This window comes from Triticum aestivum, chromosome 7D (genome assembly GCF_018294505.1).
Source record: "Triticum aestivum cultivar Chinese Spring chromosome 7D, IWGSC CS RefSeq v2.1, whole genome shotgun sequence".
In the NCBI taxonomy this organism is placed as follows: Eukaryota; Viridiplantae; Streptophyta; class Magnoliopsida; order Poales; family Poaceae; genus Triticum; species Triticum aestivum.
In genome coordinates this window covers 515202925-515275013 of record NC_057814.1, presented here as the reverse complement: position 1 = coordinate 515275013, position 72089 = coordinate 515202925, and the positions used below count along the sequence as shown (strand labels likewise).

Below are 72089 nucleotides of genomic sequence, written 5' to 3'. Positions count from 1 at the left end.
CTTCCCGCCTTTCATTTGTAAATAGGACCAAGGCCACTATAAATAGGACCTAGCCACCACCGTAGTGGGGGACGGGTCATTCAGATCATCCTCACACCCACCAGCTCATCCAGCACAAGAACACCTCTCCTCTTGAGGTTGTTCTCCCATTGTACTAGTTCATCATCAGCCCCTTGAGGCCAATCCACCACAAAGCAGGAGTAGGGTTTTACACCGCAAGGTGGCCCGAACCTGGGTAAACAGCCGTGTCCCTTTTCCTTTCGGTTCATCGAGCTAGGCCGTGAGATTAGTGAGCAGGCAGACTGGGGAGGGCGAGTTCTTCGCACGCACCCCAGAGTTTGAACCTCTCAAGGGTCTGCGGAACCAGTGATCTGAAATTGGCGCGCCAGGTAGGGGTGCGTTGAAGATCCGCTGCTCCGCCTACTGTGCTCCGATACCGGCTCTCATGGACGGCACTCCTCCATCGACCGGATCGACGCGCGCCTTCGGAGGAGCCGAGGGCCTCTGAGCAATTACCCCCGCCCTGCGCCGGGTGCACTGGCCACCCAAGTTCCAGCGGAGCTGCCGCCCTGATATGACGGCGCAGCGGACCCGACAGGCTTTCTCCAAGCATACGAGGAGGCTGTTTGGGTGGCCGGTGGTGACGAAAATGCCATGGTGAACTGGCTCCCCATGGCCCTGACAAGCGCGCCATGCGCCTGGCTTCTCAACTTGCCGGGGTCCTCTATGGCGTCCAGGGAGGAGCTCTACGGCCTCTTCATCGCGTGCTTCGCGGCACCAGCACCCCATGCCATCACAGCCCTCCTTGGTGGCTGCAGGCGCCGCCCTCGGACCGCCACATCAAGCAGTTCTTCTGCCAGGTGCGTGCCGCCCATGTGTAGCAGGGAGCTCCTCCGGGATGCGCGGCGCCCAAGGCTAACCTCACCTTCGACTCGAGGGACCATCCCGCGACCACCGCGGGCGCCGGCCCGCTCCCGATGCTCTGCACCCCCACCATCTGCAACGTGGCAGTCACCAAGACCCTCATCGACGGTGGAGCTGGCCTCAACGTGCTCTCAGTAGAAGATTTTGGCTTGCTTCACGTGCCCCAAGGCCGGCTCCGCCCGGTCGTCGACGGTTCCACCCGCCCCCTGGGGCAGATCCGCCTCCCCATCACCTTCGGCACCCTCGACAACTACCGCACCGAGCTTATCGACTTCGACATCGCCCGCATCGGCCTCCCGTACAATGTCATCCTCGGATACCCGGCCCTGGCCAAGTTCATGGCAGCAACTCATCCTGCCTACAATCTCATGAAGATGCCGGGGAGCAACGGCGTCCTTACTGTGGCCGGAGATACCAAAGAAGCCTAAGGTCCCGGGGGCTGCGCCAGCAAAGAAGAAGCAGTTGTTCTCTCAAGATTAGGCCGAGATGAAGCAGGTGCCGGTTGACGAGGATGGGGCATCAGGTGCCACCTTCACCATAGGTTCCAACCTCGCTCCAGATCAAGAAAAGGCGTTGGTCGACTTCTTGCGCACAAACAAGGGAGGTTCGCATGGGACCCCAAGGATCTGGTTAAAGTCCCAAGGAGGGTAATCGAGCATCACCTAAGGGTGCGCCCTAACATACACCCGGTGAAGTAGAGGGCGCGGCGGCAGTCCACGGAGAAGCGGTCGTTCATCATCCAAGAGACCTGCAAGCTGCAAGATGCTGGTGTCATTCGGGAGGTGCGGTACCCGGAATGGCTGGCGTACCCAGTCGTCGTCCCCAAGAAAGGCGGGAAGGAATGCATGTGCGTCAACTTCACCAACCTCAATAAGGCTTTCCCTCAAGACCCCTTCCCGCTGCCGTGCATTGATCAGATCGTCGACTCCCCCGCCGAGTGCGACCTGCTGTGATTTCTGGACGCCTTCTTAGGTTACCAGATCAAGATGGCGGTGCAGGACGTCGAGAAGACAGCCTTCTTGACCCCATGCGGGGTGTACTGCTACACCTGCATGTCGTTCAGGCTTCGTAACGCCGGAGCAACCTTCCAGCGGCTCATGCACATAGCTTTCGGCCGGCAGCTCGGGAGGAACGCCGAGGCCTACGTCGATGACATAGTGGTGAAGTCTCGGGAGGCAAGGACCCTCATCCAGGACCTGGAAGAAACATTTGCCAGTCTGCACAAGGTGGATCTACGGCTCAACCCGGAGAAAGGTGTGTTTGGCGTCCACTCCGGCAAGCTGCTGGGCTTCCTGGTGTCGCACAGAGAAGGTCAAGGCAATAGAAAGGATGATCCCGCCACAAACTCTCAAGGAAATGCAAAAACTGGCGGGCTGTGTGACCTCACTTCGGCGCTTCATCTCCAAGCTGGGGGAACGCGCCCTCCCGTTCTTCAAGTTGATGAAGAAGAAGGGGTCGTTCGAGTGGACTCCGGAGGCTGACGCGGCATTTCAAGACCTCAAGAGATACCTCACCAGTCCACCGGTGATGGTGGCGCCGCATCCTCTTGAGCCCCTGGTGCTTTACCTGGCCGCTACGCCCCACTCTGCCAGCGCGGCGCTGGTGGCTGTCTGGGAGGAGCACCAAGCCAGGGGCCAGCCACGCGACGCCGTGCACCCGACCAAGGCGGCACAGCCTCAGGACGGCGCTAGCTCGTGAGGCCTTGGAGGAATCAACAGATGACCAGGCTCCTCAGGATGGTCTTCCTAAGGCTCTGGCTGCTCCAACTGATGGCCAAGCTCCTGAGGTCCTCCAGCCTCAGGAGGTACAAGACCCCACCAGCACTCCTGCCCTCGTTGAGCACCCGGTATACTTCATTAGCATGGTACTGCGTGACGCGTGGGCACGCTACCCCATGCCGCAAAAGCTATTGCTTATGCTCCTTGTCGCCTCTCGCAAGCTGTGCCACTACTTCCAAGGCCACCCCATCAAAGTCGTCTTGGCTTACCCACTGGAGAGGGTGCTCCGGAGCCCCAACGCTGCGGGGAGAGCCGCTGAATGGAACATCGAATTGCAGGCATTCTAGTTAGATTTCAGCACCACCAGGGTCATCAAGGGTGCTGCCCTCGCCGACTTCGTGGCGGAATGGACCGATGTTCCCAACCTAGAAGCAGGCGAGGACCGACCCCTCTCACCAGGAAGCAAGGCACCAGACGGCTGGGTCATGTACTTCGATGGCGCCTTCGCGCGTCAGGGCGCGGGGGCTGGAGCCGTGCTCATCTCGCCCACCCAAGACAAGCTCTACTACACCGTGCAGCTCTGCTTCCAGCAGGGCGAGAAGGTCTCCAATAACATCGCGGAATACAAAGGCTTGATCGCCAGTCTCAAGGCTGCGGCGGCCTTAGGAGTGAAGAGCCTCACCATCAAGGGCGACTCTCAGCTCCTCGTCAACTTCTCCAACAAAGTATACGAGCCGAAGGACGAACACATGGAGGCATACCTTGCGGAGGTACGCAAAATTGAGAAACAATTCTGGGGCCTGGAACTGCAACATGTGCCTCGCGGCACGAACAAGAAAGCCGATGACATCGCCAAGAGGGCGTCCAAGCATCTGCCTCAGGAGCCCGGCATCTTCGAGGAACAGCTCTTCAAGCCTTCAGCAGCCCCTCCTGCCATGGTGCCAACACCGCCTCAGGAGGAGCTCCCCCCAGCGCCCTTCTCAGGAGCCCCCGCTTGTGGCCCGACCTCGGGAGCGCGTCTGCTCCTCGCGCTCGAGCTTCAGGAGGGGTGCTGGACCGAAGAGTTCAAGGCGTACCTGCTTCAGGAGACCCTGCCGGAGAAGGAGGAAGATGCAGAGCGCGTGGCTCGGCAGGCCACTGCCTACTTCATCCATGATGGTGAGCTTTATCGGAAATGGCCAAACGATGTTTCTCTGCGATGCATCTCCAGGGAGCAAGGATGCGAGCTGTTAGCCGACACACACGGCGGGGACTGCGGGCATCACTCGTCATCGCGCACCCTCCTGGGCAAGGCGTTCCGCAGCGGATTCTATTGGCCTATGGCACTCAACGACGCCACCGAGCTGGTGAGGTCCTATGAAGCCTGCCAGTACCATGCCAAACAAATCCACTAGCCATCTCAGGGTCTCCAGACCATTCCGCGGTCTGGGGGCTGGACATCTTGGGCACATTCCCTAGAGCGCTCGAGGGCTACCGCTACCTATACGTCGCCATCGACAAGTTCACCAAGTGGGCGAGGTGGAGGCTGTCCGCACCATCCCAGCTGGCTCGGCAGTCAAGTTCATCAAGGGCCACATGAGCCGGTTCGGGGTCCCTAATCGTATCATCACCGACAACGGCTCGCAGTTCACTACCAACCTCTTGAAAACATATTGTGCTAACCTTGGAACGCAGATATGCTATGCCTCAGTGGCACACCCCAGGAGCAACGGCCAAGCCAAGCACGCCAATGCAGAGGTCCTGAGAGGCCTCAAGACAAGAACCTTCAAGAAGAAGCTCGAAGCCTGCGGCAGGGGCTGGCTCGATAAGCTCCAGTACGTGTTGTGGTCCATCCACACCACTACGACCAAGCCGACAGGCGAGACTCCATTCTTCCTTATCTACAGAGCCAAAGCGGTTCTCCCTAACGAGGTCAGGCATCGCTCCATGCGAGTCTTGACATTTGACAAGGCACGCTAGGATGCCACGCGGGGATGGACCTCGTGCTAGGGGAGGAACGCCACCGTCACGCCTCGCTTCAAGCGGCAAGGTACCAGCAGGCGCTGCGGCGGTACCACTGCTGCAGCATCCGCTCCAGGACGCTCGAGGTGGGTGATCTCCTCCTGAAGCGGGTGCTCTCTAGGGAGGGGCTGCATAAGCTCTCACCCATGTGGGAGGGCCCGTTCATGATCGACCGTGTCTCCAGGCCTGGCGCTGCGCGCCTGTAACATCCAGCACCTCCAAAAGTTCTACCCATGAAGCAAGGCCCCGTGCCTATGAAGGTCCCGCTCATGACACTCTCACGTAATAATAAGTGGGGCTGTACACGCCCCGGAGTCTCCAGAGTTCCGCCCTCAGGCCTCGGGGGATCCCTCCCACATCCTAGTGGCAGCACTTAGCTCCGCGTTGGTGAGAAGACTAGTCTAAGTGCCGGACGCGGCTGTTCTTTTGCTTGCTTTCTGTAGCTGGTTTGCAACTTTTCTATGGAATTTGGAGTTCTAGCGTTTCTCGATTGCCAAGTTGGTTTTTCTCTTTGTTGCTTCGTTCTCCTTTTTGTCTTGGCTTAGGGAGAGCGGCAGTTGCCCGTCGCTCCTCCTCGCGCACCTCGCGTGAGGGCTGGGCCGGTGTGTGCGTGCGTTGGGCTCGCCCGCACCGCGAACACACCTCGCCAAAGCCCTGTCACCCTAGAGCTTCGGCCTCCTCGGTCTTCGCGAGGCACCCTCAAATGAGCTCGTGATATGCGCCCCCGCCCTTAAGTCCGTACCCCCCGGGTAGCACGACGTGGTGCACTAAGACACGACTAGCCCATGCCTGAGGGCTCGCGTAAGGAAGAACAAGACACTCGACAAGTTTTCTAACAACTCTACAGCTTTTCGATGTTCCCGAGGCCAACGGCTCCTGAGTCGGGAGATGTTGAAGGGCGCACCCTCGCAAGGTTGAATCTACCATGAGCATATCAAGCTAAGTTATCCTACCGCACCTACTCGGAACAAGAACATCGCAGCATAACATCAGAAGAATAAACATAACATAATGGCATAAGTACCATGGTTCATTATACGCCCCAGCAGGGCCCTCTACTTTTTTCAAAATGCAGGAGAAAGGAAAGGTTAAACAAAAGCGGCCAGCACGACCGCAGCAGCCCCCGAGGCCTGGCTCCGGTGGCCCCAAGGCTCAGTCCAAGCCTGCCTCCCGCTTCACTAAAGCGCGGCGCCGAGACGACCCGCCGCCTTCCCCGATGCGATCATGGTGGCGTGGCGGCTGGTCGTAGCCGCTGCTCGTGCTCTCGCCGGAGGAGGAGACGCTGCTGCTGGAGGAGGCTCGGTCGTCGCCAAGGGCAAGCTCACCCTCTGCATCGTCGCGGCTGTCGTCAAGGCCAAGCTCATCGTCGCCACTACCGTCTTCGGCAGCACCCTGCGCGATGGCCGTCCTCCCCAAACACCTTCACATAGAGGGTCGCGAGGCCATCATACTTGAGGTGTGGAGGGTGCACCTTCCGCCCAGACCTCGTGCGCGGGTGAACACCTGCCAGCCGCGCGTCAGGGCCATGTTGCCTACGGCGGAGACCACGACCCCAGCCAACGAGGCCTTACTGCAACAGCCATTAGAATGGAGCCAGAGGCCGTCAAGCCCCGTGGCCGGCAGCTCGCCGGCAAAGAAGTGTGGAAGCTGGAGCCAGGTGCCGGTGGGCCTCTCTGACCACACGACGAACTCCGGAAGAACATCCGCCGAGTGGAAGCGCGGCCGAGGAGGCCGGGCAACCACGGCACGCCTCCCCTCCTCGCAGGGGCTGCCTCGCCCTTGGCGACCCCCGCCTCGAGGAGAAGCATCGTCGCGGCCGCCCAAAGCGACGCCAGCCTCCGAAGAAGTGCGCACGCGCCCCCGAGGAGCGACCGCAGGGGTCGCAGCGTGCTTGCGGGGGTGGCCTCGCCCTCTCTTGGGCGGCGGCGAGCTGGGTCCCTCCTTGGGGGCCTTCCCCTTCTCGGCGGCGGAGAACTTCCTCGCCGGCGCCATGAGAACTACAACAAAATGGCAAGGCAAAGAGGAAGAAGAGGGAGCGGGCGGCGAGAAGATAGAGATGAGCAAGGGGGCTCCACCCCTCTCTTCATTTATAGCCGGGAGAAGGCCAACTGCCAGCCTCCACGATCGCACGCAATGATGGTTTTCTCTGCATGCAGCGGGGTTTTATCAAGTCAAACGGTTGCCGAGGCAGCATGGGGAAGCGGAGACGCCCACGTCCCGTCCATCACCACGCGTCGACCAAGGCCACAGGCGGTTAGGTCCCGTGGTGCTCCGCCTTGCCCTTTGGCTTTGCCTTGAAGGTAAGTTCGAGCGCGCGCTGGGCCCGGGGGCTACTGTCGGTGTTCTGGGAACGGGGGTACCCAGACTTGCCTACCTGCGGCCCACGGTGTAGCTCCATCGATGGCCTGGTATGGCCCAGCTTCGACATCAACAACCCAAGACCCTCACGAGGGGCCAAGCCTCGCGAGGTGCACGACACCAAGACCTCCACGAGGGGCGGCCTCCTCAGGCTGGCTCCACAGGAGCAGAGATCTCTATGCAAGGCTCACCTCGTCAGGTTCGGGTGATGTTTGCCATGACGACCAAGGCCAGGTAGGCGCCAGCGGGCGAATTGTACCAAATTCCTCTTTGGTGGTAAGGAAGCAAGCGCAGGCGCGGAGTCCCAAGGAATCAGCCAAAGGTTTCCATTCCGGTGCAACAAGACCAAGACCGCCAGGACGGCAGGACGGAGATCATCGCCGAGCCCACCGCGGCGTCACCACCAGAGGCTTTTTGCAGGTGAAGACTACTTTTGTCAGGATAGCATGTACTAGCTATCCCCCTTCAAATTTGGCCATTGTGGGATCCCTTCCCACCTTTCATTTGGGAAGAGGACAAAGGCCACTATAAATAGGACCTAGCCACCACTGTAGTGGGGGATGGATCATTCAGATCATCCTCACAACCACCAGTTCATCGAGCACAAGAAGACCTCTCCTCCTCAGGTTGTTCTCCCACTGGACTAGTTCATCCTTAGCCCCTCAAGGCCAATCCACCAGAAAGGAGTAGGGTTTTACACCACAAGGTGGCCCGAACCTGGGTAAACTGTTGTGTCCCTTTTCCATTCGGTTCGTCGAGCTAGGCCGTGAGATTAGCGAGCAGGTAGACTGGGGAGAGCGAGTTCTTCGCACGCACCCCAGTGTTCGAACTTCTCAAGGGTCTGCGAAACCAGTGATCCGACAGACCTGTCACGTTAAGGCGAACGCTTTCACTATTCAAACCGTGGGCGTTCACGTGCCGCCACAAGTCCCGCTTCTCATCGGCAGGTGCCGTCTGAGCAAGCTTGTGAGTCAACGGGAGGCGTGCGAGTAGACCGCTGCGCCGGGTGACCGGGAGGCGTGCGAGCAGACTGCCCACCTTCGTCCCAATTGCCCCCACTTTTAATGGCGCCGGCACTGCAGTTTAAAATCAACCCCGCACTATCCGGTATCGCTACAATCTTCTCTCTTCCTCTCTGGTTCTCCTATCATCTACCTCCAACCAGCCTGACCTAACCGTACGCCATGCTGCATCACGATGGTCTACCCTTAGTCGTCTAGTTTCCTTAGGAAGACACCCAGCCAGAGTCTCAAGAACATAAGGAGCTTTGGGACGAGCTTGAACCGGCCTTGCAGGAAGACGATGCGCCTGTCCCCGCTCCCGTTCCGGCTCCCGTCGCCCCGACTACGCCAGCGCCCATCCCCGTGCAATTGATGGGATGGGAACCGCACATTGTCGCCGAGCTTGATGCCACGGGGTTCCACGAGGTCCCCACCGACTTTCACGTGCCCGTGCACCTGCTAGCGCAGCACCTGTGCATGCACTGACGCGCACGCCCGTGCCGGTGCCCGTGCACCTGCCAACGCATGCGCCTGCGCATGCACTGACGCGCGCGCCCGTGCCGGTGCCCGTGCACAAGAATGTCTCCACCGCGCCGTGGCCAGCGCCTGTCCCCACGCGGGTGCCAGTGCCCCCCTCAACGGCATAGATGGCCGCCGTCGACCACTTCCTTGCACCAACACCAGTCGCCTCCTCCCGCTAGTTGACTCGCTCCTGGAGACCGAAGTTCGGAACATTGTGGCCTTCGTTGAAGCTAGGGCCAATGTCCAGGAGTACGCCAACAACGGCGCAAGACGCCACCGTCGCCGTCGGTCAGTGGCCCGATGACACACAGATCACGGCAGAGGAGCCGCTTCCCACCGCAAGACGCCCCTGCCGCCGCTGCGTAATCCAAATTTTCCATGAACGTTCGGATTGCCATGCTTAGAATCTGAACATTTATCATTTCCGTTTATTTTAGATTGATCGTCGTATGAATGTAAAGTCGGAGTCAGACCGAATGAAATCTGTGGTTTGATCGGTTGCATGTTCTGCTAGAGCCGTATCAAATTAAATATAAAACATCATCAAGCCACATGTATTCCTTCTCATCCAACGACCTAGACTGCTTCAATGTCGAGCGCTCAACACGTTTATCATGCAGTTAATTTCATGCCAAAATAGTGCTAATCACATAATAACACGCAAATAATATCCTACTTAATATCCGCATGCACTTAATATACTTCCAAATTAACGTGCATTGCACGTACACATTGACTAATACTACTAGTACGTGAAACTGGTGCCGTAACTTGTGAACGCGTCCAGATATGGTCAACGGCAACATTGCCCGCGAGTTCTTCGTGTTTGCTCGTGCGTCTAAACGTAGAAGGGGAGGACAGAGAGAGCAGACATGGAACCCACCAGTAAGTGAAGGCGAATAGTACGTGCTAACGAGCCGGTCCCACTAATGTACTAAAAATAATATTACATGTTATCCATTAAATAGGTTGTGCTAATATAGAAACATTATATGAACAATGGGGGGTACAACAAACATTTTTGTACTACGTATGTTGCCTATTGACGTGCGGCTTGAAGGCCCTGGTTGCATGTTCGATGCTCATCCTTTTTAATTTTTAATTTATATATGGGTCCAAATTTGTTTCATGACAGGTGGGCCCCTCGGTGTGTAGTTTGTAGCACTTTAATTTGTGGGTCGAAATGTGTTCCATTACAGGTGGACTATCGGTGCGTAGTTTTGTAGCTTACTTGTAATAATTAAAGAGAACAACAGAGTTTTTTGCAAAAATACCATGGTGCGACGTTGAACGCGAGAAAGGACGTGCGAGAGAGCGATGACCGAGCCAGAGGGAAATCAATTGGGGGAGGTGCGGGGGTTGCAACTGTGTTTGGAGTAGTTGTGGGCCGAATGCTGCGAAAATATAATCTAAACCCACGGGAATAAATTCTTACACAAATTAATCCAAGGTTGGAGTCCCCCTCGCAATGTAAATAGCTCCGGCTTTGCGAGGGATGGAGAGGTAGCTTCAATGTGTGGAAGATACGGCGTGAGAAAGCAAGGTCAATCGAGACACAGATAGATAGAGAGATAAAGTGAGTGTGGTCCGACATTCATTGACAAGATATATATGCTCTAGAGAGATATTGTCCGATTGAGCTTTTGGGAAGGGTGAGGGCTGTAAGATAGAGCTTGAGAGATGATCCAGTCACAGACATGTAGATATATTTTGTGCTTGGGAGGAAGCAAGGTCAATCGTTTACATATATAAAGGGAGAGAGATTGAGCGAGTGTGGGTTGTCGTGCGATTGGAAGAGTGAGACGGGTTGGAGAGAGTGACCTAATGGACAACGTGTGTGAGAGAGTATACAATATGAATATGTCGAATTGGGCTCAAACAAGCATGGAGATATATCGTTTGTGTCCGAGAAAGAGCGAGGTCCATCGAGACATACAAGGAGAGAGAGAGAGAGAAAGAGAGAGATTAAGCGAGCGTGGCCCACCATGAGGTCGAAAGAGTGGGGGCAGCTTGGATGGACTGACCTAGATAGACAATCTGCGTGAGAGAGTATAGAGTGTGTCGATCGAGGCCCGAACAGGGAGATATATCATTTTTGTGTGAAAGAAAGCGAGGTTAATCGAGACTCAGATAAAGAGAGCGAGATTGAGCGAGTGTGGCCCGCCATGCTGAAGAAAGAGTGAGACAGTCTCGAGGGAGTGACCTAGATAGACAACGTGTGTGCGTGCGCATGAGAGGTTGGGGGCTAGATAGGCAATGCATGTATCTAGCGAGAGAGGGTGGGAGGGAGCGAGAGAGAGAGAGAGAGAGAGAGAGAGAGAGAGCTCGGCATGGGGTGCAATGGCAGGTGTGTGAGGTAGATACATTTGGTAACAGAGTAGAAAAAGGGGGTTGTGTAGTTGAGAGAGTTAGAGATCAAATCATGGAGAGAAAGAATGAACGTTTGTCGGAAATAGATAGCTTCCTAAGGTGGTTTGGAGAGGAAGATTGACCGATACAGGAAGGATGTAGCATGTGTGCCGGGGGGATTAAAAACAACATTTGAATGTAGATAGTACGAGACTTAATATTGATGTTTCAATTTAGTGTACATTGTAAGATTTGAACTCAGGACCATGCATATGGGTAATTATTTTGAATTCGTGCCATACTAGGTTCGGAAAAGTTGGCATTGACTCGATTGTTATGCTATTTTGTAGGTCATATGTTTGAATCCATCCAAAGTTTTCTCACTACCATGGTGTTCATAATATACATATGAATTTGTATTAAAAACTAGCATGGATACCGTGAAATGCGAAATCCATGTTAGAATTGGAGATCTCTATGTGACACACACTCTAATTAAAATAACTCCTCATTAATTAATTTATAGTATCTCGTTTCGAATGACTAATTATTTGCAAGGAAAACAAGGGCATGGTAATACATACAGATTTGATTGCAAATAAAAGAAGATTCGTTTGCATTCTCAAATGTAGGCGCACCAGACATACCAGGGTCATGTCATGATGGTCGCGTGTGTCGTATGGATGCTAGCACCCAGCCACCCACCCCTCCCTCCCTCCCCCCCCAAAAAAAACAAAAGGACAACGGCAAAATAAGTTCGCGCTTCCACATTTCGGATTGAAATATCTGGCGGCCCCAATTCCGGCCCTACAAAATCTACCTTCTCCACCGTCCCCTTCCGAGCCCAGATTGCTCAAATCCCTAATTCACCGCCAACCCAAGCAAAGTTCGAATCGCCCCTCGTCTTGTCTCTTTCCCCACCTCTGTGCCGGACGAAGACAACGAAGACGACGGTCGCGCTTCACCACCGCATCGGAGCTACCTCATCTACGCCCTCGTCCACCGCACCGGGTGGTCCAACGGCAACGTCGGCCGCTGCAACTGACGTGCCTCACAGACACCGTATTCCACTGCATCAGGTCTGCTTCACCGACGCCGTCTCCCACCTCACCGGGGCTACTTCACCGAGCATATTGTGGCACCTCCGCCCCCCGAGGCCGTTGGGGCTTCACCAACTGTCTCGCCCACCGCATCGTAGTGCTATGCTGCCACTCAAGATATGCATCCATGCGTGGCCAGCCAATGCCAGCGCATCACCCACAACGGCTCTGAAGTGACCCGCACTCTAGCTAGGCGAGCATGCCCAAACACCGGCCCGAACTAGGTATCCACATATCACTCCCTTGTGCACTATTCCTACGATGTTTGGATATCCTTTCACTGCTCTCTTAGCTTACACGCCTATGCAACTCTGACTTTAACTCTTATTTCTTCTGGAGATATCATCTGAAACAAGCAAAACCATTTTAAGCGAAGCATGACGGCGCTACGGGATCTGGTACACATCCTGCACACCCGTATAACCTTGTAAGTATCTGTCCTCCGATACAACAGCAAGGTCGATTCCTCTTATTTGATCAACCATTCGCCGTGTCAAAAATGCAGAGGGGGATGCAAGGAGCACAAGGCCTGCACATCCAAGCAAGTGGTAACATGGACTTGTACATGGAACATCCCAAGCGCAAGCAGAGCTGCAGTGAGCCTGTACAACGAGCTAGCGTAAGTCCCTGCATTTCATTTAATTCGTACTGGCCTGCGTGTATGATTTGTGTGCAGTGGCGGATCCACGAATTCAAGTTACCAGGGGCGAAAATTTAACTTAAAAAATACGAAGGCACTTGCACTCCGGAAATCAACATAACTTGAGAAATGTGAAGCTACATGCACTTTGAAAACCAGCTAATGATCCAAAGTAGTTCAAATTATAAAACACTAAATGATGTAAGCACCAAGAAACACAAAATGCAACATGGTGTACAAGGACTACTAACATGGTATGTACCTGCTTGAATTATTCGTTCTCTGGCTGAAAATATCGAAGTGTAATTGCACCTATAACCAGCGCGCAAACTGCATATCAATATATCTATCCTGCACAAGTATGCCAATAGTTTCAAACAACAGATTAGAAAAGTATTTATGCTACGTTGTCATGATACGGGGACTTTCTGGTAGATGGCCTCGACGTTTCCTCAAGCCATGAAAATGTACTATAATTTGCTTGTCATCAATGCCTGCAAATCTCTATGTCTCTCTCAACATAGCAGATCATCATTAGACACTAAATCCTTCAATGGGAGCTTGCAAAATGCTTGCATTAGATCCCTCATTAGACACTATATGTTCATCACCAGGAGCATGTAAAATGTTTGCATCAAATCCTTCATTAGCAGTCTGTTCATTAGACACTTCAGGCTCAAGAACAACATGAGCTTGTATGTTTGCACCGGAAACTTGATTAGATACATCAGGTTCAGTCAGTTCAGTATTGATTGGGGGAGTTATAAAATAAGCAGAAATTGGTTTCATTTTCTCATAGATTCCCTACATACAAGCAGTTTTACAACACCGTCAGGTTTAACTATTGGCCAGAAATTGAACAATTGAATTAGATATAATCAGGGATATGATGTACCTGCTCGTTGCGCATGCTGCTCTTGCAAGCTACGACTGTCCGTTTGCGCAAGCTCGATGCCAAGCCCGTGCTGCCGCCGCTGCCTCCCACGCAAGCTACACCCAGGGTTTGATCTTCATCTTCTTGTCCTTCCATTTGCCAGACGCCCGGCGACAGCCCTCCAACGAGGGCGCGAGGAAGTGTTGTGTCGGTCTGTCCTGCGGCGGCTAGGTTAGGAGCGAACCAGACTGGAGGCTGGAGCGAACAAATTGGGATTTTTCCTGCTATCGATCGATATGGGAGGTGCTCGTTTGGGCCGCGAGCCTGCTATAGGGCCTGCCTTGCACTTACGTTATTGGCCCATCCAAATTTAAACGTTTTTCTTCATTTTTTACATTGCCTGCTCGTGCGTTGGGACGAACAAAACTAGCCTGGGCCAACCTAGATGACTCAAACTAGGTGCACACTTTCCAGCCACCCGAGGCGCCGCCCATACAAGCCCCTAAGGTGGTGTCGCCCCTTTTTGCATGTATGATTGGGGTAGTGAAAAATATTACAGTGGCGCTTTTGATTTACACATAGAATGGTTGAATTGCTTGTTTGTATGAACTGAGCTCGCCAATAATCTGAAGGATGCCAGTCTTTTAATCCTATTGTAGATTGCTTAGATCTCGATATGCCAAATGTAATCGCATGAAATATACAGTAAAAGACAGTGTGATCTGTGTGGCTACAACTAGTCTAACAATTCGTCCTCATATAACTATCAAGGACGCACCGTCTTATCAGATTTACCATTCGACTTACGAATGCAGCGTGGGAAGAAAGAAGTATTGGGACTGCGTAACCAAGCAATTGATGCCATGGACTCCTTCGTAGAACCTTGCAATCGAAAAAAGAAGTTGCAGTGTACCTGTACAAAGAGCTAGCGTAAGTTTAGTTACCTGCTTCTCGGAATTTTAGATAGCCCCTTATTGCAAAATTGTTCAATTACGTTGCTTGCCTTAATTTAGTTTGCTACTGATTACATAATGCAATAGCCTGTTAATCCTATTATAGATCGCGCCTATCTATGTGTTTGATACTTACTGTTAAGAATTACCTTTTTTCCTAAAATTAAATAGCTACTTAAGCACGTAGATAGCTGGTCATATGTACTTCTAGGGTGCAGTAGAATTCACATGTAATTTACGTTCTGATACCCTATTTGTTTAAATGGTTTGCTATTATCTCTCTTAGCACTAGTAATGTTTGCATGTTCATAGATAGACAACTGTTAGGTTTATATGAGGGACACCGACTTTTTAACTTATATATGTGTTGGAATCATTTTGCTTACATCAAAGAAATTTACAGATGTCTGTGTTGCTGGTAAACAGTACCGACTTGTTACTTTAATACGTTGCCAAGAACTTGTTAGTTTTACTAGTTCATGTGCAATTAAATACGTTGCCAAAACTGGTTAGTTTTACTAGTTTGATGTTAGTTTCTTATGGCTCTTGCAACACTTTATTTATGATTGCTAACATTCAAGTTTGCAGGATCCAACTGAAACTCCGTTGGCACAACAGGTATGTTTTCAGAAACTTCCTTGTTTACCTGGTTTGCTGCTGTAACTTGTTGCTATAATCATCTTACCAACTTCAAGTTTTTAGGATCCAATTGGAAGTCCAATTGCACAGCAGGTACATTTTAAAAAATATATTTTTGTAACAGGTTTTCGGCTGTAACTTGTTGCTCTAATCAAGTTACTGACTACTCAACTTTTCAGGATCCAAGAGAAACTCCAATGCCACAACAGGTTCCTTTTGCAAAACTTGTTTGTTTAACTGCTTTGCTGCTGCAACCGGTTGCTCTAATCACGTTACTGGCTACTCAACTTTTCAGGATCCAAGAGAAACTCCAATGCCACAACAGGTACCTTTTGCAAAACTTGTTTGTTTAACTGCTTTGCAGCTGCAACCGGTTACAATGATGTTAATAACTACTTTTCAGCATCCAATTGAAACTCTTTAATTCCTTGTTTGTTTAACTGGTTTGCTGTTATAACTCCCAGTTGAGATGTTTTGCTAACTTCAACTTTTCGGAATCCAATCGGAACTTTAATGGCAAAACAGGTTAGCCCAAGATCAAAGAGCGAGGTCCCCATGGACGTTGTATCATCCCACAGCAGTGGCACCGGCCCAATCGTGCATCATGAATTGCCAACTGCTGATGCTCTAGAGGCTAAACTATTGGTAGAAAGAGATTCTGCTTCTGCACTTAGAGATGAAGTTGACATGTTGAGGAAGCAAACAGCACAATAACAAGCAGTACTCAAGACAACCATTAAATATTTGGTGGATTTCAAAACGAAGCAAGATGAGACTGACCGCATTGTTAAGGTCCTGAAGGAAAAAAGGAAATTAAATTCCCACTTGGTAAATCATAGGTGAAATGTTCTTTCCATCGTTGAATAACCTTTGTGTTGTTTGTTCATGTAATCGATCAAACCATTTGTTTTAGAGATCATGCAATAATTATTTTTGTTTTTTGGTTTGTAATTTTTTTTAGCACAAGTCTGTATTAATTGATAAGACTCTGAGACATTTCATTTTGATTGTTGTGCCAGACCTACAAATACACCACGGGCTGAATGTGCATTCAGCAATAATAGTAGTATAGATGGACCTTAAGTGGCACGCATCGGAAAGGGCCAAGATGATGTACTAGCTTCGCTAAAAAAGGATGCTCTTCTAGCAAAAAAAGTTCAGCGCCCTGGCTTATGTATGCTAGTTGATATTATTGATCCATATACTCTATACGTGTTTATATGTCTGTTACTTTTGTACATTATTGGTTGATTGACTCGGTATTTGAATCTTGATACATCGCTTGTGTACGTATCTAAATGGGAGTACATATTATGCTGCGTGTGACACATGAGTTGGACATAGAGTGGTTTCAAATATTCAAATTCACCTTAAACTGGATTCTAGCTTCTGAATTCGAGTATCGGCATTTGTAAATCATATTCATATATGACAGTCGAATACATCTTTGTCGTGCTTTTCAAGATATATAAACACATCGAATGATTTATAAAGATTCGTATATGAATACAAAATGGATTCGAATTTAGTTGCCAAGGTAAACGTGGATGCTTATTGTCCCAAAATTCGAAAGAAGCGGCAATATGTCCACTCCCACGTCGGCTGCCCGAAGCCAGTGTTTGGGAGATGGAAATTACTGCCTACCCCTTACACAGACAATCAATCGGCCCGATTTCCACTTCTCTCTATAGGGGTAGGTTAGTAACTTCCATTAGACGTGACACGACCGTCTTTGAGCCCATTCCGACACGGTGGGCGCCAAACATGGGTGGTAAACCACATTTGATTCAAGCTCATGCGAAAGACCTCTGTCTCTCCCTCCATTTCCCCATTCATACACGGTGGGCAGCAAAAAAAACTTGACTCGGCCGAAATAGATGTAGGCAAATATTTTCAATAGGGGCAGGTTTGTAACTTCACTCAGATGTGACACAATCGCCTACCTGTCAGCCCCGTTCATACACTGTGGGTGCCAACCGTGGGCGCCAAAACACCCTCTCCTCGCCCGAAATCGCTCTGGGCAAATATTGGCGAGATGCGAGATTATCGTCCTATCCCCAACCGACGAGACGTCCAAATTTTAAACGGGGGCTAAGTTTGTAACTTTCCCATATTTCAGATAGGCGCGTTCGAAAAACATGGTTCCCCGTACCTCTCCCTCCATTTTCCCAATCATCACTAGAACACCATCACCACACCAGCCTCCTCCGTCCGCCACCCCATCCATCGCCGCCGTCCTCCACCCCATCCATCGCCACTGTCCTCCACCATGCCAGAGTGCCTACCAAGACCGCGTCGTCCACTGCTAGAGATGGACATTTCTTATCCACGGCGACGGACCAGGAGCCTTGCACGCGTCCTCTCACTTCATCGGCGCCGTCATCCTCTTTGTTGGGGCCGCTCACACGACCTTCTCGTCCACCGCAACGGGACTTATCCCTCGATGCACCCGTCTACCGTCGCAGATCTGCTTCAACGCCACCGACAGCCATCGCACCCCCGGTGCCTACAAGGCTGTCGGCATTCTGGGAACGGGGGTTGCCAGACTTGCCTTCCTGCGGCCCACAGCGCGGCTAAGCCGGCAGGCCGTACGGCCCATCTTCATCAACAAGGCATCCAAGACCCTCGCGAGGCGGACGCTGCAAGACCTCCTCTGGAGTGGCCTAGCCAGGCAGGCTCGCGAGGAGCGGCGATATCAAGGCGGGCAAACCTCACGAGGCTCTCGTGACGTGAGCCATGATGAACGGCGCCAGGCGGGCGCCAGACGGGCGCTAGCGCATGCAGCGTCCTTATTTCCTCTTTGGTGCTAAGGAGGCCATCGCAGGCGAAGAGTACCGAGGCATCAGGCAAAGCTTGCTATATTGGGGCAACGAGACCAAGACTAGGAGGACGGCGAGACGGAGGTCATCGTGGAGCCCAAGACGGCGTCACCACTAGAGCTTTTCGCAGGCGAAGACCGCTTTTGTCCGGATTGCTTGTACTAGCTGTCCCCCTTCAAATTTGCCCGCCGTTGTTGGCTCCCTTCCCACTCGATATTTGGGAAGAGGACCAGGGCCTCTATAAATAGGTCTAGCCATCACAGTAGTAGCCATCGGATCCAGAGACGCGCACAAGCTCGCACGCACAAGAACACCTCAACCTCAGGAGGTTGTTCTTCCCTTGTACTGTTCATCATCAGCCCAAGAGGCAATCCACCACCATCACACATGAGTAGGGTATTACACCACAACGGTGGCCGGAACCAGTATCAACCTCGTGTCTTTCCGTGTTGCGAGTTCGTCCGCGAGATCTTAGCGAGCTAGGGCGTAGATCGGTAGGAGGGAAAGACTTCGCGCGCACCCTAGTGTTCGAACCTTAAGGGTTTGCCGGAACCCCACATCCGACATTTGGCGCGCCAGGTAGGGGTGCGCCGGAGCTTCTTCTCCACCAACCAGCTCGCCGACGCTCCACAGCCACGATGTCCGGCGACTCAAGGGCCGGCTCCGATCGCTGGGTAGCCTGGCCGGCCCAGGCAGCGCCGCCTGCCAATGAAGGTCTGGACCCCGCACTCTAGGCGGCGCGAGCGCCGCCAAACTCCACAGGGCGGGGGCAGCGCGGCCAGGCGTCGTCCACCCTCACCCCGCGACAAGTACGAACCGCGGCAAGAGCGGCAAGCCATGCCGCGGCAACGGCACCGCACTCACGGCAGGAGCAAGCAAACATGCGGGCGGCACTCACGGTGGCAAGGGAGCTGCTGTGATGGAGACTGATGGAGAGCGGCCGGGATATGCTGCTGGAGCATGTTGCCGAGCTGCTGGATGCAGCGGCGTCGGGAGCACCACCCTTCTGCTATCGCCTTCCTCCTCAGGCCACTGCAGGGCCGCGCAGTGAACTTCACCTCATCCGCGCGCCATCAACTAAGCCCGGGGGCTTCATCAACATCAGCACGGCCAGCGGCGTAGGGGGCTCCGACTCCCCCATGCCGCCCGCGACAAGCACGAGTGCAAGCGTCGCCCTCCATGGTCCTAGCCGGATGCCATGCTACCATCCTCAGGACGCCACCCTGGGCCGAGGGACATGGAGCGTGGGGCACCACGGCGAGGTGTTCGGGGTGACGGCCCCGGAAGTCTACGTGCCCCGCATGATGGACCAAGAGTACGCACCGGAGGACGACCCCGGCTCATTCATTGGAGAAGATTGGGGAGAGGGGGCGCTAGGAGCCGAAGCCTTCCAAGAACCAACAGAGAACCACAACGATCGCGCCGACAACGGCAACTACAGGGTACCGCTAATCTCTCAGGAACAGGCTTATGCTAACCATGGGCTGCAGATGAATCAGGTTGCAGCGTCGATCGACGACCCTGGCACGGCAGCACCAGTTCCAACAATGGAGACACGCTGGGGGCCACCGGGAGGGAGCCAGGAGCAATAAATAGGTCTAGCCATCACAGTAGTAGCCATCGGATCCAGAGACGCGCACAAGCTCGCACGCACAAGAACACCTCAACCTCAGGAGGTTGTTCTTCCCTTGTACTGTTCATCATCAGCCCAAGAGGCAATCCACCACCATCACACAGGAGTAGGGTATTACACCACAACGGTGGCCGGAACCAGTATCAACCTCGTGTCTTTCCGTGTTGCGAGTTCGTCCACGAGATCTTAGCGAGCTAGGGCGTAGATCGGTAGGAGGGAAAGACTTCGCGCGCACCCCAGTGTTCGAACCTTAAGGGTTTGCCGAAACCCCACATCCGACAACGGCGCCGCAAGCAAGGTGGTACTTCATATCTCCTCAACTTTTTGATCTCAACTAGAAAATAGATCGTAACTTGGTTATTGTACTTTCTTTTCAGCTCTTAGAATTTAGTTCTTAGTTCGAAGCAAACTATGAATGCTAAATAGCATTTCTGCGGTTTGCAGCTTTAAATCTTCCATGGCACAGTCATAATGGGGTTTAATTGATCATGCTTAGGGTTTAATTTATCATGTTGGTTCCGTTGTGTTTTTTTTAATAGGAATCGGTGGGGAAACCCTCTTTTGCTCAAAAAAATTGCTTAGGGTTTCCCCCTTTTATGATCACTATACGATCAGCATACGTGCTTCATGTCATAATAGCACTGCTCCACCCATCAAGCTAAACAAGCTTAGTTGTTCAAATACGAATCTGATATTATTAAAAAAGAGTCATTTAATTGGTCAGCTAAATGTTGCTAATTTAGTTTCGAAAATGCATGTTCGCCGCTCGGGTGTGTATCTCTACAGGGTGCCCACGGTGGGCCGCAGCCCACCCTGGGATTTTGGGTCGGCCCAGGCCCCGATTCCCCTCTATTCTGCTGCACTTACGATCTCTACCCACCCCCAGCCGCCTGCCTCGCCGGCGACTTGTCGTCCCCGGACGGCATGACTCTAGGAGGAGACGCCGGACTAACAAGAGGTCAGGAGCCGCTCCCCCACCAGCGTCACCACTGCCCGGGCGCGCCGCCATGCCTACCTTCCCAGTCCGTTCAGGGCTCAGGCGTGCAGCAGCCACTAAGCCAACCCGATTTATTCTGAGATACGTCCTCAACACTCAGCAGCCACTCCTCATCACCCATTTTCTAATTGATTCATTGCTCATTAGGCAGGACTGTCATTAGGGTTTGTTGTGTACTAAGTGCTACCTACACTTAATGGTTCAGATGTATTTCAGTAATCTTTCATACCTGTAAAGTTCACAGCGTTTCAAAATTCTGGCCCTAGGAACATACACTAGTTGTCATGGTGGGTGCACGGCAGATGCCATGGGATGGCTGAAGATAGGAGGAGGCTCGAGGGCACTGGTGGGCTCCAGACGCGAGGTCGGCATGAGCGAGCGTGGGACGCAAGACATACCCAGGTTCGGGGCTCTCCGGAGAGATAACACCCCTAGTCCTGCCGAGAGTAGTTGATGTGTGACAGTACAGAGTTGCTCCTAGAGCTGTATGGAGGAAGAAGGAAGGCAGGCCAAGGCTTAGGCTGCTCCCTCTCCTCGGTTGTGGCTTGCTACGTGAGTGGATGAGTGGTTTCTGGTTTCTCTGTGTTCGATCGCCCATCTGCATGAGGGCTCCGGGGGAGTTTTATAGGTCAACCCCCCTAGGGGTACAATGGTAATGTTACAAGGCCGTGGGGCCGGGTTGTCATTGTTCGGGAAGCCGGCGCCGGGACCTGCCGGGGGCCAGGGTTCTCCGGGCATGGGGCCCGCCGGCTACGAGGGCACTGTTGGTCGTCTTGTCGATCGCCAGGGAGTGGCCGGGTTGAGTCGGCTACTGTGGCGCTCCGTCAGGTCACTGCTTGCTGGCGTGACTGGTGACGGTGGTTGCACTGTTGCCACGCTGGCCCTGGTCGAGGAGGTGGGGCACTTTTGCTATGCCCTGGCTGACCAGAGGCATGGGCGAGGCACTATTGCCTCGGTCATCGGTTGGTGGAGACTGGTCCCATCGTACGGCTGGGATGGGACGGGAGCTGACCCGCGGCCGGGTTGAGGAATGCGCCAAGGGTGGAGCTGGCTTGTTGGAGAAGTCTTGGTGTGCCGGGTTCGGCTGTCTTGAGCTGGTTGCTGGAGCAGAGTCGAGGAGTCCGGCCGGGTTGGAGAGTTTGGCCGGGTCGGGAGGCTTGGCCAGGTCGGGCGACCCAGCCAAGCACGGGCCGGCTTGAGGGGCGATGCTGACCCTGTTGTTTTTGGAAAGGATCCGGGTTCCGTTGCCTACGCGGGGTTCATCCCCCCGACAGTAGTCCCCGAAGCTGTGAAGGTCCGGCGTGTTCGGATGGGAGGGCCTTCGCAGTTTCCCCTCTTTGAGGAGGCGAATTTTGTGACCGCCGGGTCCGGCAACACGCACTGTGTGCCGGCTTCCGGAAGCCGGATCACGGCACCTTGGCAGGAGCGGGGAACCGAAGAATCCGTCGAATCTTGAGGCAATCTTTTGGACTTCGCGCGGGCGCCACGTGGCGCCCGGAAGCCGAAGGGGCCTGACAGGCCACGCGCGCGACGGGACAGGGCGACGCGCTGGGGCCCGCGGCCGCGTGCCCTCGGCCCAGGCACGCGGATTTATGGCGGCGTCCGCAAGTCGGTTGCCATTCTCAAGGTAGTTATTGCGTACGTACGTGCGCAGTTATTGCGAGGAAGTGGGAAAGGCTAGCGCAAATGATCCCACTCCCCCACGTTTCAAACCGTGGCTTATAAATTGGGGCGAGGAGGCGGCGGCGGAAATCATTCTTGCTCGCGCCCCCTGCCTTCTTCTTGCTCCCTCTGCTCTTTGCGACCGCCGCGTGCCGCGACGCCTGCCGCCTTGAGCAGAGCTTCGTCGTCATCCTCTTCCTTCTCTCTTCCGCACCTTTGTCAATGGCGTTGCCATCGGGCTCGTGGATGGGCTTGACCGTCACCCTGGACGACATAGCCTACCTTCACACCACCAGGCACATGCCGGGGGCGTCGGAGGTTGTCGTGCGCTTGCCGCAGGGCGAGCGGGAGCCGCGGTCCGAGGGCACGGAGTGCGTGGTCTTCTTCCCGCACTTCAAGCGCGGGCTCGGGCTTCCCGCGAGCACTTTCTTCAGCGACTTCCTAGACTTCTTCGGGCTCTAGCCCCATCATCTTGGCGCCGGCACCATCGTGCAGCTTTCGGGCTTTGTCACCCTCTGCGAGGGGTACATGGGGGTTGAGCCTTCGATCGACCTCTGGGTGCGCTTCTTCTCCTTGAAGCAGCAGGGGCCGAGGGCCGGGAGATGTCCGAGTGCGGGGTCGTCGTCATGTCCAAGCGGTCGGGCGCTGACTTCCCCAAGATGCCGCTGGAGGATTTGCCAAGAAATGGCAAAATTCCTTCTTCTACGTCAGCAACCTCGGCGTGGACCACATCAACTTGCCGCCCTTCGTCAACTCGCTGCCGAGGGAGAAGAAGAATTGGGGCTACTACCCCAAGCATCCGTCGCGGGAGGTGCTCAACCTGTGCGAGCGGGTGTTGGTGATGAAGGAGCGGGAAGGGCTCACCGGCACCGACCTCATCACCGCTTTCATCATCCACCGCGTGTTGCCACTGCAGCAGTGCAGCCACCTCATCGGTCAGATGACCGGCCTTCAGGACCCCAACCACATGGCAAACTTGCGGCTGGGGGCGGACCAGGTCGGGCGCCGGGTCAACGACATCTCCAAGGCCAACCTGCGAGACAACTAGGAGTTCGGGAAACCCCCGTACAGCCACGCGAACCCGACACCGATGGTGAGTCCTTGGTCTTCGTACTTTGCTGCTGCCCATCTTCTCATTCGCCCTGACACGACGCGAGAGGTGATTCTGAACGCCATCCGGCATCCTTATGACCGGGCGTGGACGTAGGTGGTGCGCTTTGGCTCAGAGGAGCCCGAGGCCCACGGCGGAGGGGAGGGGTCGATCGCCGACGCGGGCGCAGGGCGCCGGGCGGATAAGTTTGTCTTCGCTTCTTGAGTCGCCCGTTGTGGGACGACCTTGAGAAAATGACGCGTGTTGCTGCTGTAGTGGCGCCAGGTGGAGGAGGCGGCGGCGCGGCCGGAGCCGAGTCGTCTCGAGGGGCGCCGGTGGCGAGCCGCCCGCACGGGAAGGACAATGTCGCGCCGCGGGCCCCGGCCGTGAAGTGCGCGGTGGACCCGGCCGGGGGCGCGAAGCCGGCCGCCAAGAGGAGGCGCGGCGCTCCGCAGGACCGGGTGGCGAGGCCCGCCGTTCCAGTGGTGCCGGGGTGACTTCTCTTCTTGCTTGAACCGAGTGGCCGAGCGGCTCTGCTTGGCTCTAGCGTATTCATTCTGTCTTGTGCTTCAAGTCGCCGATCTCGTTGGCGCTAGCGGCGGATGCCGCGTCCAACGAGAACGCCGCGTTCCGGAGGAGCCGGGCTGGCACTGTCGACCGGGTCAAGGAGGAGGAGCGGGTGGATCCGGGTCTCGGTCTGGAACCGACCGACACCGAAGCCCTGGGCTGGCGGGACCGGAATTGGGCAGAGGCGGAGTTGGAGGCGGCGTTGACCCAAGCCTGGGTTAGCGCTGCGGCGATGTGGGTGCAAGCCGGCGAGGAGCCGGCATGGCCGGAGATGCCGGCGGGGACGGTGGCGACGGTCTTCGTGCCATCGTCGGAGGGGGAGCACTGCCAAGGCGGCCGTGCGGATGTGATGGACCTCGACCGGGAGGTCGTGGTTGTTGGAGATGACACCCCGCCGCGGACCGACGCGGTCGAGCGGGCGGGGGCCTACGGAGGCGGTGGTGACGCTGCCTCGGAGGAGGCGCTGCGGACGGCGCCGAGGGAGCGCCTCAGGCCCCGACGAGCGAGGCGCCGCGGGCGGGGACGGTGGAGCCGCAAGCCACTCCGGCCGCCGAACCGGCGTTGGCGCCAGAGGGGGCACAGGAGAGGCGCCGGCCGAGGGGGAGGCGGTCAGCGGAGAACACTCCCTGGTGCTCAGGCCAGGAGGTCGTCGGGCCGTCTGTTCGCAGCCGACGTGGAGTGGGGCCAGCAAGGTCTTCTTTGGGCCTCTAACCCAGGAGGAGGCGGTGATGGACGCCGTGACCCAGCGCCTGCGAGGGCGGATGGACCGGATCCAAGCCTTCGCCCAGGCCGAGGTGGAGCAGACACGGGAGCTGGAGCACGCCGTGTTCGTAAGTTCCCTTGCTTTCTGTTTTTTCCTTTTGGCTGCTTCTTTTTCGTGGGGGCGCGCTAGCGCACCCAGTGGTGTAGCCCCCGAGATTCGGCCCAACCGCGTAGCAGTTGGGTCGAATCTTAAACTGTTGTCTTGCATTGATCGTTGCTTCTTTGCAGCACCTCGACTCCTACCGGGTCGGCGTCTTCAACCGGCTCCTACTGACGCACCGGCGGCTCAAGGAGCAGCTCATCGCCAAGGAGGAGGAGCTTCGCGCTGCGGCAGGTACTTTCCTTGTGTGCTCTTTTTTAGTGGGGGCGCGCCAGCGCACCCACTGGGTGTAGCCCCCGATATTCGGGTCAACTACGTAGCAGTTGGGTCGAATCTTAAAGTAGTACTTTGTTTCTGAATCTTCCTTCTGCAGCCGAGTTGCTGTCCTGGAGGACCCGGCTGATCCGGGCTGGCTTCCACTATGACCGGCTCGTTGCCGACGCCGGCCTGCTTGGGACCGATGTGGCGAGGGCGGAGGCGACGAGGGCCCGGCAGGCGCTCGACGAAGCCAGCCGGCTGCGGGAGCAGCTGGCGGGTGACAAGGGTCGTCTTGAGGCCAAGGTGGAGCGCCTCAAGGCGGAAGCCACCAAGGTTTTGGAGGCACAGCAGGCCCTTGCAGAGGCGGACCAGCAACGCGGCCAGCTGGCCGACGACAAGGGTCAGCTCCAGGCTGAGGTGGAGCGCCTGAAGGCGCTGGTGGCCGCGTTGGTGGAGACCCACAAGGGGAGACCCGGCACCGCGAGGAGGCCAAGAAGGCGGCCGATGACAAGGACGCCGAGTTGAAGGTGGCCCTTGCCAAGGTCGCCGATCTGGAGAAGACACTGCAGGAGCGCGATCGCACCCTTGCCCTGGAGCGGCGTGGTACGTTGCTCGAAGCGCAGCACATGGAAGAGTCCTTCTCGAGTAAGTGCTTTCCTTGGGTTTTGCCGGGCTAGGACCCCGGCTTTTTGTCCTTGGTGACTTTCTTCTGACTTGCTCTTCTTCTTGGCAGGGGCCTTCCCGGAGATGCGCCAGCTGCCGGAGGAGGCAGTCCGTTTCTAGCGCGACCCGCAGGGGGTCGTCGGCTCCAGGACTGACCCGCGGGTGGCCTGGACCTTCCCGGAGATCGTGACCGCCGCCGAGGCCCGTCTGCGAGTCTTGAGCGAGCAGATGGGGCGGCTCTCTAAGGCCGGCGCAGCGATGACAACGGCCCTCTGGCCGGGTTCCGTCGCGCCGAACAGCTTCACACGGCTGGCGCGGTGGTTGGAGGCCGGGCCGGATCGGCTCCATGACTGGCGCATTTCCGCTGCCCGTGCTAGCGCTGAGATGGCGCTCAGGTTCACGATGTCTTGGCATCTAGACCTATCGCTGGACGCATTTATGGGCCAGCGAGCCGGCTCGGAGAGCCAGCTGCAGGCGGAGGCCGGCCGGATCGCTGCTCGGGCCAGCTACATCGCCGTGTTCGCCTTCCATGACGAGTTCCGGCTGGAGCGGGCGGAAGATGGCGGAGTCGTGCCTGCCGACGACTACAGCCTGCTTCTAGACGACCCGGAGGGGAGCTCCGAGGAGACGGACATCTACCGCGACACGGGCGCTGAGGAGGGAGACACCGGCACCTCGGCGAACCCGGAGGCCACCGAGGGGGATGCCTGAGGCTGCCTGTTTTTAACTTAGTAAAAATTTCTATTAGGTAGCAAGTCCACCCACCCACTGGGGGTATCCGGGTGTAGTGAATTCTGGCCTTGGGCCTGTTTGAATTTGAACTAGTGATGTATAAATTCCGTGAATGTTTGCGCTCTTGCTTTTTGTCTTTTGAGCCGTTTTTCTTGCGCTCTTCCCCTCTCAGGCTTCCCCCCCGCAAGTCTGACGGCCGAGGCTTTGGTGATCAGTGAAAATCTCGCAACGATTACCGAGAAGGTAATGTCGCCATGTTTTGAGTGCATGGACTATGGCTGCAAGCTCTAGATCATGTGTGGGATAATTATCCTCATGTGGACGCAACTGTCGGGAAGCGTAGGCAATCACGTGACGATCTTGCATGAGTATGCAACCTAGTCCTTGTCGCGAGGCGTCGCAATAGATAACAAAGTCCTTAGAAAAATCTGGTGGTATGAGTACGGGGGCAGATGTCAGGCGTCTTTTCAGTTCCTGAAAGCTGAACTCGCACTGTGGGGTCCACTCGAACTTTTTATCTTTCTTGAGGAGTTCAGAGTTAGAGGTTTAGCAACCTTGGAGAAATTCTCGACGAAGCGGCGACAGTAGCTCGCTAAGCCAAGGAAACTCCGAACTTGCTTGACCGATTCAGGTGGAGTCCAGTCAAGGATGGCTTGAACTCGCTCGGGATTGACAGCAATACCCTTACCAGAGATTACATGGCCTAGATAGGTCACTTCTGGCAACCAGAATTCACACTTAGAGAATTTAGCATAAAGGCGATGCTCTCGAAGTTTCGTCAATACTAGCCTTAGATGCTCGGCATGTTCTTCCTCATTCTTGGAGTAGATGAGTATATCATCGAGGTATACTACGACGAATTTATCCAAATACTCCATGAAGATTGAGTTCATTAACCGAGAGAAGGTGGCTGGAGCATTGGTTAAACCGAAAGACATGACGGTATACTCGTATTGGCCATAACGAGTAACAAAGGCCGTTTTAGGAATGTCCCCGTTCTTGATTTTGATTTGATGGTAGCCCAACCTCAAATCCATTTTAGAGAAGACTGAGGATCCAGCGAGCTGATCATACAGGTCGTTGATCCTGGGGAGCGGATACTTGTTCTTGATAGTGACTAGGTTGACAGGTCGGTAATCTACAACCATCCGATCCGTACCATCCTTCTTCTTGACGAAGAGGACGGGGCAAGCCCACGGAGAAGAACTAGGACGGATGAAACCCTTTTTCAAGGACTCATCGAGTTGTTTCTTAAGCTCGGCTAGCTCTAGGGGTGCCATCTTATAAGGTCTTCTAGAGATTGGGACGGTTCCTGGAACAAGGTCTATCACGAACTCGACATCCCTGTCAGGTGGAATACCTGGCAGTTCTTCTGGGAAGACATCCGGGAAGTCACGGACTACCGGAACATCTTCAAGGTCTGGAAGAGGGTTGGCATTTAATGAGTAAAGCTGACGCTTAGACACTCGGGTCAAAACATTGACTGTCTTGCCCGACGGATGGGTGAGTTGAACAGTTCTAGTAGAGCAATCAATCTTAGCATAATGGGCTGACATCCAGTCCATACCCAAGATGATGTTTATGTCCGAGGACTTGAGAGCTATTAGTGATGCAAGGAAGACCAATCTGTCGACAAGAATTTCATTTCCATGGCTTATCCTAGAGGTTTGCCATTAGAACCAGGGGTTTGAATTACCATGGAGGTGGGCATGTCACAAAATGTGGTGTTGTGCAATCGAGCATAGCTCTCAGAGATAAATGAATGAGATGCTCCAGTATCGAAAAGAACAGTTGCCGGATGGCAATTAACAAGGAGCGTACCAAGGACGACGTTGGGATCCTCATGAGTTTCTTCAGCTGAAACATAGTTGACATGGCCACGTGCAGTGGTGGCTGGCTTGGCGTAGTAAGTCTTTCCTGCTGGCTTACCACGGCCAACGGACTGTCCAGGTTGATTGGGGTTGTTTCGGGGGCACTCGCGCAAATAGTGACCCGTTTCTCCACACTTGAAGCATGTCACAACATTGGGGCGTGGAGCAGCATTAGCAGCGGGGCCACCATAGACCTTGGGCGGTGCATACTGCTGGTTGGGGCGAGGCGCCTCGAAGGATGGCCTCGGAGTGAACCTAGGTGGCAGAGCAGTGTTTGGAATCCAGACCCGGCGCTTCTGAGATCCGGAGCCGGATGAGGAACCAAAATCGCGAGAGTGCTTGCGTGTAGCGTCATAGTCAGTCTGTCCTGTCTCAGCACTGATGGCCTTATTGACCAATTTCTGGAAAGAGGTGCACTCGTGCAGACGAAGATCACGGCGAAGCTCGGGGCTAAGTCCCTTGCGGAACCTTGCCTGCTTCTTGGCGTCGGTGGATACCTCTTCAGGAGCATAGCGTGCTAGATTTCCAAACTCACGGCTGTATGCATCCACGGTCAGTCTGCCTTGGGTGAAGTTGCAGAATTCTTCCCGCTTACGATCTATGAGACCCTCCGGAATATGATGCTCACGGAAAGCCTCACTGAATTCAGCCCAAGTAGTGATTTGGCCGGCTGGGCGCATAGCCTCAAAGTTTTCCCACCAGAGGCTAGCAGGGCCTTCGAGGTGATAGGCAGCGTAGGTAACCTTATCAGCTTCGGCTACGTTGGCAGAACGTAGCTTATGGGTGATGCTGCGAAGCCAATCATCCGCATCGAGGGGCTCGACGGAATGGTTAAACTTCGGTGGGTACAACTTGATAAAGTCATTGATGGACACCAAGTCGTTCCTCTGATGACGTGCAGTATTCTGCTCAATTCGCTCTAGCAAGCGGTTAGTCTCACGCTTGTTTCTTTCTGCCTCCAGCATGACTTCGGCCAGAGAAGGCGGTTGAGGCAGATTCTCCCCCCTAACTGCATTGGCTTCACCCTGCGCCTGGACAGCAGGGTTGTTGCGGGTGTTAACCATCCTAGGAGAAACAAAACAACGGTTTAGACAAGGATGGCTAAATCTTGGCAGGGAAATGCGGAATGTAATGGATAACACGGAATGCAGAGATGATCATCAGTATGACATGGTAATATAGAAACTGACATATATATACCAACGGTCATACACACCATACATAGTTTAGTACAAGCCCAGGCTAGAGTACAGCTACGATGAAAGACGATACATCTCATCAGAGGCATTCCAAGCTCCTATACATTATTTTTCTACACCTCCGGAACGTGATACACACCAAGTCGTATCCCACAAGACACGCAGGACTGTGGGGAATACAACTGTTACAATACTAGTGGAACTACTACCAACTCAGACGTCTCCGTAGTAATCTTCATAGAAGTCACCACCATGTCCTGGGAGCTGAACATGATCATCTGGAAACAGTCGGTCCTGTGGAGCTTGCGGTCCATAAGGACTCGGGTGTGGCCTTGGTCCAACAAACGGTGGCAGACGGGGTCCACGAGGAGGGGTGATGCCTCCTACATCACGCCATTCCATACATTCTGGCAGACCAGACCGCACGGGGTACAAGTCCCTCATGTCCATATACCCGGCCTGCACGGCAGGTGCAAACCGTGTCAGAGTGGCCCAGTGATCAGAACGGGCATTAAAGAGCTCCATTCGCAAGGCACGATTCTCACGGTCCTTGTCCTCAAGCATCTCGGTGGTGGTGCGGAGTAGTGAATCCTCATGGGTAGGATCACAGTAGGTAGCCTGATAGTACCCCTGTGCCCCAGGGAGTGATGCTGGCATATAGCGGAAGTCAGTGTTCTGAAGCAAGGCAGTTCTGGCTCGCATGATAGTCATCATCGAGTAAGCTGCGTCCTGCACGGACATCTCGATGGTAACCCCAAGTCCATAAGAGCAATGGAGGGGTTCAGTAGCTCCAGGATAGGAAGGGTAAATCCTGACTGTGCAAAAATATTGGCTTTGATTAAAGTCTCGAAACTGCTCCTCGACGGTATACTCGGGATACCAACGATAGCCTGTCTCAACCATCACTCGGACCAGCATGGCCGTGTGACCAGGTACGCCGAGGCACCGGGTCAGACGAACCACTTGATTCTGGGAACGGGTGGCCATCTGAAAGCACGGAATAATGCAAGGCATTAGTATTTCTAGGAGAATTCGGACAGCATAACGGCTGTAAATGCTCGGAAAAAGATTTGAGACATTCGCAACAGTTTGCAATACCACTCAACAACATCATATCAAGGTTCTGGTTCAACCGACAACATACTAAGGTAGTAGAAACTGAACCGAAGCATGGAACCAACAATCCTATAAGTTACTACGGATTAGTAACACGTGAACCTGATAGAGAGAAGAGAGCCTAGTCCTTAACCCACGTAGAATGAGAAGAGAATGACTCAGATCAGAGGGCATAAGGTAAAGGAGTAAAAGCGCCTTACGTTCCCTCCCACAATCAATTCCCCTACATATAACTAAAGCATTTCTAGACTCGACATCGACCAGTTTGGCTTAACGCACCTACAGGCAGTCCGGCTCTGATGCCAACGCTGTCAGGACCCCGATTCTAAGTCACACCGATCTAGCCTGTAACACCTCATATCACATTGCGGCCTCACGCACGGTACTCCCACGGGTGTCGCCTTACCATGGCCCGGGACCGTTTGCGCCTTTTGGCTCACGTATATGACAATGTCGCTAGCATCCATATGACAGAGAACCCGGGCCGACATGGCTAGTCGTGAACCCAAAGCGGCACTAACGTATGGGGACAGGCATACATGAATCAACATCGAACGTGTCGGTCAGCAGCGTGTGAATCCGGGCTGTAGCACTGGGCTAACAGGACTCCGGGAACCCGGGCTGTAGCAGGCTAGGCAGGACTCCGGATGTCACCGCGTGACATTTCCCCGAAGGGACAGACACAGGAACGATATGAAACACATGCCGGCCAGTCAAGTGTCCAGAGCAGTAGTGCTGGGCTAGCAGGACTCCGGTGAACCGGGCTGTAGCGGACTACTATGGCTCAAGGAGGCACTAGACTACATTTCCCCATAAGAGAGGCTGCCAAGGATAAACAACTAGATTGTCGGATCCCACACATACCAAGCATTTCAATCATACACACAATATGCTCGATATGTGCAAATACAACATGGCATCACAACAAAACTCTACAACTCAAAGTACTTTATTTAAAGGGCTCCAGAGAGCCTTACATAACTTGTTCATACAGATAGGGGTCACATGACCCGACACTCAAGTCATACAATCATACAAACACATGCGGAAGCAACTTGTCTGGGTACAGACACTAGAAAGAAAGAAGGCTTGACGAAGCCTGTCTATCTACGTAGGCCCTTCACAAGCCTAGATCACCACCTGGGTGGCAAGTCACTCGTCGTCGTCGAGTTCTACGTAGAACCCATCGAAGGGGCGGTGTTGTCGTCTGAAAACAGTAATTGAAGCAACATGAGTACAAAGGTACTCAGCAAGTCTTACAACAGATCCTACTATACATGTTCATTCTCAAAAAGGTAGTGGAGTTATTGCAGCAAGCCAGCTTTGACTCTTGGCTAAGCTATCCTATGAGACACCACTTGTGAAATAGTTTTCGCACATGAGTCCACTAATCACCATCTCAATACTCCACCGTGGATCCTCCCTCGTCATCCCACGAGAGGGCCATCCGCGGTACTCACACTTATCTTGAGGCTTTTAATAGTATCCATTTACTTGTCTATGAACTGCATAAGCGACCAAGTAGTCCTTTACCGCGGACGCGGCTATTCGAATAGTTTTATACCCTGCAGGGGTGTACTTCGTCACACACGCTCTCACCACTTACCGTCGCTACACGACGTGTCCTCGGCAACCTTCAAGCGGAAGCCCAACGTGGGTGTCGGCCACAGCCTACCCAAACACTCAAGTCTCTAGTCCAGGTTTATCGCCTATTCAGGTTCCATCCGCAGGGAGTCCGGCCGAGGTTTCCACATACGGCCCCAAACGATGTGTGCAGGGTTCCCGGACACCAAACGGGCGACTCGGTACACCGTGCCACGAGCCTACCGCATCACAGCCCACCCCTTGGTCCGCGCTGTCCACAGCCTCCAGCTTACTACAAACACCAGAAACTACATGCAACTCCTGGACAGAGGACAAGGGTGATTAAGAAGCCGAGGGGGTCCATTGGTTTCGGGCCCAATGCGTGGTAGTAGCTGAATCTTAAATCACGCATACAGATCTCAGTTCTTAGGGACGGTCTCAATGAAACAACCCACCATGTACTCCTACATGGCCTCCCATCGATACCTTTACCAAATCGTATTCAACACCTCACTCTCATTACCGACACACGCTTTCACTCTAGTTCATCACCCTGATGAGCCAGACCTGACACGACTCTAAGCGTAGCAAGCATAGCATTGTAGGAACACAACATGGCTCAATCAACTCCTACACATGCTAGTGGGTTTCATCTAGTTACTGTGGCAATGACAGGTCATGCAAAGGAAAGTGGGTTCAACTACCGCAACACACAGCAGTTTGAATCGCGTTGTCTTAATGCAGTAAATGAGAGCAGAAGCGAGAAGATGGGTTTGTATCGAAATGATCAATGGGTTGCTTGCCTGACGGAGTGGTGGTGGGATACTGCCCTTCAGTTGGATACTCGTGAATATCCTCGGAGGCAGGAACCTACCACAATGAACACATCGAAGCACAATCAACACCAAGCAAGTGCAACAATATGATGCATGCATGAGACATGGCAAAATGGATGTATTGGGCTAATGCAACTAAGACCAGATGGGTTTGGACTATTTTGAATCAAAGATTCAAATTCCAAGTTCATAAATGGCCCATGTTAGTGCTTTATCTTGTTCTGCATTAAACAGTAGGTTAATTTGCTTAAACATGCATGAAACCAGTACAGATGGATAGAATGGATTTTTCTGATCATTTTTCATATATAAATCTTTTCATTCTGAGCTATAGATTATTTTCTATGATTTTTTGAAGTTTGTGATAATTTCTGGAATTTCCTGTATAAGAATAATTCCAGTAATTAAGTTACTTATTACGTCAGCAGTGTGTCATGATGACATCAGCGGTCAACGGGGTCGTCCAGGTCAAACCTGACGTGTGGGTCCCCTGTGTCAGTGTCAGTGTCACTGTTAGATAATTAACTAATTGGGATTAACTTAAATCTAACCCAGGTTAATTAGCAGGCGGGCCCCACTTGTCAGTGACTCTGGGGAGTCAAACCCGTGGTCAAACCACGCTGACTCGCTGGCGTTTAGCCGCCGGCGACGTCCAGACGCGGCGGGGGCTGCGGGATTCCTCCTCCGGCGACCAAATGGGCGGCGGAGAGCACCTACGCGTAGCTGGGAGCAACCCGCGTTGGTTGGTGGTGAAGGTGGAGCTCGGGGTCGCCGGAATCGACGCCGGCGACGAGCCGTGCGGCTGCCGGGGTATGGGTGTAGTCGAACCCGTCGCTAGAGAGCACGGCGAGGGGCGTGCGATGGTGCTACGGGCTCCTGGCGATGCAGTGAAGCTAACGGCCATGGTGTTGCGACCGTTGGATGGCCGGAGCCTCGTCGGCGACGAGCTCGTGCGGCGGCGTGTGCGGTGCTGCTGGTTACGGTCGACGCAAAGGGCGGCAGCGAGAATGAGAGGATGGGGAAGGGGCAGAAACTCACGGCAGAGGCGATGAGCTAGGTGGCGCTATCGGGGACGAACTGCTGCGGTGGTGATGGCGAAGGGGATCTCCGGCGGTGGGCGGTGAAGGCGAGGTCGAAGCAGTGGCTTCGGGGCAAGCGAGCGCTCGGGGCTCGACTTGCTCGAAGGAGAAGGCGACGGCGGAGCTGCTGGACACGGTGGGGCGGCGCGAGGACGGCGGTGGCTACGGCTACGCCGGCGAGGTGGCAGCGGCTGTTTCGGCCATGGCGAGAGAGAGCGAGGGAGAGGCGATGGGGGCGAATGGGGGTGTCCAGGGGCTCGGGGGCGCGACGTGGAGGTCGTCCAGCTCGTCCACGGGCGAGGCGGCAAGCAGGTGGCGCCGTGGCGAGCTCGCGCATGCCGGCGTCACCTCTGTGCCTGCTCTGGCGGGAGCAAGCAGCTGACTGGCACGGGCCAGCACAGTGCTGGGCCGGCCAGTGGGCTGCCAGGTAGGATTCCCTCTCTGCTTTCTGTTTTTCTTTTTATTTATTTCTGTTCTGTGTTTTGAAATAGTAGAAATACTATTCCATTTAGGAAAATCCTAGAAATATTCAGAGGCACATTTGAAATTATTCTCAACAGCCTAAAAATACCTTCAAGATTATTTGGGCATTTTAAAATATTTATAGGATTTAAATTGCCCAAATGCAAGTACTTATGGCTTGGTGCAAAAATCCAGAATGGCCTCCAAAAATATGAAACCATTTTTGGCAGGGGTTTTAGCCAGGACCAAAGATGGTGAACATTTATGGAGGGCATTTCAGGTTCATTGAAAAGGATTTTAGTAAACCCTAGTTGTGTTCAGGGGGGGTGCTGGGGGTTTCTGGCATCCCCATTTCAAGTTTCTGTGAAAAGTAGACACGATGCAACACTCTAATGCATGAACTAGCTAGGATGTGACAGCGAGCGAAGCACCCACTGGGCCGGCTGGCGGCAATCCGGCGAGGCCGGTTGGCGGGCAGCCGGTCGTGCGGCGGTGTTACAAGTGACGGGGCCGGGTCGATCAACCCGGCGGTATGTATGAAATTCGTGGATGCATGCACTCCTGCTTTTCGTTTGTTGAGCTGTTTTCTTGCGACTTTTCCCCCTTTGGGCTTCCCCCCACGAGTCTGACAACTGAGGCTCCGGTCCATGACAAGGGGTTTGGCCTTTGAGAGGAGCGCGCAGTAGTTAGGCGTTCAAAACATTGAGCGTGAGCGAAACACCCACTGGGCCGGCTAGCGGCAATCCGGCGAAGCCGGCTGGCGAGCAGCCGGTCGTGCGGTAACATAAAGCGGTGTGGCCGGGTTGGGTAACCCGGCGGTCCTTGACTTAGTGTTCGTGGCCTGCTGGTGCTCTGGCCTTCCGTGCTTGCCGGCCGACAGCCGAAGCCGGTTCTGTGGCTTAGGGCGAAGCGGAAGGCCGCGGCGACCCTGACGCATTAGGAACCGCTAAGTAAGGCGGCGGGTAGTGACCAAGCCGGCCAGCCCCCGGGTCGAGCGAGTCGGACCGGCGGCCCGGTTCGATATGGAGGTAAATAATGCATAAATGCGGGAGACACAATAGCATGGTCGAAAAGGGCAGCCCTCGAGCATCATTTAGGGGCACCATAGTTTTCATATGATTACAAAAGGCAGCGATACATACGTGCATACGGCTAACTGTAAAACGGGCGGAGGAGTTCCCCGTTCCACGGCCTTGTTGTTTCTTCGCCGGTGGTGTCCCTCTTGCACTTGTTTGACTTGCAGGCGTCGATAAGGTAGTAGGCGTTGCAATCACACAAGGCACTGCTGACTATGAAGGGGCCCTCCCATGGGGGGGAGCTTGTGTTGGCCGGTCTGCTCCTGGACGAGTCGGAGGACGAGGTCTCCCTCCCGAAAAGCAAGGGGCTTGATCTTCTTGCTGTGGTAGTGCCTCAGGCCTTGCTGGTAGATGGTTGAGCGGCTGATTGCTAGGAGACGTGCTTCTTCAAGCAGGTCGACGCCGTCTTCGCAGGCTTCTTTGGCTTCGGCTTCAGTGTACATCATGACGCGCGGCGAGTCGAACTCGACGTCGGTCGGGATGACGGCTTCTGCTCCGTAGACGAGGAAGAATGGGGTGAACCCGGTCGACCAATTTGGCATTGTTCGGAGACTCCAGAGGACAACCGGCAGCTCGTCGAGCCAGCTGCCGGGTGAAAGGATGACCGGCTCGACGAGCCGCGTCTTGATGCCGGATAGGATGATGCCGTTGGCCCGCTCGATCTGGCCGTTGGACTGCGGGTGTGCCACGGAAGCCAGGTCGAGGCGGATGCTAGAGACGGAGCAGTACTGCATGAGTGCCCCCTTGGCGAAGTTGGTGCCGTTTTCTGGGATGATGCTGTTCGGCATGCCGTAGCGCACCGCGATGTCCTTGATGAATCAGACGGCCATTGGCCCGTCCAGCTTCTTGATTGGCCTTGCTTCGATCCATTTGGTGAACTTGTCCACCGCCACCAGCAAATGCGTCATGCCGCCTCGAGCGGTCTTGAAGAGCCCTACCATGTTGAGTCCCCAAACCGCAAAGGGCCAGGCTATCGGGATGGACCGGAGTGCCGACGCCGGCTGATGGTTGTGCTTGCTCAAGCGCTGGCATCCCTCGCACTTGAGGACGAGTGACTCGGCGTCTTTGAGGGCCGTGGGCCAGTAGAAACCATGGCGGAAAGCCTTGGCCACCAGGGACCGCGAGGCGGCGTGGTGCCCGCACTCACCCTGGTGTATGTCGAGGAGGATCTCAATGCCCTTGTCTTGCTCGACGCAGCGCTGGAACACGCCGGTGGAGCTGCGCTTGACGAGATCGTTGTTGATGATGCTATAGGCGGACGCCCGGCGCTGCACTTGTCGGGCTTCAGTCTCGTGCATGGGGAGGGCCCCATTCTCCAGAAACTCTGAGATGGGCATGGCCCATGACGGCGCCGTCACCACGGTGAAGACGGCCACCATGGCGGGCTCTGGGGCGGCAGCCCCCGAGCCAGGTTCAGCAGCCCCCTGGTCGGGAATGACGGCTGCCGGGTCGACGGCTGCGGCGCCCGAGCCGGGTTGAGCAGTCTCTGGGCCGGGTTCAGCAGTCCCCGGGCCGGGTTCGGCAGTCCCCGGGCCGGGTTGAGGCGCGGCCGGATCGTCCGGGACATAGATGGACTCGGAGTCCGGAGACGGCTTGACGGGCGGCTTGTGTCGGTGCCCGAGGGAGACGCCGGACGGGATGGACTGCCAGGACGAGGCAATCTTGGCGAGCGTGTCGGCCGCCTCATTTTCCGCGCGCGGGACATGGAGGAACTCGCAGCCCGCGAAGAATCTGGACAGTTTTTGAATGAGGAAGCGGTAGCTCGCCATGTTGGGGTCGCGGGCGTCCCACTTGCCAGAGCACTGCTGCACCACCAGGTCCGAGTCGCCGTATCATGGGATGCGCCGGATGCCGAGTTCCTTGGCAAGCCGGAGGCCATGCACAAGGGCTTCGTATTCGGCGACGTTGTTGGAGGCGGCGAAGTGGATCTGGAGTGTGTACTTGAGTCGGTCGCCCTTCGGGGAGGACAGTACGATGCCGGCCCCCAGGCCGAGGCACATCTTCGAGCCATCGAAGTGCATGCGCCAGTGCGTTGAGTCCGGCGGCGGCGGCGGTTACTTGGTCTCGGTCCAGTCAACGAGGAAGTCGGCCAGAGCTTGGGACTTGATCGTAGTGCGGGGCTCGTAGAGGATGGTGTGGCCGGCTAGCTGGAGTGCCCACTTGGCGATCCGGCCAGAGGCATCCCTACACCTGATGATTTCACCGAGAGGGGCCGTGCTGACCACAGCTTGGAGGCGGAGAGCACCTCGCTTAGGTAGTAGACGGGACGCTGGACGGCTTGGATCTTGCCCTTCTCTGGTCGCTCGACCACCATCACCGTGCTGACCGACCGCGAGGTTGCGGCGATGTAGAGCAACAGCGGCTCCTTCTCGCCCGGTGCGGCCAGGACCGGTGCGGTGGAGAGCATGCGCTTGAGGTCCCGGAAAGCCTCGTCCGCCTGGTCGTTCCATTCGAACGGCGTCGTCTTCTTCATCAGTTGATACAGGGGCAAGGCCCTCTCGCCCTGCCGGCTGCAAAACCGGCTGACCGAGGCCAAGCAGTCGGTGAATTTCTGGACATCGCGCAGCCGAGCCCGCTTGCGCATGCGCTCGATGGCCTTGATCTTCTCCGGGTTTGCCTTAATGCCGCGCTCCGAGACGAGGAAGCCGAGTAGCTTTCCGGCTGGGATGCCGAAAACGCACTTCTCCGGGTTGAGCTTGACCTCGCGCAGGTTGGCGAAGGTTTCCTTCAGGTCGTCGAGGAGCGTGAGGTGCTGCTTGGTCTTCACCACGATGTTGTCCACATAGACTTGGATGTTGCTGTCGAGTTGCGACAGCAGGCATTTCTGCATGCAGTGCTGGAAGGTGGCGCCGGCGTTCTTCGGGCCGAACGACATGGTGATGTAGCAATACGCCCCGAAAGGCGTGATGAAGGACGTCTTCAAGGCGTCGGCCGGATCCAGCTTGATCTGGTGATAGCAGGAGTAAGCATCCAGGAAGGACCGGAGCTCACACCCGGCAGTGGAGTCGATGACTTGGTCGATCCGTGGGAGGGCGAACGGATCCTTGGGGCAGGCCTTGTTTAGGCTGGTGTAGTCGATACACATGCGCTAGGTCTGGTTCTTTTTCAGGACGAGGACTGGGTTGGCCAGCCACTGGGGGTGAAACACTTCCATGATGAAGCCGGCCGCCAAAAGCTTGGCGACCTCTTCACCGATGGTTCTTCTCTTTTCTTCGGAGAAACATCGTAGGGGTTGGCGGACAGGCTTGGCGTCCTTGCGGACGTGGAGTTTGTGCTCGGCGTACTTCCTCGGGATACCCGGCATGTCCTTTGGAGTCCATGCGAAGATATCTCGATTCTCACGGAGGAAGTCAACGAGCTCGCCTTCCTATTTGCTCTCGAGGCGGGTGCCCACGACAACGTACTTGCTGCAGCGGGGGTCTTCCGGGTTCAGCTTCACTTTCTTGGTCTCCTTGGAGGGCTTGAACGAGGCCTCGTTGGCCGGCTCTCCGGCCGGGATCGGCGCGGCCGATGTCTCGTTCAGGGCGACGATCCGGTCGAGCTGGCGCCGCTCCTCGGGTATGACCAGCGACTCGGCCAGTTTCGTACCATCTCGGGCGCACTACAGGGACTTGCGGTAGTCGCCGGTGATGGTGATGAGGCCCTTCGAACCCGGCAGCTTCATCCTCAGGTAGGCGTAGTGGGGGACCGCCATAAACTTGGCGAGCGCGGGCCGGCCTAGGAGCGCGTGGTACGTGCTAGACAGGTCCACCACTTCGAACCAGATTGGCTCGCGTCGGAAGTGGCTGCTCTCGCCGAACAGGACGTCGATCAGGACCCGGCCGATTGGAGAGTTGGAGAGGCCGGGAACGATGCCGTGGAAGATCGTCCGGGTCAGCTCCAGGTCTTTGGCCTCGAGGCCGAGCTTGGTCATGGTGTCGCGGTAGAGGATGTTGATGCTGCTGCTGCCGTCGATGAGAACCCGGGAGAACTTGCACGTGCGCCGAGGTGCGACGATGGTGGGATTGAGGACGAGGGCGTAACCACCCGGGTTTGGCATGGCGGCCGGGTGATCCTCCCAAGTCCAGGTGACCGAGCGCTCCGACCAGTGCATGTACTCTGGCTTGGCCGAGACAACGGTGTTCACCTCCTGTCAGAGGAGGCGTTGGCTGCGTTTGTCATCGCCGAGGCTGGTGAAGATGACGTAGGTTGCGTTCTGGGCCAGGTATATGTCGTCGCGCATCGCGCCGCCAGCCAGAGGCGGAGGCGGCTGCCCCGCTCCCGGAGCCGGGGCTGGAGGAGGCGGGATGTCGCCCCTCATGATGCACCTGGTGATGGCGCACTGTCGAAGCGTGTGCGTGGACGGTCTTGCGCCGCTGTGGTGCTTGCAGGGAACGTCGAGCATCTCCTCGAAGCTCATGGCGGGTTGCCACGTCGTCTTGCCGGTCTGCCGGCGCTTGGCGGCCGGGTCGGTCGCGGGTGCCTGCTCGGCGGCCGCGATGAGCCGGTTGTCGTAGCGCTGGGCCGGCTGATCGGCCTTGCATTTGTTGTTCTGCTGGTTGTGCTGCTGCCGGCTTCCTTCGTCGGCCGGCTTCGGAGGGGGAAGCGACTTTGCTTTGCCGGCTTCATCCAGCGCCACCTGGATCTTCATGGCGGAGTCGGCGTTGGCGTACTTGTCCGCCGTCACCATGAGCGCGGCCATGGTGGCCGGCTCGGAGCGCAAGAGCTTGTGCTTGAGGAGGGTGCCATCCCGGCACCCGTTGACAAAGTACTGGATCGCCTGGACTTCGTGGACGCCCTCGCAGCTGTTCCGGAGCTCGGTCCAGCGTGCGAGGTATTCGTGGCCGGTTTCCGTCGGTCCCTGCGCGCACATGGCGAGCTGGCTGGGGCGGCCGGGTCGCTTGTAGGTGTTGGTGAAGTTGCGCACAAAGGCCTGTTCGAAGTCGACCCATGCGTTGATGCTGCCGGCCGGCAGGCTGTTCAACCAGGTGCGGGCCGACCCCCTGGAGCATGAGCGGCGCGTAGCGCACTGCGAGACGGTGGTTACCGCCGGCGATGCTGATGGCGGTGGCGTAGTCGGTGAGCCAGTCCTCCGGCTTCACGGTGTCGTTGTACTTGGGGGTGTCGCGGGGGAGCGTGAACCCTTTCGTAAAGGGCTTGCCCCGGATGCGTGGTCCGAAGCATGCTGGCCTGACCGGACCGGTCTCCTCCAGCTACTGGGAGAGGGCGAGTCGGTCGAGGCGGTGGCGGGCGTCGGTGTCGTCGATGGCGCGCGGGCCCAGCCGGTCGGTGACTGTGCCGCGGGGGGCCGGGTCGGCCGTAGTCGGACGTCGGACGGGTTGGAGCAGAGGGTCGAGCTGGCGTCGAGCCTCCAGGACCGGCTCGTCGCCCAAGCCGCCAGCAGTCATCGGGGCGGGGTTGCACAGGGTTCGGGTGTGGCCGGAGTGCGCCTCGCCGGGTGGTGAAGACGCCGTGTTCTGGTGGTCGCACGGGTCCGCCAATGCGGGCGGAGCCGGATCCCGCCGGCTTGGCGAATTGGTTGAGGCGGTCCTACTGCGCCTTGGCCGTGTCGAGGAGGTCATTCACCCGCTTGAGGCGATCCTTTAGTTCCTCGCCTGCGAGCTGATCTAGGCCGACCGCGGCCGCCTGGGCGGCGGGCATGTTCTTCACGGGAGTCTCGTAGACAGGAGGAACGGCGCCGAAGGCACGGCCGATCGCGCCACCCCGGGCGCGCACGTCGGTGACCCGGCTTGGCTCAGCCGCGATAGGCGTGAAGCCGTAGGCGGCGTTGCGCTCCAGCTGAGCGGAGTTGAGGCGACGTTGCGTGGCGGCGAGCGTCTCGGTGAGGTCCAGCGGGCACTGGCGATCCTCCTCGAAGTGAGTCCGTGCCTCGGCGACATTGGAGGCGTCGATGTCGGTGTCGATGGGAACGCGAAGGCTCTGCATCATGGCACGCAGCGGGTTGGGCGAGGCGGCCCGATCCGCCGTGGCCTTGGCTTAAGCGGCCTTCCTTACTGCGCTCGACGAGGAAGAGGCGCCGATGTCGGTGACGAAGACCTCCATGCAGAGGTCCATTGCCCCGGTGGGAGTGCTGCCGCCGAGGGAGAGGGGGGAGTCGGAAAAGTCAAGTACCTCGCTGGGGTACTCGTCGGCCACCGGCACATCGGAGATGCGCAGCACGGCGAAGGAGGCAGCAAGTGCATCGATGATGTCGTCCGCCAGCGTGACGGCCTCGTCGGAGTCGGAGAAGAGCCCCGTCTGAATCATGCTCCCGGCCAGGACCTCGAGCTGCCCCATGGTGGGCGCCAACTGTCATGGTTGGCGCACGGTAGATGCCATGGGATGGCTGAAGATAGGAGGAAGCTCGAGGGCACTGGTGGGGTCTAGAGGCAAGGTCGGCATGAGCGAGCGTGGGACGCAAGACATACCCAGGTTCGGGGCTCTCCGGAGAGATAATACACCAAGTCCTGCCGAGAGTAGTTGATGTGTAACAGTACAGAGTTGCTCCTAAAGCTGTATGGAGGAAGAAGGAAGGCAGGCCAAGGCTTAGGCTGCTCCTCTCCTCGGGTGTGGCTTGCTACGTGAGTGGATGAGTGGTTTCTGGTTTCTCTATGTTCGATCGCCCGTCTCCATGAGGGCTCCGGGGGGTTTATAGGTCAACCCCCCAGGGGTACAATGGTAATGTTACAAGGCCGTGGGGCCGGGTTGTCATTGTCTGGGAAGCCGGCGCTGGGACCTCCCGGGGGCCAGGGCTCGCCGGGTTCTCCGGGCGCGGGGCCCGCCGGATACGGGGGCTCTGTTGGCCGTCTTGTCGATCGTCAGGGAGTGGCCGGGTTGAGTCGGCTACAGTGGCGCTCCGTCAGGTCGCCACTTGCTGGCGTCATTGGTGACGGTGGTTGCACTGTTGCCACGCCGGCCCTGGTCAGCAGGTACGTGGGGCACTGTTGCCATGCCCTGGCTGACCAGAGGCATGGGCGGGGCACTGTTGCCTCGGTCATCGGTTGGTGGAGACTCGTCCCATCGTACGGCTGGGATGGGACGGGAGCTGACCCGCGGCCGGGTTGAGGAACACGCCAAGGGTGGAGCTGGCTTGTTGGAGAAGTCTTGGTGTGCCGGGTTCGGTTGTCTTGAGCTGGTTGCTGGAGCCGAGTCGAGGAGTCCGACCAGGTTGGAGAGTTTGGCCGGGTCGGGGGGCTTGGCCGGGTCGGGCGACCCGGCCAAGCACGGGCTGGCTTGAGGGGTGATGCTAACCCCGTCGTTTTTGAAAGGATCCGGGTTCTATTGCTTGCCCGGGTTTCATCCCCCCGACACTAGTCATTTTCGATTGTTGGTCGTGGTGACATTGACCTAGATTACTACTACAGGCCAGGTTTGTTGACAATTTTACTTGTCTTTCTTACTCATTCGATATGATATCCAATTATTCACGTTGATTAGTTGCAAACAATAAGTGCTAGACCAACTTCTTGATTCAGATTTTGGACGGTCTCTTACTGCAGTTACAATTCTGCATACTTGTCCTAGTAAGCTGACAAGTAATGATTGATTCACTACATCTATGCTTGCCTTGTCATATTTGTTGTCAATATTCTTTTAGGGTGGACCACCCTGTTTCAAAATACTGGAACCGCAGACATGAGTGAATTGTATTTCTCCATGTGATCTCTTCCATCATGTGTGGGCAACGAACACTGCATTGTATAGAAAAAAGTGTCATTTCCACCTTTTACATAGACTACGATCTTTTAAATGGAATACAATCTGCCTACTTGCTTTGTGTCGCACTACCAGCACTCCACCCTTGAAGCTAAACATTATGCCACTCATAATTCCTTACTTTATTTGTTAAAATACAAATTTGATATGATTCTAATGTTCCTACTTCAGTTTTGAAATGTGTGTGCCTGTTATATAGACATAAGAGGTTTGTATTTCTATGTGTGGTCTGGTCAACACGGTTGGGGGGTGAACTTTGCATAGGGGTTTATAGGGAGACACTCTTCTAGTTGAATCCGCAATGCATTCCATAGATAATCTGACTACTTTTTATGTTTTCATGAATCTTAGATATTGAACAGCATCATAATGATTATGAGCTTGCGCGCATAAAAGAATAAAGCAGAACAATGCCATGGCTGTCAAACTTGGCATTAAGGGACTGATACGTCCATTTTGCATCATGCTTTTATATCGATATTTGCCGCGTTATGGGCTGTTATTACACATTATGTCACAATACGTATGCCTTTTCTCTCTTATTTTACAAGGTTTACATAAAGAGGGGGAATGCCGGCAGCTAGAATTCTGGGCTGGAAAAGGAGCAAATATTAGAGACATATTCTGCACAACTCCAAAATTCCTGAAACTCCACGAAAGTCAGTTTTGGAATATATTAAAAATATTGGGCGAAGAAAGCACCAGAGGGGGGCCACCCACCGTCCATGGGGGTGGAGGGCGCGCCCTACCGCCTGGGCGCGCGCCCTGCCTCGTGGGCCACCTGGCAGCCCCCCGATGCCCATCTTCTGATATAAGGTGTCTTTTGCCCTGAAAAAATAAGAAGGAAGCTTTCGGGACGAAGCGCCGCCGTCTCGAGGCGGAACCAATCTAGGGCTCCGGTGGAGTTGTTCTGCCGGGGAAAGATCCCTCCGGGAGGGGGAAATCATCACCATCGTCATCACCATCGATCCTCTCATCGGGAGGGGGTCAATCTCCATCAACATCTTCACCAGCACCATCTCCTCTCAAACCCTAGTTCATCTCTTGTATCCGATCTTTGTCTCAAAACCTCAGATTGGTACCTGTGGGTTGCTAGTAGTGTTGATTACTCCTTGTAGTTGATGCTAGTTGGTTTATTAGGTGGAAGATCATATGTTCAGATCCTTAATGCATATTCAATACCCCTCTGATTATGAACATGAATATGATTTGTGAGTAGTTACGTTTGTTCCTGAGGACATGGGAGAAGTCTTGTTATAAGTGATCATGTGAATTTGGTATTCGTTCGATATTTTGATGAGATGTATGTTGTCTCTCCTCTAGTGGTGTTATGTGAATGTTGACTACATGACACTTCACCATGATTTGGGCCAAGGGGAAGGCATTGGAAGTAATAAGTAGATGATGGGTTGCTAGAGTGACAGAAGCTTAAACCCTAGTTTATGCGTTGCTTCGTAAGGGGCTGATTTGGATCCACATGTTTCATGCTATGGTTAGGTTTACCTTAACTCTTCTTTCGTAGTCGCGGATGCTTGCAAGAGGGGTTAATCATAAGTGGGATGCTTGTCCAAGGAAGGGCAGTACCCAAGCACCGGTCCACCCACATATCAAATTATCAAAGTAACGAACGCGAATCATATGAGCATGATGAAAACTAGCTTGACGATAATTCCCATGTGTCCTCGGGAGCGCTTTCCTTTATATAAGAGTTTGTCCAGGCTTGTCCTTTGCTACAAAAAGGATTGGGCCACCTTGCTGCACCTTGTTTACTTTTGTTACTTGTTACCCGTTACGAATTACCTTATCACAAAACTATCTATTACCGATAATTTCAGTGCTTGCGGATAATACCTTGCTGAAAACCGTTTGTCATTTCCTTCTGCTCCTTGTTGGGTTCGACACTCTTACTTGTCGAAAGGACTACGATAGATCCCCTATACTTGTGGGTCATCAGGGACTGAAATCAAGTCTGGATGCAATGCAATGCAAACGCTCTCCACCTACAGATTCATGCTCAGAATATGATCCTAACAGTGATTCTGAGCTAGAGGGAGACCTAACACTACTAGGAAATACCTTATAGACAGATGCTTAGCAGTACCGAGGGGTAAAAACCTACGCTACTACTAATTAGTAGTAGCGTGGGTTTATAACCCACGCTACTACTAAGTTGATAGTAGTAGCACGGGCTATAAACCCACTCTATTACTAAGTGCTCTCCACCGTGCCCGCCGGGACAAGCAGTAGTAGTAGCGCGGGGTATAAACCCATGCTACTAGTAAGTTGATAATAGTAGCGCGGTGTATAAACCCCACGCTACTACTATGTGTTGTCCATCGTGCCTTCCACAACAGGCCGGTGTGGGGTATAAACCCACGCTACTACTGTATAACCACCAACGCATGTATACACACATAGCTCGCGGAGTCCAAAGCCCAAATTCCCCTCCGCCTTGCGTGAACACTCCGCCAGCTCTTCCTCTCCTTTTTCCCAAGTCCCCGGCGCCGGCGCCCGCCGTCCCCACCAAGCACCACCCGTCCGCCACCGCCTCCCTCTCCCTCTCCACCCGCGCGCGCGTCGCCTCCCCCAGCGCCCCGTCCCCCTCGCCGTCTCCTCCGGCAGACGGGCAGTGGCGGAGCTAGCGAATTCCCAAAGCCTGGGCACGCTATAAACTAAAGTGTACTTTGGTCTATCAAACCACCAACACACTTGTGTCACTAAATAATATGCTCAATTATGTAGTGGAACAAACATAATTGGAGTCGGATAACTCACCTAGTTGTCGTTTGCCGCTGCCATTGGTGGCCCTCGCCGTTGGCTGTTTGCTGCCTCTTGGCCATGGCCTTGCGCAGGTTGGGCATTTGCTGGTGCTACACGCGTGACTAGTGCTCGCTGAAGTGCCGACGATGATGAGGACGAGCCACCATCCGTCGGAGGAGAATTCACACCACAGGGGATGCCGCTTTGACTCCTGCGCTTTCGCTTCAGATCCCGGTCGTTACTTGGTGGAATCGTAGCCTAATTGGAGGCCCGGTCTTGCACCATCTCTTGCGGTCTTGCCGGTCATCGGTGCTTCACCAGTCCACCTCGCCGGCCACCACCTCCAACGGCGCCGAAATTGCTAGGGCACAGTCTTGCGGCGCGGCGTAAAGGCAAACAGCGTGCGAGGCAGCCAAACAGGCGAGGCGAGCGATGCAGCCGCAGGCTCGACATCGATCTGAGTCTGACTAACCTAGCGTGGCCCATGTAAAGAAATTAATGGATGAGGCTTAGGCGTCCTCGTTTGGCGTGAGTAAGCCCAAAAGGCAAAAACAACGCCCAAACTAGCCCAATTCACTAAGTTGTTGTATTTTTCCGCGTAGATCGTACGTATTCATCGATTGTGTCTCCGGCTACTCGAAAAATCCGCAGCGCTCGAGCCCGGGCACGTGCCCAGGTGGCCGGACGGTGAAATCGCCCCTGCAGACGGGGTCGGCCCCGCGGCGCCGACGCGGGGCGACGTGTACCTGGGGCGGCAGCTCACGGCCATGGCCGCGGCGGGCGCCCGCATGCGTGCGCCGGAGGAGGACGCCGAGAGGCGCCGCCGCCGCAAGGAGAAGCGAAGGGCCCTGGCCAAGAAGACGCCCTCCGGCATCGCCTGCTGCTATGGCTGCGGCCATGTCGAGCCCGCCACCTGCGACCTGGTAAGCAGGCGCATCCACGGGCTCAGCTCGCTGCCATTTTCAGTGTGTTCATCGGCTTATCAGAGCACGGACTAACATTTGATGGCTGATGTAGTGTCTGCACTAGGAAAATTCGATGCCAAATTACACCTGATGGCTGATGTACTGTCTGCACTACGAAATGAAATTCTAAAGTGACGATTTGTTGTTGTTGCTGTTGCAGCCTGCAGACCTGTTGTGTTTGCTGCTGGGTCCGAAGTGCCCTGTGGTGTTAAATTCAGAACAGAAGTGCATGATCCAATTCATTTTGAATAACTGTTTATTACATCTGCAGAAACTAGTCATAAGGATATTATTATAGGACTTGTTATATAGTCTTAATGTGGTGCTTGTACTAAGCCATTGCTATGTGTCCTCCATGTCACAGTTTGCTGGTGGGCAGAAGCATAGACAACAGGAAGAACAGAGGTGAGCCAAGATTCAATGAACTTTTCTCTCTGAAGTGGATTTAGTCTGATCCCATATTTCTTTTGATTGTGCCATACGTATATTTAACAACTGAATTGACTTGCTGAAGTTGAGTATCCACATTTGTTTGTAGAATCGCTGCTTCATTGTTCTCACTGTTTTTTAAGGGACGGAGGTAGTTTGTGGATGATTGATTAGCACCAACTAAGTTTCCTTAGATGTTTGCACCTTAGAAAGTGGTATCTGCTTAATATGAAGATCATTTGTCAGTTCTGTATCTGTAATATTACAAGTAAGAATGGATATTGTCTATCAAGAGTCTCAACTTTTATCTCATTTACTGAATGCAGACGCAGCATCTTCACTTCTTTCCTTGCAGATTCCTGTTAAGGAAGCAAAGGTAACCCTGCTATCCTGGTGTATACAGATAGAATAAAAATATAATACAGTATTTGACTACCAATGAAACACATAGAATTAGTTGTTGAACACGAACGATATGGGAAGTTCTCCTTAAGGGATCACGATGTTTTCCTACTTATTCTGCTTGAAGGGATGGCGTTGATAGTGTTGCTACCAGTGCTGCTGTTTTATTTTGTTGAGACTACCAATGCTGCTGCAGTCAATTAATTACAACTCGCACTTGTTGAGGGGGGACTACAACTTAATTCAGTGTCGATGTTCATTGCGAGTTTAGTAGTACCATATGAGGAGGTGAAATAATGTTCTTATAGTTCACAGCAAGTGGTCTGATGGGCCGCTGTTTGTCCGTGTTGATCTGCTTTCGTTTTGGAAAATCATCCTATAAGATTTGTGCTGTCCTATCGACGTAAAATAAAATAAAGAAAGACATGAGAAAAAAATAGATTCAGTATTCATTGTGCATAATGTTATACTATGTATGTGTTACTTCTTTGAAATCTAACAACCTCCTTATCCACAAAACGGTTGATAAGTCCATAATTCTTTGTGAGCAGACAGCTGTGATGAACTGACACGAGAAAAAACAAAAAACTATGGTGAGTTGGTGAGCAAGAGCAAGTCCACTAACTACCTATCTTGTCTTGTCACGTACCTGAAAAATGCTAAACTAAAAGGCATTGTTGTTGCCCGAAACAGAGTAGCCCCTCCTCTGTTTTTGCAACCCTACCATCGGGTCTTCACTTATCCCATCTGGGCCATCCACTAACTGAACTTAACTCAGCCGCGATGTGCTTCTGTTCTTCAGAGTACCACCTTTCTTCAGTGAAGCTTTGGTTGTGGTCTCTCTTGACAGCAAGTAACCTAGGTTCATGCATTCTGTGTCTGTATTTGCATTACGGCCATCATTCTGCAATTCCAGTTTGATGGCATCAACTCCGGCAGTAGCGACGTAGCCATCAGTCTTCACTTATCCCATCCAGGCCATCTGCTAACTGAACTTAAGTGAGCCGCGCTGTGCTTCAGCTCTTTAGTGTACCATTCTTCAGTGAAGCTTTGGCAACAAGTAACCCAGGTTCAATAAACAAAGGTTCAAAATCAACGTTTATGAACACACACTATCTTGTCTTGTGATGAACCAAAATCAATGTTTACTGTAATGTAAAAGGCTAGTACTGTTGAATTGATGCATGCGTGGTTCAACTGTGGTCGTCGTTGCTTTTGGCAGGTTGAGGCCTGGGATCTACTCTAGATGCTGTCGAGTTGCGAGCATATTTTGGGTAAGCAGCAGCAGAATAGCAGATTCAGCAGAATAGCATATTTTCTTGAGTTACTCGATGAAATTCACAGGAGAGAGAGAGAGACAGACCACGATCAACCACAACAATGACACTGTTCACAGGTGCGTAACAACTTGCTTGCCCTAACTCTCTTCCTATTTTTCCGCATGTAGATTAATGTAGTTTGTCGATGCATAGTTTGTAGCATGTCCGGCTCCTCGCCTCACCGGACATGCACAATATATCATCTTCATATTGTCTACCAAATGGTAGGAAAATATGTATCCATAGGGCAATTTTACTGCCTGGTGGTTGTTAAGAAGCCGTAGAAGTTTTTTTAAGGAAACCCGCAGGGGAGAAATGGTAGTCACTAGAAGGGAACGCGTGCCTTTGTCGTGCCGTTCTTCTTTCCAGGGTTGTGAGCTTTTTAGCTGTCCAGCATCACCCTATGGTAGATAATCATTTCTATTATATGTTAATGCTTTCCTTTTAAACTACTTCAAAAAAAACAAAGAAATTGGATTCTTTTAGCCGTATTATCCTTTGAACATCTATATGAAATGATCTAAGTTTAAGTATATTTAGTTTTGAAGAAAACTAAAGGCAATTAATGTGAAAATTAGGTATGTCCTATTACCTGGCAATATATGGTTCATCTAGGCGTGGTTGGCAATATATATTATCTAGACATTAATTTCATTTTTTGTAGCTATTACATAGGCGATCTCTTGTTAATAGAAATCACTCACTTTTTTGTTTTCGTATATTTATTCTCGTAGCTACTGTACATCACAACATGCAAGGAAATATATGTCTGCTGAACTTTAATTTTATTTGTTCTTTGCTCTTTACAGAAATCTTGGATTCATAAATGGGAGAAGCACATAAGGGAGACGAAGATGATTGCAAGGATGGAGAGGGAGCAAATCATTTGGAGGATAGAATGCCACTGTTTGGTGTTTTTATGCATTTTTGTTTCCTTCAACTGTGTTTGCACTAGCTGGGAATAAGTGACTAGGCAATAAGTGTAGATGTATGGATATGCTCTAATGCTTCTGGTTTACTATAAATCTTCGATTTGGAATAATGTGTAATGCTGCTGGTTTATTACAAATCTGGGCTTATTTTAGTTGTTAGAATTGTATGCATAAAATGGAATTAATGAATTTTATTTTTTTAATTCCTAATTAGTTAGTAGTAGCGGGGGGGGGGGGGGGGGGGGGGGATGGAGCGCTACTAGTATTTAGGATACTAGTAGCGTGTGGTACTATAGACGCGCTACTACTATTTCGTTAGTAGTAGCGCGGGTGACATCCGCGCTACTACTAAAATGTTAGTAGTAGCGTGGGTTTACCCCACGCTACTACTAACTTTTAGCTGTAGCGCGATACTCTTAGCGCGGGTACCCGCGCTACTAGTAGCATTTTCCTAGTAGTGTAAGTCAATGTAGATCCCTAGTGGAGGAGTCAGAGGCAGATGCCCTATCTTATTCACCCATTAAGGTGGTTGCTCTAACTTTCCGAGATTATATTGGTCGCACATATCTTGCAACTGATGCTTTGCATTGCTTCTACTTTGTTGTACTGCCATTAGCTTATTTTACACATCTGTATGTGAATACGCCCTGCCTATCCATTTTCAGTACATATTCCATCTGTCATCATACCATATTTATCCATTCAAATGTTGTTTTTTTGTATCAGACATTCAAAAGGAAGTGGGTGATTGATGATCGTGGAGGAGCACGAGCAAAGTATTTGGAAAAGGTAGTGACACCTGATAAATCAAATAGCCCATTAAGTGTAGTTGCAATATCACCTGACCCACAAAACATGGCCCCAACTCTAGCAGACTCTAGCCCTACTACACTGGTCATCTCTGATGCCCCAACTTAGTAGACCCCAACTGCAGCAAACAATATGATGATGCCAGTTGACATACCACCAGCTCTACGACGCAAAAACCCCATTCCAGCAAAGAGTACACCAAATATAGTTGCCAAATCTTTTTTCGAACAAGAGAGAGCCTCAGTTGCAACAAATAGGACCCCTGTTTCATTTCTTCCCAGTTTAGAAGACGAAGCTTATATTGTTGTCAGGAACTTTGTGTGCATCTTTCTTTCATGGAAAGATTATACCGCAGACACAGAACAATTTCCAGTCTTCCTCCGCAACTTATACGCGTAAGTAATGTACTAATGTTATTCATGGTAATTACTACATATGTTTCTGCTGACAGAAGACACAAGATTTCATTCTTTTAAATAGGCGAGGACCAAACTGGATTGTCAAGACGAGCAAGGGTTGGTTGTGCTTTTCAAGCACTCGTTGATGAAGTATCGTTCCTACCTGAGGCAAGCGCACTTCGATGGCAAGCCTCTTAACGAAATTTCTGTAAAGTCTCAGGTGCTACATTTATCAGACAGTGACTGGAATAATCTTGTTACACATTGGTCTCACCTGCAGCGTAAGGTACCGTCTATCATATCACATCACAATTTGAACTACATTTCTGCATGTGCCTTAACATCTCACTTGTACGAAAACTGTTTGCAAAAGAACATTCATTCTCATGGGACCACAGAATCTCGCAAATATACTGCACACTGCATTGCTCTTGTGAGTACCTCTTGCCCTGTATGACCATGCTTACTTTCATAGCTGGTTGATTATGTAACATCCCTACACATGTTAGCCTCGTTATCGTCCATTTGGTGGACATTATAAGATCCGTATGGACTCTTACATAAATTTAGAATCAACCCAATGCTTTTGAAGAGGTTTAGCTATGTAGTCCTCTTGTAAGGACTGAACATCGTCTATCACTGTACTTACATTAACAGCTACTCCCTTCGTCCCATAATATATGAACGTTTTGTACAGTACACCAGTGTTCAAAACACTCTTATATTATGGGAAGAGGGATTGGTTCATTGTGTAGCATTCTGCATCTTATCTCCCTCACCCACCATTTACTAAAAAATATCATATCTATATTTAATCTTACCAAAAAGTTGAATACACAGACAATGCCAGTGCAGAAGTGTAGCATATTGCTCTTGTCAGTACATTTTGTCCTGTAACACTTGTACTTCCAGGGATTGGTTGTTGATTATGTAGCATCAATCTGCATCTTATCTTCATTATCCTCTATCCCATCCAGTATTATCATATCTATAATTACTCTCCACAAAATGTAGAGTACAGGCAATGCTTATGAAGAAGATTATGTGCTGAAATTCTTGAGTTATCCTTCCCTTGACATGGAGAAGGGCATTATAAAGCCAGTGTTAACTGTTAATGTAAGTCAGTCCTTCTAAAGCCTTTATCCTCAACTACTGTTTAATTTTCTCATACTCCGTATCGTTAACTGTTGTTTCTATCATAATGCATGTTCGCAACAACCGAAAGTTCCAAGTTTTACTTGTAAAACCAAATTCCTTATTCATACCATGCACATTACTCAATACTCCCTATATGTATGCTTGTTTTTGTGGATCTATAATCCAGTGTGTGGTGAAGCAGCCCACGTTTGCACCTTGTCATCTCCTGTTTTATCTTACTGATGTGGCTGATGATATGAACAACATGCCATGCACATTAACCAAAATAGATACAATGATTGTCTTTGCCCTTCATCTATGCTTGTTATGTTGACATGGTAATCCATTAGTGTGGTGAAGCTCCCCGCATTATGAACAATGCCAAATTATGCTATTGATATTTTGAACTTACTCTTTATTTTCTAGTTTGAAATTGGATGGAATTGACAGCACAGTTATCATTTTTGTTTATACACGTGCAAAACCTGTCATCTCTCTGCTTGTTTCAGGGTGATATGCCTGATAGCATGCACAAGTCTGCTGAAGGCTGTGAGACAAACCCAACATATATTGCAGCAAAGAAGGCAAAACATCTTGAAGATAGCGAGACAACCCCAAAGTCTTGTCTTGATGCAGTGTTCATGTTACTTGAGACTAGCAGTCAGACAAGCTCATAGAATTCATTGTCTGAATCAGTTCGACTTCTTCAGTCCCAAGTTCTAGCATAAAGGCATTGTGTAACTGAACATCGACTTGAAGTCCTATCTCAAGAAAGATTGCAGAGAACACCAATGAGAACCTCATTGCTAAACAGCTACACCTGGAAGCTATGACCGACATGCTAGGCCGGTCTCACCGCCTTGCTCAGCAGCTTGCGCAGCAGTTCCCGCGCAAAGGCTAACCTTTCTTGAACTGTCTTGGAAGTGGTCTTGGTTCAGTATTATTTTGTTACGCTGCAATGGTGCCCAGTTTTTGTAATCTGCTTCTTCGTTGCGCTTTATGATCACTAGTGGCGAACTTCGATGCCCAGTGGATGTAATATACCATAAATCCTTTATTGTATAGTGTAGGTTTATTCGAAGTTACTATGCCATAATTTCTTATTGTATAGAGTAGGTTCGTTCTTAATTCCTACTAGTTACTTCCATCATTCGCTATCTGAAAAAAAATCTGATGTAGTCGACCGGGCCGAAACATTCGCCTCACAATTGGGCCGGCCTGCAACTTTCTTTGGCTTGAAAGGCCATTGGGGCCTTCACACTTTGCGCCAGGCCCACAACTTACACGGGCCTATATTCGGCCCAAAGTTTAGTTGGGCCTTTAGTGGACCCAGCGCTTAGTTGGGCCCATGTAGATTTGGGCCATTAACAGGCTGAATATTCTGCTGGCCTGATACGGCCAAGAAGAAACCATGGGCCTTTAGCAGGCCGAAATGCATGTTGGGCCACAATTTTCACTAATCGTCGACGGGCCTTCAGCCGGTTGGAATGTAGACCGGGCCTTTTTTGGCCCAGTTATATGACGGGCCATTACCAGGCCGAAACATATCTCGGGCCTTAGTTGGCCCACTGATATCATGGGCCTTTAAGAGGCCGAAAGCTTAGTACAGGCATGAACGGGCCGAATTATACGACAGGCCTTTAACTGGCCGAATGTCACGTTGGGCTGAACTGTTGCCACCTTTATCACGGGCCGTTAGAGGGCCGGATATCACATCGGACCATATATGGCCCATGGGCAGCACAGGCCATTCCCAGGCCGAAAGACACACCGGGCTGAAATGGGCCCATGTCTACATCGGGCCTCTAACATGCCGAAATGTCACTGGGCCGTAATTGGATTCGGCGAACAATTAACGGGCCAGATCTGGCTTCGGGTCGTAAATGGGCCATGTTTAAACAGGTCGTTATTGGGCTAGCCCACTAGTACCTGAGTAAATACTACGGGCCTTTGATTGGGCCGGCCTTTTAAACCTATATGGGCCTCTATTGGGCCCTGCCACGTGTCGACGAATCATAGGCGCCTTCGGTCCCATGAATGGATGACATCTGTCCCAACGGTGAGCCGACACGTGGTTCCTCTGGCCATTGAGAATTTTACACGTGGAAAATCCCCATTGGTCCTGGCTGTTAACGGGTTATCGGATCCAAACCGGAACCCGATAGCTTAACGGCCACCCTAAAGTGGCTTTTTGAGAAGGAAGTGTCATTTATCTTTGCTTGATTGACCCCAAACTTTTTGGACATCTTTTCCTGTCCATATCATTGCCCCATGCCAAAATTCTACTCAATTTGCCTAGTAAATATTCCTGAGCAATTTTTCAAAGTTCCTGTCTGAGGGAAGCCTGTGTGAAGGAAGTGCAAGCTAGGCACATCCAAATGAGTTGAAATTGTGCAAGGTCCTTTATATGCTCAAATCATGACTCTCCACCAAATTTGAGCTCATGTAACTCATCTATGTAACCCCAGCTCCAAATCTTGGTTTCTGGTCAGATTTTCAGTTTGTGAAGCAACCATATTTTATATTGATTCATTTAAGCTAAAAATTTAATAGGACATTCTCCTATCCATGTCAACTCTCTCCACCAAGTTTTGGCTCAATTCATTAATCCATTTGCCCTGTGCTATTTTCCAAGTTTCTGTCCAGAGAGATGCTATATGAAGCAAGTGCTAGTTTGGCTAATCCGAATGGCATGAAACTTTTTCAGCATCTTCATATCTTCAAATCATTGAGCCATGCCCATTTTCAGCTCATTTCATGCACCTATGTGAGTGCCCCTTCATGATCTTGATTCTGGACCAGATTATGCAGTTGTTAAGTAACCATGTTAAATCTTGGTCCAAATCTCTCCAAATTTCATAGTCCTTCCTACTCTAAACACCCCAGACATCATGTTTGGCCCTTAGCATCTCCCTGTGAATCACAGTGACCTGATCAAATTTGATACAACAAACTTCAGAGGATCATTACCACCTAACCACAGTGCCCCTAATCGATTAATCACCTCATTTGTAACCTAGCTTGAGGGGCTACACGTGTGACATGGTCGGCCCGGCCAGAACGCGCCGCTTGCACCAGTCCACGCGGCGATCGTGCTTGCGTCATGCTAATTGCAAGCTCTGGCTCGTTCCGGCCGCTGCGCTCATCCGCTCCCTCGTCGTATCGACGTCCAACCTTGTCCAGGAGCTCCCTCGTGATCGACTGCATCGCCCCGTGCCCGAGCCCCCTCCTGTTACGCTATCGTCGAGCGCTGGCAGCTGTGCCCGTGACGCGTCCGGCTCCTGTCCTACATTAGATCCCAGCTTGAGCTCGCCCATGAGCTCTAGAAGCTTCCTCCGCGCCTATATAAGCTGCACCGGGGTTCTCCCGTACCTCACCGCTCTCTTCCCCACCTCCATTGTCCACCGGAGCAGCCTCACCTCGCCATTTCCTACTCTGACCACCGCGGGTGCTCGCCGGAGTTTGTCAAGATCGAGCAGCCAAGCCCCTCTGAGCCCCTCTGACCTCGCCACCACCTCCTCCTCACCCCGTCGCACCTCCCCACCATCTCCTCTTCGCGTCGGAGCCCGAGCAGCCGTGCCTTCCCAGTTTGGTCGCCGCCTCCGCCTCTCAGCTGCCTCTCCGTCTCGACCACCGCCGCCTCTGTAGCCTCCCGTCACCGCGACCTCCCCTCCTCCCCACTCCTCCCCAGCGGCCGTTTTTCCTCTCAACGGGTGCGGCTGGCTCCCGCGCACCCGCCGGTGGCCTCGGCTCGGCCGGAGTTGGCTGCCCCCCTCGCCGCCTCCCTCCCCTGATCCTCCTCTATTTCACGGGAGAACAGGAGCGAGAGGAAGGAGATGAGCCCGCTGGCCCCTCCCCCCGCCCTTGGGTCCCGTCCATAAGTGGCTCTAAGCCCGGGCCCGGGCCAGTAAGTGGAGATGCATTCCTCTCAAATCTGTTTTCATTTGTTGAAAACGTATTCTGTTGTAGCTTCAGTCAAGAGTGCGCTTTCGCTTTCGGAAAGCGTACTCCGGTTCTACTGCGTCTAAAATACGCATTCCAGTGCAGGGGACGTATTCCACCCGAAGGCGCTTTCAGTTTTTCCTCCAGGGGCCTATTTGCTGAAAACAAATTCACCGATAGGTCCCTGATCTTCCACCTCTCGTATCTCCGCGACTGTAACTCCGATTGAGGTGAAACCAACACCCACTTCTTCGCCTCATCGAGATCTTTCTGTTGGTAACATTTTCACTAGGTGGTCTCATAGTGAAAATGACCATTTTGCCCTTGCTTCTAATCAGCCCCCTCTGAGAGAGAACTGTCCGGCGTTTCGTTCCACGGCTTCACCGCACTTCTTCTCGGAGTCTCTGTCACCCCCAAGCAAGCCTCAATAGCCACTTGCATGATAGCCATGCAGTAGCCATGGTTTCTACTTGAATATTTAATAAAAGTTTGCCCGTTATCTGCCTGCTTGTTTGCTACTACTGCTATTGTTTCGGTTATGCTCATGGTTTCATGTTCACCTTCATGCTATGTTCTGATGCATCTTGTTATCTTCTACTACTTGCTAGTATCATGTTCACATGTTATGCTTGGTAGGATTAGTACATGCTGGTAGCAGTGGTGTTCTTCCTGATGCATGCTTGTCGTCTGTTATCAAGTACCGTTGGTATGCATGTCGCTTTGCATCTAGTTGGTTACATGCTTACTTAGTAGTATGATTGTCATATTCTTGCATGGTGTTTATTTATGATGCTAGTAGTCATGCTATGCTCATACTCGTCAGTATGCCATGCTCATTTGGTTAAATGCTTCATTGTTGTTATGTTTGATGACGATGTTGCACCTCCATGCTTATGTTGATATCATGCTCATGCATTGTAGTTGCATCATGTTATTTTATTATGGCTCACCTCATTGCATTGAATTTTAACCGGATAATAATGAACTTGAACAACTGTTGGCTGAGTCAAGGTGCCACCAAATCGAGCTGACCAGTGCAGCCACACTTGCCTTATGGGGGGGGTCCTAACTGGGTCTATTGTCATGCCTCTCGCCGGTGCCTCCAATGAGGGAAGGTTATGGGCGCACGCTACCCTGATCAAGTAGGCGGACATAAACCTTGTGTGCCCGTTGTTGTTGTAAGGTACCTTGTCCCCGTTTGGGACCGTTTTTGTTTTGCCACGATGGTGGCCGGCCACGTAGGTGGCGGATGTCATGAGTTGACATTGGGGCCACCCATGACTTATCCCAAAGGGGAGTTTGTCGGAGTGGCCAGGAGAGTGTCATGCCAGTAGATCGGTTTTGTCGGAACGCCGTTGGTCCACCCGAATGGAGTGCGAGGCCATGGGTTCCGTGGTGTGCATATAGTGTGCTAACCTCTGCAGAGTGTGTGTTTAATCTATCGATAGCCGCACCCGTGGATATGGGCCCAGTTCGTAGTCGGTCACACTATGAGCCGACTATAATAATAACTTGATTAATAATAACCCCGATTAGATGATGAGAAAGAGACTGGTTGTGATTGAGAGAGGATCACGGAGGTATCATGGATACCGAAGTTGGTTGAATTTTATGTGATCGCGAGATGATCACGGAGGTATCGTGGATACCGATGTTGGTATAAGTTGATGCATGAGATGGTTATGAGGTAACCGCCGAATAAGAGTGAGTTGGTGCATGAGAATGTTAACCTTTTGCATGTAGTATCATCATGTTCATATGTTCATGCCCTGCTAATGCTATTCTAGCCATATCATGTTCTGTTTGTGCATGCCATGTATCATGTTCATGATTGCTTTAACCTGTTAATGCCATGTTGTTGTTTGTCTTGACTGCTTTTGGTAAATTGTGAGCTTGCAAGTGTAGGGGATCGTTGCAGAAATTAAAAAAATTCTACGCATCACCAAGATCAATCTTTGGAGAGACTAGCAACGAGAGAGAGGGGAGTGCATCTTCATACCCTTGAAAATCGCGATGCGGAAGCGTTACAAGAATGCGGTTGGAGGAGTCGTACACGCAGCGATTCAGATCGCGGTCGATTTTGATCTAAGCGCCGAACAATTGCGCCTCCGCGTTCAACACACGTGCAGCCCGGTGACGTCTCCCGCGCCTTGATCTAGCAAGGAGGAGGGAGAGGTTGGGGAAGTCAACTCCAGCAGCAGCAGCACGACGGCGTGGTGGTGGTGGAGCAGCGTGGTTTTTAGCAGGGCTTCGCCAAGCACTACGAAGGACGAGGATGTGGAGAGGTAGGGCTGCGCCGAGAGAGAGAGAGAGAGAGAGAGAGAGAGAGAGAGAGAGAGAGAGAGAGAGAGAGAGAGAGAGAGAGAGACTCGTGTCCTTGGCAGCCCCAAAACCCCCAATATATATAGGAGGAGGGGAGGAGGGTGCGCCCCCTCTAGGGTTCCCACCCCTAGGGGGCGGCAGCCCTAGATGGGATGGAGGGGTAGTCAACCCCTTGAACTTGTCGATAACCCTTAGCGACAAGCTGAGCCTTATAGATGGTCACATTACCATCTGCGTCTGTCTTCTTCTTAAAGATCCATTTATTCTCTATGGCTCGCCGATCATCGGGCAAGTCTGTCAAAGTCCATACTTTGTTTTCATACATGGATCCTATCTCGGATTTCATGGCTTCAAGCCATTTGTTGGAATCTGGGCCCGCCATCGCTTCTTCATAGTTCAAAGGTTCACCGTTGTCTAACAATATTATTTCTAGGACAGGGTTGCCATACCATTCTGGTGTGGAACGTGTCCTTGTGGACCTACGAAGTTCAGTAGCAACTTGATCCGAAGTTCCTTGATCATCATCATTAACTTCCTCTCTAGTCGACGCAGGCACCACAGAAACATTTTCTTGAGCTGCGCTACTTTCGGGTTCAAGAGGCAGTACTTCATCAAGTTCTACTTTCCTCCCACTTACTTCTTTCGAGAGAAACACTTTCTCTAGAAAGGATCCATTCTTGGCAACAAAGATCTTGCCTTCGGATCTGAGGTAGAAGGTATACCCAATAGTTTCCTTAGGGTATCCTATGAAGACGCATTTTTCCGACTTGGGTTCGAGCTTTTCATGTTGAAGTTTCTTGACATAAGCATCGCATCTCCAAACTGTTAGAAACAATAGCTTAGGTTTCTTCCCAAACCATAATTCATACGGTGTCATCTCAACGGATTTCGACGGAGCCCTATTTAAAGTGAATGTGGCAGTCTCTAAAGCATAACCCCAAAATGATAGCGGTAGATCGGTAAGAGACATCATAGATCGCACCATATCTAATAGAGTGCGATTACAACATTCGGACACACCATTACGCTGAGGTGTTCTAGGCGGCGTGAGTTGTGAAGCAATTCCACATTTCTTAAGTGTGTGCCAAATTCGTGACTCAAATATTCCCCTCCACGATCTGATCGTAAGAACTTTATTTTCCTATCACGTTGATTCTCAACCTCACTCTGAAATTCCTTGAACTTTTCAAAGGTCTCAGACTTGTGTTTCAATAAGTAGACATACCCATATCTACTTAAGTCATCAGTGAGGGTGAGAACATAACGATAACCACCGCGAGCCTCAACGCTCATTGGACCGCACACATCAGTATGTATGGTTTCCAATAAGTTGGTTGCTCGCTCCATTGTTCTGGAGAACGGAGTCTTGGTCATTTTGCCCATGAGGCATGGTTCGCACGTGTCAAATGATTCATAATCAAGAGACTCCAAAAGTCCATCTGCATGGAGTTTCTTCATGCGTTTGACACCAATGTGACCAAGGCGACAGTGCCACAAGTATGTGGGACTATCATTATCAACCTTACATCTTTTGGCATTCACACTATGAATATGTGTAACATCACGTTCGATTCTCAATAAGAATAAACCATTGACCAGGGGGGGCATGACCATAAAACATATCTCTCATATAAATAGAACAACCATTATTCTCAGATTTAAATGAGTAGCCATCTCGCATTAAGCGAGATCCAGATACAATGTTCATGCTCAAAGCTGGCACTAAATAACAATTATTGAGGTTTAAAACCCGTAGGTAAATTTATAGGTAGCGTGCCGACGGCAATCACATCGACCTTGGAACCATTCCCGACGCGCATCGTCACCTCGTCCTTCGCCAGTCTCCGCTTATTCCGCAGCTCCTATTTTGAGTTACAAATATGAGCAACCGCACCGGTATCAAATACCCAGGAGCTACTACGAGTGCTGGTAAGGTACACATCAATAACATGTATATCATATATACCTTTGGTATTGCCGACCTTCTTATCCGCTAAGTACTTGGGGCAGTTCTGCTTCCAGTGACCGTTTCCCTTGCAATAAAAGCACTCAGTCTCAGGTTTGGGTCCATGCTTTGGCTTCTTCCCGGCAACTGGCTTACCGGGCGCGGCAACTCCCTTGCCGTCCTTCTTGAAGTTCTTCTTACCCTTGCCTTTCTTGAAACTAGTGGTTTTATTGACCATCAACACTTGATGTTCCTTTTTGATCTCCACCTCCGCTGATTTCAGCATTGAATATACCTCAGGAATGGTTTTCTCCATCCCCTGCATATTGAAATTCATCACAAAGCTCTTGTAGCTAGGTGGAAGCGACTGAAGGATTCTGTCAATGACCGCGTCATCCAGGAGATTAACTCCAGCTGAGACAAGCGGTTGTGCAACCCAGACATTTTGAGTATGTGCTCGCTGACAGAACTATTCTCCTCCATCTTACAACAGTAGAACTTGTCGGAGACTTCATATCTCTCGACTCGGGCATGAGCTTGGAGAACCATTTTCAGCTCTTGGAACATCTCATATGCTTCGTGCTGCTCAAAACGCTTTTGGAGCCCCGATTCAAAGCTGTAAAGCATGCCGCACTGAACCAGGGAGTAATCATCACTACGCGACTGCCAAGCGTTCATAACGTCTTGAGTTGCTGGGAAAACAGGTGCTTCACCTAGCGGTGCATCAAGGACATATGCTTTCTTGGCAGCTATGAGGATGATCCTCAAGTTACGGACCCAGTCCGTATAGTTGCTACCATCGTCTTTCAGCTTGGTTTTCTCTAGAAATGCGTTGAAGTTGAGGGCCACATTAGCGTGGGCCATTTGATCTACAAGACATATTGCAAAGATTTTTAGACTATGTTCATGATAATTAAGTTCTTCTAATCAAATTATTTAATGAACTCCCACTCAGATAGACATCCCTCTAGTCATCTAAGTGATACATGATCTGAGTCAACTAGGCCGTGTCCGATCATCACGTGAGACGGACTAGTCATCATCGGTGAACATCTTCAGGTTGATCGTATCTTCTATATGACTCATGTTTGCCCTTTCGATCTTCCGTGTTCCGAGTCCATGTCTATACATGCTAGGCTCATCAAGTCAACCTAAGTGTATTGCATGTGTAAATCTGGCTTACACCCGTTGTATGCGAACGTTAGAACCTATCACACCCGATCATCACGTGGTGCTTCGGAACAACGAACCTTAGCAACGGTGCACAGTTAGGGGGAACACTTTCTTGAAATTAATGCGAGGGATCATCTTATTTAAGCTACCGTCGTTCTAAGCAAATAAGATGTAAAAACATGATAAACATCACATGCAATAAAATAGTGACATGATATGGCCAATATCATTTTGCTCCTTTTGATCTCCATCTTCGGGGCGCCATGATCATCATCGTCACCGGCATGACACCATGATCTCCATCATCATGATCTCCATCATCGTGTCTTCATGAAGTTGTCTCACCAACTGTTACTTCTACTACTATGGCTAACGGTTAGCAATAAAGTAAAGTAACTACATGGCGTTTTCAGTGACACGCAGGTCATAAAATAAATTAAGACAACTCCTATGGCTCCTGCCGGTTGTCATACTCATCGACATGCAAGTCGTGATTCCTATTACAAGAACATGATCAATCTCATACATCACATATATCATTCATCACATCCTTTTGGCCATATCACATCACACGGCATATGCTGCAAGAACAAGTTACACATCCTCTAATTGTTCTTGCAAGTTTTTACGTGGCTGCTATAGGTTTCTAGCAAGAACGTTTCTTACCTACGCCAAAACCACAACGTGATATGCCAATTTCTATTTACCCTTCATAAGGACCCTTTTCATCGAATCCGATCCAACTAAAGTGGGAGAGACAGACACCCGCTAGACACCTTATGCAACTAGTGCATGTCAGTCGGTGGAACCTGTCTCACGTAAGCGTACATGTAAGGTCGGTCCGGGCCGCTTCATCCCACGATGCCGCCAAATCAAGATAGGACTAGTAACTGCAAGTAAATTGAAAAAATCGACGCCCACAACAACTTGTGTTCTACTCGTGCATAGAAACTACGCATAGACCTAGCTCATGATGCCACTGTTGGGGATCGTTGCAAAAATTAAAAAATTTCTACGCATCACCAAGATCAATCTATGGAGAGACTAGCAACGAGAGAGAGGGGAGTGCATCTTCATACCCTTGAAGATCGCGATGCGGAAGCGTTACAAGAACGCGGTTGGAGGAGTCGTACACGCAGCGATTCAGATCGCGATCGATTCCGATCTAAGCGCCGAACAACGGCGCCTCTGCGTTCAACACACGTGCAGCCTGGTGACGTCTCCCGCGCCTTGATCCAGAAAGGAGGAGGGAGAGGTTGGGGAAGTCAACTCCAGCAGCAGTACGACGGCGTGGTGGTGGTGGAGCAGCGTGGTTTTCAGCAGGGCTTCGCCAAGCACTACGAAGGACGAGGATGTGGAGAGGTAGGGCTGCGCCGAGAGAGAGAGAGAGACTCGTGTCCTTGGCAGCCCCAAAAACCCCACTATATATAGGAGGAGGGGAGGAGGGTGCGGCCCATCTAGGGTTCCCACCTCTAGGGGGGCGGCAGCCCTAGATGGGATGGAGGGGGCGGCCAAGAGGGGAAGAGAGGGGGGGCGCGCCCTAGGGTGGGCCTTAGGCCCATCTGCGCCTAGGGTTTCCCCCTCTCCTCTTTGTTGTGCCTTGGGCCTTGGTGGGAGGCGCACCAGCCAACTCAGGGGCTGGTCCCTTCCCACTATTGGCCCATGCAAGCCTCCGGGGCTGGTGGCCCCTCCCGGTGGACCCCCGGAACCCTCCGGTGGTCCTGGTACATTACCGGTGACGCCCGAAACACTTCTGGTGGCCCAAACCTCACTTCCTATATATTATTCTTTACCTCCGGACTATTACGGAACTCCTCATGATGTCCGGGATCTCATCTGGGACTCCGAACAACATTCGGTAACCACGTACAAACTTTCCCTATAACCCTAGCGTCATCGAACCTTAAGTGTGTAGACCCTACGGGTTCGGGAGGCATGCAGTCATGACCGAGACATCTCTCTGGTCAATAACCAATAGAGGGATCTGGATACCCATGTTGGCTCCTACATGTTCCACGATGATCTTATCGGACGAACCACGATGTCGAGGATTCAATCAATCCCGTATACAATTCCCTTTGTCTACCGGTATGATACTTGCCCGAGATTCGATCGTCGGTATCCCTATACCTTGTTCAATCTCGTTACCGGCAAGTCTCTTTACTCATTCCGCAACACATCATCCCGTGATCAACTCCTTGGTCACACTGAGCTCATTATGATGACGTCTTACCGAGTGGGCCCAGAGATACCTCTCTGTCACACGAAGTGACAAATCCCAGTCTCGATTCGTGTCAACCCAACAGACACTTTCGGAGATACCCGTAGTGCACCTTTATAGCCACCCAGTTACGTTGTGACGTTTGGCACACCCAAAGCATTCCTATGGTATCCGGGAGTTGCACAATCTCATGGTCTAAGGAAATGATATTTGACATTAGAAAAGCTTTAGCAGACGAACTACACGATCTTGTGCTATGCTCAGGATTGGGTCTTGTCCATCACATCATTCTCCTAATGATGTGATCCCATTATCAACGACATCCAATGTCCATGGTCAGGAAACCGTAACCATCTATTGATCAATGAGCTAGTCAACTAGAGGCTCACTAGGGACATGTTGTGGTCTATGTATTCACACATGTATTACGATTTCCGGATAACACAATTATAGCATGAACAATAGACAATTATCATGAACAAGGAAATATAATAATAACCATTTTATTATTGCCTCTAGGGCATATTTCCAACATCAAGTACATTAAATGTACTGACCTGGCGTGTCATGCCAGTTTGCAGGTCGTGCCTAGATTGCTTGCTTGTTTGGTGTGGTTCCTGTGTTCGCGAGCTAGGATAAACGTTCCAGCCAGAGTCCCTGCGGATTGGAGTCCGTCATCGTCGACATTGTTCCGCTGCTAGTAGAGGTTCCGCTGCCTCGAGTTGTTATGATGCTTGCATAGAGCAACTGTGGTTGGCATAGCATCGTCGTGGCGGTGTTATTCATTGTAATATCGGAGACCTTGTATTCGTATTCGTGTTGTAATAGAGAGCTGATTTGTTCTATGCTAAGCAGTGCCGTATTCCAGAAGACTTCACCTCGATCCCTGGGCTAGAATATGGGGTGTTCTGGTTTCTCTGAGCCGGGGTGCCACACTTGTTAAGGTTAAAATGGCATCTTGTGTCACGTGAGAGCTGGCTTATAGTGAGCTAGGAAAAACCATGGCTGTTGTGGCCTTGAAAGCAATCATGTGGCCTGAGCGTCAAACGACCAATGCGGCCTTCAAAGCAATCATGTGGCCTGAGCGCCAAACGGTTGTTGCGGCCTTGAAAGCAAACATGAGGCCTGAGTGCCAAACGGCTATTACGGCCTTGAAAGCAAATATGAAGCTTATAAGCCACATTTTTCGGCCATGCCTTAAAAGTTGGCCTAGTGAATTTTGAGGTTTGCATATTTTTCTGTTTGGATTTTTAGATGCTTTCATGTTTTCAAGTTTCGGTTTTAAGATCTCTGAGTCACCTGGTTCCGGGTTATGATAGTTATGGTTGACTATTTCGGGTTACAACCCACCTTGGTTTTGACTTTAAGTTGCCAGTGTGTTGTGGCTCATGCTTGAATATTTAGGGTTACAACCCGCCCTGGTTTTGGACGTTGAGTCGCTAGTTAATTTTGACTTAACAAAGCTAAGATGATGATTTTTTAGCCATGAAAGGCTACTACTATCGGGGTTGTCACCCGCCCTGGTTTTTGACGTTTAAGTCGCCAGGGCATGAGTTTAACCTCTTTTGGCAGGACATGCAGAGTTTTACACACAAGTAAGAGTGCTGCTATGGCTCGTATGAACAATCAGATCAAGCCTATCATAAACGATTAAACCTGGTATTTCAACAGTTAACATGCACGATGGCATGACAGGGAGGATCCTTGTTTTAAAAGACTACTCTATTACAAGGTTGTCATAAGCCCATAAGTTTGAAGCCAAGTGTTTTCTGGAGAGGAGATCTTATACCCTAGCCTGAGAGCCGCCTGGTTCATCATTGGTTTCCTTCATGGCAAGTTGACGACTTCGGGTCATCCTGCGCCGGTTCTTCTTCTTTGGCCATCTGGAGGTTAGGCGACGTCCAATCGATGCCGGTTAAGACCTCAAAAGTGGCTTCATCATTGAGTATAACAGAATGATCAATGTCAGGAGCTGTCGCGGGAAACCGCGGCCACCTATGGGACCAAAGGTCCCTTGCTGGTTCGGCGGGTGGACGACACGTTGAACAAAGAGCAGAAGAGCGCGGGGCAGCACGGCAGAGATCACACGGGCAGTTTTACCCATGTTCGGGCCGCCGTGAGGCGTAAAACCCTACTCCTGCTTTGGTGGATTGATGGTGGAAAATGGTGGTGGTCGCAGCACGTTTGCCCGGCAGGGTTGCCTCAGGGCGAAACGGCTACGTGCGTTTGAAATGTGAGGGGGTGGATTCGCTAACACAGGGTCCAACCCTTCTAAGGTTGCCTCAGGCCTCCTTTTATAGACTAAGGGGTCACCAAAGTGGCAAATTAGTTATTATGCACTGATAAGATAGCAAACAGTGCTAACATACCTAGCTCTGCAGGCTGACAGAGCGCATTAAATGCGCCGCTCGACGTCACATCGTTGCTTGCGCGGCAAGCCTTGCCGAGCTGTTTTGCTAGCTTCGCGCCTGCCCGCTCGACATGTCGCAGGACGGGTGTCGTCTATAGGTATTTCTTGTAGAAAGAGGCTGCCATGTGGCAAATGGCTGCCACTTAGTCACTTTGCGGCTTGACGCCGCACTGATTGATGACATGCGTCGTGGTGAGGTGGTTTGGTGAGGTGGCTCCACCTCCGCGAGTCCCGGCAGGCCCTGCCGGGGTGTCTTGGAGGTTTTCTTCCAGGGGCGACCCCATCCTTGCCAGGCTCGCCTACCCGGCAAGGGAGGCTTTTCTCCTGGTGGTTTCTTACTTCTCTCGCTTGGTCTTCGTCCTCTTGATCTGCATGTTGGTCCTTTGAAGATCTTGGTCTCTTGCACTTTGGCCTGATCTTGGCGCTGTAATCTTGCTCCCATGCTTGTGCACAGTCTGGGCAACGGACCCAGGGTTTGTTGTACCGACAGAAGCCCCTGGGCCTGCCCCGAACGCGCTGCCGAGCATCGTCGGGGTAGGCCCTAATAAGTGCACAGGCAGGGGTGTGGAAGAGGCTAGCCCCCTTGAGGTCTTCTTTGCTTCTTCATTAATCTTGAGCCCGGGCCAGTTTCGGTCTTCCCGCACGCCGTGTAAAGACAATCATGGTGGGGCCACCCTTGTAATGGCCCGTGAATGACTTTAACGCATGGGATAGAAACTGCCAATTCACTCTTCCCAGCATGCTCTTATCCTTAGCCACGTATGATGCATGCATCGCGCGGGGTAGGTAATGGAGGCGTGTGGTGTAGGAGAGCATCAAGGCGAGGGCCCGGTCTTCTTGAATGGGCGGAGGAGGGCGGTGGTCGCTTGTTGAGGGAGCGGCTCCCCTCCCTGGCCCGCGTATAAAGGAGGGGCGAGGGGAGAGTGGAGTCATCCATCTTTGCATCCCTTCTTCTCCGTTTTCTGCCTCCTGCTGGTTATGTTGAAGAGAAGAGCCTGGGGCCAGGCCCCGGGCTCCAGCCGGGGGTTGGTGCCGCCAAATGTTTGTGTTGGCGCTTGGGGAGTGAGTCTGGTCCATGCTTCGAGAAGATGTTGTGGACAAGCCGCCCGTGGCGTGGGAGATATCAAGCTTCCCCGTTGTGGGGAAATGCTTGCCCCTTCCGCCATGGTCGGTTGCCCATTGGGTATTACGGCATTTAGCCCCGGGCTGCTCCTGCTTGTTGGCTTGGCAACCAGGTTCTTGGTGTCTTCGGTGCTCGCCCGGGAGGTAGGGCTGGGGATTGTTGGTAATGCCAGCACTGCCCCTTCCTGAGGCCCTGGGGCTGATATTGACGAGAGGCGCGCCTTCCTGCCCGCCGAGGTGGGGAGCGGCGCGCCTCGAGCCCCCTAGCCGTCTTGGTTGCTTGCCGTCTCTTTGGGGAAGGCGTCGGGCTGGAGTCCTGGCGCTTCTCGGGAGTAACGGTGATGGAGAGAAAACGAGGGAAGACGGAGAAGGCGGGTGGTGATATGTCTCCAACGTATCTATAATTTTTTTATTGTTCCATGCTATATTATATTCTGTTTTGGATGTTTAATGGGCTTTATTATACACTTTTATATTATTTTTGGGACTAACCTATTAACCAGAGGCCCAGCCCAAATTGCTGTTTTTTTCCTATTTCAGTGTTTTGCAGAAAAGGAATATCAAACGGAGTCCAAACGGAATGAAACCTTCGGGAACGTGATTTTTGGAACAAACGTGATCCAGAGGAGTTGGAGTCCACGTGAAGCAATAAACGAGGAGAGCACAAGGCAGGGGGCGTGCCTACCCCCCCCCCCCAGGCACACCCTCCACCCTCATGGGGCCCATGTTGCTCCACCGACGTACTTCTTCCTCCTATATATACCCATATACCCTGGAAACATCATAACAGGAGCCAAAACCCTATTTCCACCGCCGCAACCTTCTGTACCCGTGAGATCCCATCTTGGGGCCTTTTCCGGCGCTCCGCCGGAGGGGGCATTGATCACGGAGGGCTTCTACATCAACACCATAGCCTCTCCGATGATGTGTGAGTAGTTTACCTCAGACCTTCGGGTCCATAGTTATTAGCTAGATGGCTTCTTCTCTCTCTTTGGATCTCAATACAAAGTTCTCCTCGATCTTCTTGGAGATCTATTCGATGTAATCATCTTTTGCGGTGTGTTTGTCGAGATCCGATGAATTGTGGGTTTATGATCAAGATTATCTCTGAACAATATTTGAATCTCCTCTGAATTCTTTTATGTATGATTGGTTATCTTTGCAAGTCTCTTCGAATTATAAGTTTGGTTTGGCCTACTAGATTGATCTTTCTTGCAATGGGAGAAGTGCTTAGCTTTGGGTTCAATCTTGCGGTGTCCTTTCCTAGTGACAGGAAGGGCAGCAAGGCACGTATTGTATTGTTGCCATCGAGGATAAAAAGATGGGGTTTATATTATATTGCATGAGTTTATCCCTCTACATCATGTCATCTTACTTAAAGCATTACTCTGTTCTTATGAACTTAATACTCTAGATGCATGCTGGATAGCGGTCGATGTGTGGAGTAATAGTAGTAGATGCAGAATCGTTTCGGTTTACTTGTCGCGGACGTGATGCCTATATACATGATCATACCTAGATATTCTCATAGCTATGCTCAATTCTATCAATTGCTCGACAGTAATTCTTTTACCCACCGTAATACTTATGCTCTTGGGAGAAGCCACTAGTGAAACCTATGCCCCCCGGGTCTATTTTCCATCATATTAATCTTCCAACACTTAGCTATTTTTATTGCCGTTTATTTTACTTTGCATCTTTATCATAAAAATACCAAAAATATTATCTTATCATATCTATTAGATCTCACTCTCGTAAGTGACCGTGAAGGGATTGAGAACCCCTTTATCGCGTTGGTTGCGAGGTTCTTATTTGTTTGTGTAGGTGCGTGGGACTTGAGCGTGATCTCCTACTGGATTGATACCTTGGTTCTCAAAAACTGAGGGAAATACTTACACTACTTTACTGCATCACCCTTTCCTCTTCAAGGGAAAACCAACGCAGTGCTCAAGAGGTAGCAAGAAGGATTTTTGGCGCCGTTGCCGGGGAGTCTACGCACAAGTCAAGACATACCAAGTACCCATCACAAACTCTTATCCCTCGCATTACATTATTTGCCATTTGCCTCTCGTTTTCCTCTCCCCCACTTCACCCTTGCCATTTTATTCGCCCTCTCTTTTCCGTTCGCCCTTTTTTTCGCTTGCTTCTTGTTTGCTCGTGTGTTGGATTGCTTGCTTGTCACGATGGCTCAAGACAATACTAAATTGTGTGACTTTACCAATACCAACAACAATGATTTTCTTAGCACTCTGATTGCTCCTCTTACTGATGCTGAATCTTGTGAAATTAATGCTGCTTTGTTGAATCTTGTCATGAAAGATCAATTCGCCGGCCTTCCTAGTGAAGATGCCGCTACCCATCTGAATAGCTCCATCGATTTGTGTGATATGCAAAAGAAGAAAGATGTGGACAATGATATTGTTAAATTTAAGCTATCTCCTTTTTTGCTCAGAGATCGTGCTAAAGCTTGGTTTTCGTCTTTGCCTAAAAATAGTATTGATTCATGGAATAAGTGCAAAGATGCTTTTATCTCTAAGTATTTTCCTCCCGCTAAAATCATCTCTCTTAGAAATGATATCATGAATTTTAAGCAACTTGATCATGAACATGTTGCACAAGCTTGGGAGAGGATGAAATTAATGATACGTAATTGCCCTACACATGGTTTGAATCTTTGGATGATTATACAAATTTTTTATGCCGGATTGAATTTTGCTTCTAGAAATCTTTTAGATTCGGCCGCGGGAGGCACTTTTATGGAAATCACTTTAGGAGAAGCTACCAAACTCCTAGATAATATTATGGTTAATTATTCTCAATGGCACACCGAAAGATCTACTAATAAAAAAGTGCATGCGATAGAAGAAATTAATGTTTTGAGTGGAAAGATGGATGAACTTATGAAATTATTTGCTACTAAAAGTGTTTCTTCTGATCCTAATGATATGCCTTTGTCTACTTTGATTGAGAATAGTAATGAATCTATGGATGTGAATTTTGTTGGTAGGAATAATTTTGGCAACAATGCGTATAGAGGAAACTTTAATCCTAGGCCGTTCCCTAGTAATTCCTCTAATAATTATGGTAATTCCTACAACAATTCTTATGGAAATTTTAATAAGATGCCCTCTGAATTTGAGACTAGTGTTAAGGAGTTTATGAATTCGCAAAAGAATTTCAATGCTTTGCTTGAATAAAAATTGCTTAAGGTTGATGAATTGGCTAGGAACGTTGATAGAATTTCTCTTGATGTTGATTCCTTGAAACTTAGATCTATTCCACCTAAGCATGATATCAATGAGTCTCTCAAAGCCATGAGAATTTCCATTGATGAGTGCAAAAAAAGAACCGCTAGGATGCGTGCTAAGAAAGATTGCTTGGTGAAAGCGTGTTCTTCTAGTTTCTATGAAAATAAAGATGAAGATATAAAAGTTATTGATGTGTCTCCTATTAAATCTTTGTTTTGCAATATGAAGACGGTTTTGCAATATGACAACGCAGTGTTCTTATAGTTTCTATGAAAATAAAGATGCAGATCTAAAAGTTATTGATACCTTTAATTCTCCGCATGCTTATAGTCAAAATAAGGCTTTTACCAAACATATCGTTGATGCTTTAATGCAATCTTATGAAGAAAAGCTTGAATTGGAAGTTTCTATCCCTAGAAAACTTTATGATGAGTGGGAACCTACTATTAAATTTAAAATTAAAGATCATGAATGCTATGCTTTGTGTGATTTGGGTGCTAGTGTTTCCACGATTCCAAAAACTTTGTGTGATTTGCTAGGTTTCCGTGAATTTGATGATTGTTCTATAAACATGCACCTTGCGGATTCCACTATTAAGAAACCTATGAGAAGAATTAATGATGTTCTTATTGTTGCAAATAGGAACTATGTGCCCGTAGATTTCATTGTTCTTGATATAGATTGCAATCCTTCATGTCCTATTATTCTTGGTAGACCTTTCCTTAGAACGATTGGTGCAATTATTGATATGAAGGAAGGGAATATTAGATTCCAATTTCCGTTAAGGAAAGGCATGGAACACTTCCCTAGAATGAAAATAAAATAACATTATGAACACTTCCCCAGAAACGATAGCACTTGTTGGGAGGCAACCCAATTTTTTTTAATTTTTTTTTGCTTTTTGCTTATGTTTAGGAATAAATATTTGATCTATCCTCTGGTTAGATTTTTTTATGTTTTAATTAGTGTTTGTGCCAAGTTAAACCTATAGGATCTTCTTGGATGATAGTTATTTGATCTTGCTGAAAATTCCAGAAACTTTCTGTTCACGGAAACAATTGTTAAAAATCACCAGAACGTGATAAAATACTGATTCCAATTGCAGTAGATAAATAAACAAATTTTCTAGGTCGTCCTATTTTGGTAGATTTTTCTGAGTTCCAGAAGTTTGTGTTAGTTACAGATTATTATAGACTGTTCTGTTTTTGACAAATTCTGTTTTTCGTGTGTTGTTTGCTTATTTTGATGAGTCTATGGCTAGTAAAAGAATTTAT

The 72089-nt window shown here is 51.6% G+C and overlaps 1 long non-coding RNA gene across 1 annotated transcript; it reads left to right on the top strand.

The window, feature by feature from the left end:
- Nucleotides 1-46659: 46659 nt before the first annotated feature.
- On the top strand, nucleotides 46660-50222 carry LOC123168076 (uncharacterized). The gene is made up of 5 exons (XR_006484200.1): nucleotides 46660-46963; nucleotides 47370-47410; nucleotides 47761-47810; nucleotides 49059-49232; nucleotides 49965-50222. It is a non-coding gene; the product is annotated as an uncharacterized lncRNA (long non-coding RNA).
- The last annotated feature ends 21867 nt before the right edge of the window (nucleotides 50223-72089 follow it).